General features: G+C 35.2%; 10 protein-coding genes, 1 non-coding gene and 1 pseudogene across 18 annotated transcripts; 6 read left to right on the forward strand and 6 right to left on the reverse strand.

Annotated features, from left to right (window-relative positions):
- Window positions 1-851: 851 nt before the first annotated feature.
- TRNAV-UAC (transfer RNA valine (anticodon UAC)) lies at window positions 852-924 on the reverse strand. Its single transcript has one exon. It is a non-coding gene; the product is annotated as a tRNA-Val (tRNA).
- Window positions 925-2,052: 1,128 nt separating this feature from the next.
- Window positions 2,053-5,297, reverse strand: LOC118055904 (laccase-12). Its single transcript, XM_035067935.2, has 6 exons — window positions 5,074-5,297; window positions 4,807-4,958; window positions 4,396-4,643; window positions 4,079-4,207; window positions 2,484-3,446; window positions 2,053-2,381 (listed from the first exon to the last, which is right to left on the reverse strand). The coding sequence occupies exons 1-6, from the start codon at window positions 5,200-5,202 to the stop codon at window positions 2,251-2,253; spliced, it is 1,752 nt and encodes a 583-aa protein (XP_034923826.1). The 5' UTR covers window positions 5,203-5,297; the 3' UTR covers window positions 2,053-2,250.
- Window positions 5,298-10,459: 5,162 nt separating this feature from the next.
- LOC118055882 (probably inactive leucine-rich repeat receptor-like protein kinase IMK2) lies at window positions 10,460-11,418 on the reverse strand (annotated as a pseudogene).
- A 33-nt stretch (window positions 11,419-11,451) lies between these two features.
- LOC118055901 (uncharacterized) lies at window positions 11,452-30,306 on the reverse strand. 5 transcript variants are annotated; one of them, XM_073410687.1, is made up of 12 exons: window positions 28,792-29,919; window positions 28,271-28,443; window positions 27,992-28,173; window positions 27,158-27,919; window positions 26,999-27,076; window positions 25,980-26,298; window positions 25,686-25,885; window positions 25,467-25,543; window positions 24,883-24,984; window positions 24,546-24,732; window positions 24,318-24,436; window positions 11,452-11,579 (listed from the first exon to the last, which is right to left on the reverse strand). In XM_073410687.1, exons 1-11 carry the CDS (start codon window positions 28,803-28,805, stop codon window positions 24,347-24,349), a joined length of 2,184 nt encoding a protein of 727 aa, XP_073266788.1. In that variant the 5' UTR covers window positions 28,806-29,919; the 3' UTR covers window positions 11,452-11,579; window positions 24,318-24,346. The 5 variants fall into 5 exon arrangements, with proteins under 5 accessions (XP_073266788.1, XP_073266789.1, XP_034923823.2 ...); XM_073410688.1 differs by lacking the exons at window positions 11,452-11,579; window positions 28,792-29,919 and adding exons at window positions 29,939-29,954; window positions 30,072-30,306 and having other exon boundaries at window positions 23,957-24,436; XM_035067932.2 differs by lacking the exons at window positions 11,452-11,579; window positions 28,792-29,919 and adding an exon at window positions 30,072-30,306 and having other exon boundaries at window positions 23,957-24,436.
- Window positions 13,260-14,272, forward strand: LOC118055903 (PRA1 family protein B3). Its single transcript, XM_035067934.2, has one exon. It carries the CDS (start codon window positions 13,417-13,419, stop codon window positions 14,050-14,052), a length of 636 nt encoding a protein of 211 aa, XP_034923825.1. The 5' UTR covers window positions 13,260-13,416; the 3' UTR covers window positions 14,053-14,272.
- Window positions 18,350-23,294, forward strand: LOC118055902 (uncharacterized). The gene is made up of 9 exons (XM_035067933.2): window positions 18,350-18,566; window positions 18,861-18,989; window positions 19,082-19,149; window positions 20,058-20,111; window positions 20,324-20,578; window positions 20,677-20,739; window positions 21,579-21,647; window positions 21,732-21,777; window positions 22,888-23,294. Exons 1-9 carry the CDS (start codon window positions 18,533-18,535, stop codon window positions 22,950-22,952), a joined length of 783 nt encoding a protein of 260 aa, XP_034923824.1. The 5' UTR covers window positions 18,350-18,532; the 3' UTR covers window positions 22,953-23,294.
- Window positions 30,307-35,994: 5,688 nt separating the features above from the next.
- Window positions 35,995-41,317, forward strand: LOC118055899 (protein RETICULATA-RELATED 6, chloroplastic). 3 transcript variants are annotated; one of them, XM_035067928.2, is made up of 8 exons: window positions 35,995-36,736; window positions 36,836-36,965; window positions 37,413-37,940; window positions 38,158-38,265; window positions 38,424-38,972; window positions 39,847-39,960; window positions 40,357-40,504; window positions 40,889-41,317. In XM_035067928.2, the coding sequence occupies exons 1-7, from the start codon at window positions 36,144-36,146 to the stop codon at window positions 40,501-40,503; spliced, it is 2,169 nt and encodes a 722-aa protein (XP_034923819.1). In that variant the 5' UTR covers window positions 35,995-36,143; the 3' UTR covers window position 40,504; window positions 40,889-41,317. The 3 variants fall into 3 exon arrangements, with proteins under 3 accessions (XP_034923819.1, XP_034923818.1, XP_034923820.1); XM_035067927.2 differs by lacking the exon at window positions 40,889-41,317 and having other exon boundaries at window positions 35,996-36,736; window positions 40,357-40,765; XM_035067929.2 differs by lacking the exon at window positions 40,889-41,317 and having other exon boundaries at window positions 36,572-36,736; window positions 36,841-36,965; window positions 40,357-40,765.
- An 824-nt stretch (window positions 41,318-42,141) lies between these two features.
- LOC118055900 (arogenate dehydrogenase 1, chloroplastic) lies at window positions 42,142-44,271 on the reverse strand. The gene is made up of 7 exons (XM_035067931.2): window positions 43,823-44,271; window positions 43,570-43,738; window positions 43,310-43,465; window positions 42,948-43,030; window positions 42,808-42,877; window positions 42,607-42,681; window positions 42,142-42,478 (listed from the first exon to the last, which is right to left on the reverse strand). Exons 1-7 carry the CDS (start codon window positions 43,996-43,998, stop codon window positions 42,386-42,388), a joined length of 822 nt encoding a protein of 273 aa, XP_034923822.1. The 5' UTR covers window positions 43,999-44,271; the 3' UTR covers window positions 42,142-42,385.
- Window positions 44,272-46,687: 2,416 nt separating this feature from the next.
- Window positions 46,688-47,485, forward strand: LOC118055898 (protein EARLY RESPONSIVE TO DEHYDRATION 15). Its single transcript, XM_035067926.2, has 2 exons — window positions 46,688-47,022; window positions 47,120-47,485. The coding sequence occupies exons 1-2, from the start codon at window positions 46,758-46,760 to the stop codon at window positions 47,284-47,286; spliced, it is 432 nt and encodes a 143-aa protein (XP_034923817.1). The 5' UTR covers window positions 46,688-46,757; the 3' UTR covers window positions 47,287-47,485.
- Window positions 47,486-53,025: 5,540 nt separating this feature from the next.
- LOC118055896 (staphylococcal-like nuclease CAN2) lies at window positions 53,026-55,574 on the forward strand. The gene is made up of 9 exons (XM_035067923.2): window positions 53,026-53,319; window positions 53,532-53,587; window positions 53,692-53,806; window positions 53,916-54,026; window positions 54,132-54,319; window positions 54,418-54,474; window positions 54,753-54,912; window positions 54,986-55,054; window positions 55,257-55,574. Exons 1-9 carry the CDS (start codon window positions 53,167-53,169, stop codon window positions 55,353-55,355), a joined length of 1,008 nt encoding a protein of 335 aa, XP_034923814.1. The 5' UTR covers window positions 53,026-53,166; the 3' UTR covers window positions 55,356-55,574.
- Window positions 55,575-55,722: 148 nt separating this feature from the next.
- LOC118055897 (uncharacterized) lies at window positions 55,723-59,551 on the reverse strand. 2 transcript variants are annotated; one of them, XM_035067925.2, is made up of 4 exons: window positions 58,955-59,551; window positions 57,925-57,994; window positions 57,734-57,832; window positions 55,723-56,046 (listed from the first exon to the last, which is right to left on the reverse strand). In XM_035067925.2, exons 1-3 carry the CDS (start codon window positions 59,138-59,140, stop codon window positions 57,780-57,782), a joined length of 309 nt encoding a protein of 102 aa, XP_034923816.1. In that variant the 5' UTR covers window positions 59,141-59,551; the 3' UTR covers window positions 55,723-56,046; window positions 57,734-57,779. The 2 variants fall into 2 exon arrangements, with proteins under 2 accessions (XP_034923816.1, XP_034923815.1); XM_035067924.2 differs by having other exon boundaries at window positions 57,739-57,832; window positions 58,955-59,547.
- A 1,887-nt stretch (window positions 59,552-61,438) lies between these two features.
- LOC118055880 (protein LURP-one-related 14) lies at window positions 61,439-62,455 on the forward strand. The gene is made up of 3 exons (XM_035067905.2): window positions 61,439-61,684; window positions 61,866-62,090; window positions 62,324-62,455. The coding sequence occupies exons 1-3, from the start codon at window positions 61,439-61,441 to the stop codon at window positions 62,453-62,455; spliced, it is 603 nt and encodes a 200-aa protein (XP_034923796.2).
- Window positions 62,456-68,043: the final 5,588 nt, after the last annotated feature.

Here is a 68,043-nt window from a genome sequence, read left to right on the forward strand (position 1 = left end):
CGCTTTAATTTTTTATACTTTCAAATCGATTTTTTTAATATTTTGAGTAGTGTATATAAATTAAAATTTCACTGTTAACTTTAAAAATTCATGTACAAGAAGTTAATAATTTATCTTAAAAAAAATTTATATATTTATTTAATACCCTGAACAGGAAAAAGTCCCGAGTCATTGGCTTTTCAATTTCCTTGGTAGTTGTGAATGGTGTTGTTAAACCAAACACCGCCGTATGAACCCGTTCTGTAGGCCGAGCAAGCCGTAAAGAACCTAGCCATGGCAGAGCACAAGAGGCCGGGGAGGCCTGAGGAATGCGTCAAAAACACTCCCCCTTAGGCCTTAACTACCAGTGGTTATATATGCTTCAGAAATGATCACATAATTGGTGGCCTGCTTGCGAGATTATGGGAAACAGATCATCACTAAACATGCTAACACAACACAGATCCATATTATTTTTTAAGATAAAGTTTTGACGGCGTTCCTATTGGGAGAGCTAAGGTGGTTGGCATGCTGCTGGATGAAGCATAAACCCTATGCATATTCACGAACAAGCCGCAAAGCTAACGGAAAGAGCGATGAAGCAAAATCAGTGAATCAATCATGCGAAGGTTCACATATGGCTTCTGCTCAGCAATATTGTTGTCGTCTTCAGTAACTGACATTTCATTATCAGTAACCAAAGATTGACATTACTTTTTTATTACGCGACGATAAACTTCAAAAAAGTAAAAGGAGGAACCCGAAATCTTCTAGTGCCCACGATAGACTTTCACAGCCAATCCCTGTGAGCTGCGGTTTTGTAAGTTTCTTCTTCCTTAACTTCTGTTTGAATATAAAGACAAAAGCTTATATGTTGCTGCCCAGGATCGAACTGGGGACCTTTAGTGTGTAAGACTAACGTGATAACCACTACACCACAGCAACTGATTTGTTGTCTCCTGCATCGTTGATTATATCATTACAATAAAATACACAGTGGGATAATCCTTTTTTGTTTTTTTCCCTCCTTTTAAATTTCCTTTCAATGCAACGACGCACCCGTGATTGAGTCCCGTCCCCTTACTCCAACTTGAATTTCATATTCCCAATTGGGATCTCTAGTTCTTGAGAGAGCAATGAACGCCAGGGTAAATTTATTGCTAAGAAATTGAAACAGCAGGAATTAATTTATTAGTCTCTTTAAACTGTAGAGACTAAGTAATGATTAACTGTGCATTGCAAAATTAATTTATTTTCTCTTAACCTCATAATAGGATAAGTTGTTTCCCTGAGATAGCTGAGCGTACCATTTGAGCATATATAATTCAGCGGGTAAGGCCAGCGGTTACAGAATGAGTTGAAGGAGGCAGGTATGATGAATAGGTGCGGGCCAATGCCAATAAATGGAATTCATATTCATTGATTGGATAAAGCATTAAAATAGTTTGGAGTATAGTTATCAGATTCGACCTGACTTGACATGTTAATTCAAGATCTTGGTTGGGTCTGTTTCATTCAAAATCGGATTAAAATCTTTTTTGTAAAATGTGTTTTTTTTCTCTTAACCAAAAACCTCTTTTTATATATATATATATATATATATATATATATATATATTTTTTTTTTGATTATTTACTAATTTCAAAATTAATTATATAAATAATAGAATAATATTTTATTTTTTTAGTGTGAGATTTAAAACGCTTTAGTATATATATTTTATATTCATAAAAAAAAGTTATGTTTTTTTAATACAAGATAAAAAATATTTTTAATTTAAATACTTTAACTTAAAAGAATATGACAATATTTTTTTATTGTAGGATAAAAAACATTTTGAAATGATATTTTAAACTTTATTATTTACTACATATATAATTTATATTTACGTGGATTGTTTTCTTAATTTTTTCACATGAAATAGAAAAACTTTAAATATATTTTTTTAATTTTTTTGGGTCAATCCGGGACCTGGCTTAATGACCGGGTCAACTCCCGAACCGGGTTTGATAATTATGGTTAGGAGAGATCTTTCTTGCAATCATAATTCAGATTTTTGCCTCAAATTGAATATTCCTCAAATGAAGTAAATTTTGAATTACATCCCTCGTGTTTTATGGGATTAAGAAACAGAGAGAACATTAAATTACATCTTTCATCAAAAGGAAATGCAGGGGAAAACGAAACTAAGACACTACAGCTACCAGAACCCATATAATATTGTCGGGCTTATGAATTCCAACAAACAGGTACACTTTTTTATTTCTGATCTCAGCATAGAGGCAGATCTTCTGGAGGGGACTCAATGGATTGCAATTCTCCAGCTCCATTCTCTACCAAGAAAGCCGTGGCAAGACCCCAGGTGATGTGGACATCCAGGTGGCAATGCATTAGCCATACACCTATTTGTGCAAAAGAAAATGGAATCATTTAATTTAAAATCAGAGTTGAATTGAAGCTAGAGTTTGACATCTTAGAATGATAATGCAGAGTTGTTTTTTTACCTGGGTTGTCTGCGACGAATCGAATGACCGCCCATCCATTTACAGGGACTGCAACTGTGTTTCTGAGAGGTGGATCAACAAGGTTAAATTTTGATGGATCTGTTCGGGGATTATAATTACCAAATCCTTGTGCGATAATGTAGAAGTCATATCCATGAAGATGGATCGGGTGGTTTTCTGGTGTGACAATGCTCGTGTCTTGCAATACAATCTGAACTCTTGAACCATATTTCAAATTGTACAGCTTAGTCCCGGTAACAGGCTGGAAGAGGGACCGGCTCACATTACCAGTGTAATCAAATTTTCGTGGTGGATTTGCTGGAAAATCAGTGGTGAAAACTCCTTGTATGCGTTGGTGATGAGCTTGCAACAGAGAGAAGTTGGATGGGAGCACAAAAGATACGTTGTTCATGCTTGCAGTGAAGCGGGTTCCGTTAGGCCCTTGACACTGGCTAGACTTGTTAAAATTAGATGGGCAAGGATTGAGACCTAAACCAATCGTGAAGAATAAACTCTCATCAATGTCAGTTGGGACTAAGGTTTTATCGGCACTTTTGAAGCTAGTTGTGAAATTAGTGACGGTGGCTGTGTCATTGTAGGCCGGCAGCGGTGGCATGATTGGTTTGTTTGATGAACAATTCTTGGCAGCACAGGCGGAAGAATTGTATTCAAGAATAGCGGTAGTGGTAGTATTGTCGAATGGTGCATTTTGCGCGCTTTGATAGGCACGTGCTGCCATGTAATACCGCGAAGGTGTCTGGTCACCGGAAATCAAAACATCAGTGGTTTGGCCAGGTCCTAGCATCAGGACTGATGTGGTGAAGGGTTTGACATAGGATGCATCCGCGCCAACGACAGTGAGCTTGTGGTTGGCAACAGTGAAGAAAAGGGGCTGATTGAGTGCAGAATTGACGACTCGGAGAAGATTGGTCTCGCCGGAGTCTATTGGCACAATTACGGTATCTGCAAAAGAAATTCATGTCGAGTAGATTATTTTCTGTGGTGTTGATGGCTTGCATAGCCAAGAACTACTAGCACTGGGAATTCAAGTTTCTGTTGAAGTGTTCTGGACCTGGGCTTGTTAGTGAATATCCAGCCCATAAGTCCAACACTACTAAACACTATCCATCCAAATAGAACAGTTTATACAAACTACTGTCTCAGACGTCTAGTGTACGACTTTGTGGGTGGATGCGTCATGCTTGGGTCCATGTAAACATGCATGCGGGTGAAAAAAGAGCATCATTAACACCACTAAGTTCTGTCCTAGGATAAAACAAAACCTTCGATTAGACATTTAAACCTCTGCATGCTATGGACTTGTTGTTTCCTCCCAGCTAGCTAGAATTTTCCTTGGATGTTAATCATGTTATTCTAACTGATATAGCATGATATATGGCCCATGAATAAATAAAATCCAATTTCCTTTTTTTTTTTCCTTTTTTTTTTTTTTTATTATGGAATACATGAGTGTAGAATTTTTTTTTTGGGGAGGGGGGGCTCGGGGCCGTGAGGGGTTGAATGCGATCAATCAATGCGCTTGTTTGGTAGCAAGCTTGAGTTAAGGATTCGTTTACAAGAATATTTAAGCATACCTTGGCTCGAGCAGTTGTAAAGATCACCGGGTTGACCATTGACGGTATAGGCATCGGAAACATTTGGTGCTCCTCCCGTTCGGGTTGCTTCCCTCACGACATCAATTGGATTCGCGTTCCACCATTCACCTGATCATTACACGATAATTAATCACCGTTAATCATGGTCATTATCATTCTGCATTTAGTTTGTTAAGCTACCTCAAGCAACAAATATATGCACGTTTATAATGTATATAATCGATAGCTCTTAAACACGATCAGCTAGTTAGCCAAGAGTCGAAAATGAATTTTTCAGCAACGGGTTGTTTGTTTACCGAGAAGAATTGCTGTTTCGCGCTTGGGCTGCTTGGAGAACGGGTACGGAGATCCTTCTTTCGGATGGACAATTAAAGCACCATAAACAGTGGCTCTAAGCCATGAGCTATGAGCATGCCACCACAGGGTCCCCTCTTGCCCTTGAATGGTAAATTTGTAGGTGTAACTCCCACCTGGTCTAATTGGGCATTGCGTCACAAATTCTGGTCCATCTGCCCATCCCGTTCTCATTTGCCTAACGCCATGCCTGTTGGGGGAAAGAAATGATACTAATGTTATTAAATGCAAGCCTCATGGTACAATAGACAAGGTTAATTACTATGTATATACTTGTCAAGAAATAAAATTATTGAAAGTAAAAGATTTCACGTCATGTGGAAAAGCTGAAATACGAGAGAGCGTTTATTTACCAATGAATGGTGACATTGTATTGGGCTTTGTTGACAACATTGACCACTAGAGTGTCTCCATTATTCACTTCTAGTGTTGGTCCCGGAAACATCCCATTAACCGTGATGGAATTCTGGGTCTTGCACAGCCTCTTCACTGGAGTTGCTTGAATCTGAACCATCGATCATAATACAAATATCGCAGTTAATATATATTTATAGTATCTAATTAAGTAGAAGAAGAGATTAGGATAAGTTTAATGAAGGAAAGAGAGAAGAAATACACACAACAAAATCATGGTTGTGCGTTTCCGCGTTTGCCAATAAGGACAATGCAGAAGCTAAGAGTAACAAAAGGCCCAAGAAGAACAAAGAGAGACGATGACTGCTGGCAAAGATGTTGTCGAAACCCTCCATCGTTCTCGCAATCAAAACAACCTTCGCCTTGATTGATGGTATAGTTAAGTTGGTAATGTAGTGTGGAGAGTGGGAGAGAGGAAGCTCTATTTATAAGAAAATTAGACGCACAGGAATGTGCGATGCTGGCAGATTAGGTTTCGGTCAAGAGCCAAGTGCTCATATGGAGGGGCAAACTTAGTTCAACCTCATAGGAGTTAGTTAGCTTGGTGCACCCACTAGCCTACGAAAAAGCGTATAATTTCTTTTAATGTTTGGTGCTCAAGTCTTTCTTTGGTGCTAAAATTCAACCAAGCATCAATACTATAATTAATTATTTGGAAATAAAATGGACCCTATTCTTCTAATTAATCCTTTAACTAAACGATTTAGCTCACAGAAGGTCGAGATTTGGTGTTTTGCGTGCTTTCTTAATGCACAGATCACAAAACGGAGTCCCCATCCTTATACTTTAAGATATGAGGAGAGCAATGGTCCAACGCAAGGGCTTTATTTTATTTTATACCCCCGGCCCTTGGGAGGCCAGAAAACGCCTTTCGTCCCCCCCTCGTCGAGTGTATGTTCAGTTCGATACAACAACAGTGGCGACAAAGCACGTAATGGTCAAAAAGCTTCTTTTCAATGCAAAAAACTTCAAACTCCAAATGGGAATTATACTTTCTCATCGTTTTTATTTTCTTTTCCCTTTTAACAAGGGTGATTACTAGGACGACGTGGTAGATATTAATGTGTTTCGTAATTGAGGGGAACTACCTACTTAATTGATAAATTTATACCCAGGCTCAAGACTAATAACTCTATTGCATGTAACGTCACCATCTGCGAGCAAAATGCAGTCCTTTTCATCAAATATATATTTTTCTTAAGCAACCGTGATATTAGACTGATGTGTCGAAGTGTTTGAGAAGCGCAGCGCCTGCTGGTTGACCTTTTACGTAGAATGGTCCAGGCAGGAGTGAATAGTCTATTTATGAAGATTAAAACATTACGTAATTCCTCTAAAGAAAAGGTGTTTGCAGCCATTGCTCTTTTTATTTTGTGTTTGGTTGATTCCCGAGATATTTTTGAGGCCTTTACCTCTGTAAACAAATGTTTGTTAATTACCAAAACACACGAGTCACGTATAAATCCAATTGTTTAATTCCTACAAATGACTTGGCCATACAATTTGAAGCCATACTTTCGTTATCTTTAGGGTTAAGAATTGATTTCATTAGATCATTAACCGTATTTCATTTTTTAATTCTTTTGTTCAAGACTCTGGGTAAAAAGTCATATAGATTTTAAAGCTGTTTTTTTTTTTTTTAAAAAAAAAAAAATCGTTGATCGATGCACAATTTGATAAAAAGATGTATACATTTGATTATTAGATAAAAAATATGATTAAATCATTATAGTGGTTTTGTAGTTCGCTTCTTTTACATGTCACGACAAGATGAATGGATTAGTTGAGTTCAACGGTCAATTTTATTGAAAACGCGACCTAATTATTGCTTTCAATTTCTTGAAACAAATGATAGCTAGCGCACGCAGAGTATTAGATTAGTAAGTGCTTTGTCACAACAAGCTCCAAAGCATTTCTTCTGATTAATAATGGAGTCCAGAAGCATGCACGATCATCGATTAAAAGTTAGATGGCTGAAAAAGGTGTTATCATGCAAGGGTTACATACAAGTCACCAGTTTAGGTTAAATGCCCGGGCCATAGCTGAAGATTCAACACGGTTTCCTTCCCCGAATGACTGTAAAAGTCGTCTTTAGCAGGTGTAATTAACGTGATTTAATTTGTAGTAGAAAAATGCTGGGTATAACCAAAAATTTCTTTCTTAGAAACAGTAGGTTTGAAATGCATAAAAAGAGACTGGGATTAATGATATATAGGGCATAATTAGGTAGCTTGTGATGAGTAATATCACAAGAGACAGAAAAGCTTAGGAACCATGGATTTCCGTGTCTACTTATTCCATTCGTCTACACTTGTCAATGCATGTTGGATCCACTATTAATTCTCTTGTTTGATGTTTATCTATGATCGCGTGTTGTTTCCGATTTCCCTGTCGTTAATAAAGTCTCCAGCAAGAATTAGGTTGATAGTCGATGCTTGGAATTGGTGGTTCTTGTAGTTGGTGGTCAAATTTAACATTTAATTGCCAAAATAAAAATAAAAATAAAAATCTTGCTGTCCATAACATCTTTTGACAGCATTATTAGTGAGTTTATACAGTTTCCACGTTCTTAACGTGATCATATATAATTAGTTGTCCCTCCTGTATTAGAAATTATAATTTAGTTTCATAATTGGCATCAATCGTGGAGTCTTTCATTAACAATTTGTGACAGTTTTAGTAAATTTTAATGTGATATTAATTGACTGGCTTCATGTTTTTAGCAAAAACAAGGGTATCTTAGAAAGGAAAATGACTAAAATCGTCGCATCTCAGCAACGTAATGTATATTCTGGTGGAGCAGAGCACTTACAGTCCGAAGATTAGTTTGTGATTCTTGGAAAAGAGAATTTGGTTGGAAACCCTGGCAACATGAGAATTAAACAATAATTTACTCTTTTTCTTGAATCATAAATTATCCATGCAAAAAATAGAAGAATTTTTTTCATATATAGTTGGGAAAAAATCTTGTAGTGAAATTGCTTTCTACATTGATTTGATCGGTTGTAATTCGTAAGCATTGCTCTTCTTTCTCGTCAGGATAGAGAGATTAACTTGATCTTATTCAATGGCCGCCTGGAAACTTTTTTACCCTCATCATCTCAACAAGCTCGATCGCTGATAGAGAGGCGAAAGGACATAGGAAATAAAACAAGGATTGGGAAATGAATCATACTCTCTCGCCACTCCTACATGCACTAGGATTATTACTCAATGTTCTCAATGCCTTAGTACCAAAGGGAATTATTAGGTACCCAACGCCTTTCAAAAAGTGAGAAATCCTTTTAAAAAGACAGCCAGGGAAAAGTTCGAAAATGATGGATATCCCGGAAATTGTGTTTGTCGGAAATCGGTGGGTCGAGATTCTGGCCAGCAGTCTCGAAGACCACTAATGATTCTTTTTTTTTTCTCATTTTCGGGGCACAAATGAGTTTTCAACAGATTTGTCATGTTATTTCAAATAAGCGATCCTAATGCTTTTCCTGTTTATTTTGCCTCTAAACCTGTTCAAACTGAGTTTTAAGCTAAAACTACTTGAAAAAAACAAAAAAAACTTCAAGCCTTCGAATTAAACTTTTATTTTTTTATTTATCAGGATCATCACTAAACTTAAGAAAACTTCATCCCCCCCCCCCACAAATTTATCATAAATCAGGATTGAACGGATCTAACCAACAAAGCAGAAGGGGATCCAACTAGCCTAACAATCAAATCAAGCACAGTGGAGACCTTGCCACACGGCCTCTATATAGCAGGTGCCAATGTGAACTTAGATGAAATCACCTTAGAGCACAAGGAAAAGTATGCATGGTTTGTTGAGGTTGGGTCAAGTGGCAGTTGGCAATGCGTAACAATGTAGAAATATAAAAATGCAAAAACGAGCTGACATTAAGTCAAAGTCTGCAGAGAAATTTACAAGGGAAGAACGGATATTAATCTCTTTGAATGGAAGCATGGAGGAAGAATGATACAGAGAGATTGATGGAGATTGGATAGGTGAACCAGAATGAAAGATAGAATAATAAGTTGGTAAGTTTGTTATTGACTTTGAGAAAACAAAGTGTACATTAGTAGTGTGAATATCAAAACATTAAAGAATTGATTGAAGAGCAGAAAGTTTCCTTGTCAAAGTTTTCTGGTGCTTTGTCTCAATAAAACTTTCGCTCTTTGCTTTCTTTTTTAGTCATTCCCATGTGTTTGGTCAGGTCCTGTTCATGGCTTTCATTTTCTTTGGCAATTTTGAATAGATGGGTGCAAATTTATAATATTTTGCTGCATTATTTCAAGAGTTTTCACATGGCATCATCTTAGCTTGTGAAACATGCATGTATACCTTTTCCTCGGAGCTTGTTCCCTCAAGAGCCAGAATAGGACCATCAGCATGCCTGCAGCAGCTAACGACCACTCAAGCGGCGGTGAAGCTAGAAATATTGGTTAACAACGCGAACTGTTTTCATAAGAAGTAAGAAAATAATAGAGGGCAATCGCTTAATTAATCCATAAAAAAAAAAAAAAAGGCATTGCCCCACTAATTAATGAGTGAATAGTTCATCATTATGATTTGCTAACTGACACTTGAATACAAGCTACCGAGTCCAGTCCATTGGTTACGTTACTGCCATCCTCCCCTGTAGGGAGGCATAGGGATTGAGCTGTCGTACAAAACAATCTATATTGGACTAATGGATAGATTATGGATATAATTATAGCTATCCTATAGTCCAAGAATTTCTCGGTATCCATCACGATCCCTGATCATAATTCATTTAATTTCTAAGGATATCGTAGGCTTGTACCTTACGAAGGATTCGCAAATCAAAGCCCAGGGCTGCATAAGCATTCCAAATGACTGGTGCATAACACATCCACCGGCCCTTTGGATCTCCGTTCAGTGCACATCTGGAGCACTTTAAATCAAAGCATCGTGATGTATCTGGGCTTTGATTAACTGTACCTCTGTCAAGTTATGGCCTCAAGTCTCAACACAAACAAGTTACGGTTCCAACATTAGTTTCTGGATGCAATAAACTGTTTTGATTTCTTTCAGTTCATCTGTTACTATCAAGAATTTTTAAAATTCCTCTCTTTTTGTTCAATCCAAACAGCTGACTGGCTGACTGTAGTAGTCTGCCAGAAAGCGTGTTCGTCAATGCCAAAACGTTACGTGAAACTAATGCAAATAGTAAAGGATAGATTAGTTAAATAATCTCTGTAGCTTTCGGAAGCTAGATTGCATTTTTACCTTGCTGGTTGTTTTATTAGATGATGAGCTCGGAAATCAAGTTGCCCAAATCATCCTTGGTGAAAAAGGGCCATGATAGTGAACTATCATCTGGAAAAAAAAAAAAACTTAACCAAGTCATGATTAAAAGAAAAATCTTAAGCTTGCAAGTCAGAAATTCTTAATACGAACATGGTAAAAAAACTGTCCTGTTTTTCAGATCAATTGGGAGAACCTGCTTATAAAAATCAAGATGAGCTGAGCCAGAACAAAAATATCCTCAAATAAATCGGAACAAACGTGTATTTACGGACACTATAAATAACTCTTAACACTAAGACTCGAGAATGAAAGAATTGTAGCAGTCTACTCTATTTCCTAAACTCTCTGGCCACCAAATAAGTAACCCCATTTCTGGAGTCCCTTCCTCCATCATCTCTGGAAGGTCCGGGACTTAAAGATGTCTCTGGTCTAATCTCTTCCAATTGCTGAGGACTTGTTGAACTTCTGGTCGTGTTGAAGGTGAGGGATCACCACAATGCAAAGCCAATTTCAATGTGTTAAGCAACTTGTCACCGATTATTGAGGCATCTTTCATCAATTCCAAGTCAAAAACTTCATTAGTCCACTCTTCTTTGACAATAGAGGCAATCCGTTGAGGCAAATCCACACCATTCATTGGCTCACCAGGAGACTTCCCGGTAAGAAGTTCCAAAATACACTCCAAAGCTGTATACATCTGTTTTTGTGTTTGCTATCTTAAGCTTTGAAAGCTCTGGTGCTCGATATCCTAATGCTTCTGCAGTTGCAATTACATTAGTGTTGGCAGCAGCTGTCATTAGCCGGGATAGTCCATGATCTGCAATTTTTGCATTTTTGTGCTCATCAAGAAGGATATTGCTTGATATAAGGTTCCCATGTATGATATTCTCATTGTCGTGAAGGTAGAACAAGCCGCGCGTCATTCCCTATCCTATTTGCATTTGTTTTTTTAGATTAATATGGGTGTTCGGATCAGTTTGTGCATACCTTGATTAATGTTACGGTCCTTAAATTAACAATTATATAAACCTCCGATGATACTGAGATTTGTGATATTTGCATTCTTGTTTGCCAATCAATTGGTGTATCAGGTCCTCTAGCTGCATGTGCGGCAAGTTAAAATACAGCATGGTGCTAGCTGAAGAGAATAGCTTGCAAGAATATAAAGCAAACTAAAAGAATTTATGCTTTTGATGGAAGAATGTTGCAAGAATCCCTTTAGGCATGGGGTCGAAAACAAGATTTGTCTCTCCTTAGGTCCCAAATAACAATCCCTAAATGCCAAAAGATTTGGGTGCCCCATTTTACCGAGCACATCAACCTTATTTTCGAATTCTTTTTGGCCCTTTGAGATCTTTTCTCTTAATCTTTTCACTGCAACTTGATTCACATCCTTTAATGTGGTCTTATAGACAGTCCCATAAGTGCTCTTTCCCATAATTTCTGCAGCTGCACACAAAGATCATCAGCTGTAAAAAACCATTGGCCTATCAAAATGGACTAGTTCCCCTCCAGCCTCTCCACCAGATTCAACTTACACCTATCGCATGATCAATAAAACATTTTCTACTAGTAGAGGTACGAACTATACCAAAATCCTATAATTCAAATGTAAACTACATCATGTGTTCATCTATCTATAAAGACAACACTAGTATAATATATACTATGATATTTTACTCGGAGTAATATATCCTCTTGTCTTTTGGTTTTTGGTTTGTTTCTCTTTTCAATGAAAAGCTCACCGTTTTTTTGGATTGATAAACCAGAAAGGAAGGTGGATCTTCGTAAGTTCTAGATTAGCTAGGCAACTTCATAACACTGTAGTAAGAATTAAGGGAGAATAACGATTTAATACTTCTAATGCATAAACGAAGACCTATCAAACATCTTATTTCTCGTACCTTCCTGTTTCAGAATTTGAAGCCTGGACCTTCGTTTTAAAGACTTCATCATCTTCAATGGACCATCAGAATTTATATATTGAATGTTGTAATAAACAGCCCATTACTACAGGCCTTGATTGTCCTAGAAAAACACTACTAGCCCAATTCTAGAGGAAAATTACAAGTGGGTTTTCTTCGTTGTTTGTTGGATGGCAGAGAGATTATTTGGCCCGGCAAACAAACACACCTTTTTACCTTTTTTTTCTCCCCTTGAAACAGCTCAGTGTACTGGAGGTTCTCTCTAGTATCCATTATGTCTGCATATTTAGAGTCAGTCATGCATATAAATCACACATAATTCATAGATAGTGATAATGACGAAGCTGTCAGTTTCCATTCCATGTAATTCGATAAAAGAGATGGGATTTCATATGGTTTGAACCACTTAAATGGAGGTAGCTTGAGATGATATATTAGGCTGGACTAGTCTATATGAAATCATAAATCATGATTGATCAAAACGACGAAGATCATAGAGCATAGGTATCTAGAAAATCACATGGTACTGTTTTTTTATTAACTCACAAGTGGCGTTCCAGCCAAGGAATCTATGAGTAGTCACTAATAATCCATAAATACACTACATGTAATCAAAGAGCTAGGTATTTATGACGACAGCTCTTAAAACATGACAAGTCAAACTGTGTCTTCTTTTCTTTGCTAGTTAGATGAAAACTTTTATTTCATCTTTGAAGGTCCCAAAATAGTTGATGAAAATAACTTGAAATCTATAAAGGAGTTAGGAAATGTGATGGTTATTATTTTTTTAAAATATTTTTTATTTAAAATAATATTTTTTTTATTTTTTAAAAATTATTTTTAATATCAATATATTAAAATAATTTTTAAACACATAAAAAAAATTTAAACATAAAAAAAAAAAAAATTATACCAAAATACTGTTTGCAATTATAAACACCTCCTAAGAAAATCTTGGAGCCTTCCATAGGTGAGGCCCAGAAGGAGACCAGCACAGCAGCACGTTATTGAATAATCAATGAAGAACCCTATTAAATGGTTAATAAACAAAGTGCATCATCAATCATTAAAAAAAAAAAAAAAAAAAAATGGTTATTATTAATAAACAGATGAAATCTCATGGCACCGACAATTCAAATCACCCCGTTTAATTTTCGTTATCATACCGATCGATACATCGAATAATATCCCTTCGAATCTCCAATAATTCTCTGTCTCTCTCTCTCTATCTCTCTCTCTCTCTCCCTCCCGATTCTCGAATGCCATTAGCCTTGTTCCTCTAGACTCTCTCTCGCTCTAGAGGTAAAGATCTCGTAACGAACACCACGCATTTTCCACACTAAGTTTCACGCGCCACCAAAATGTCCTCTCCTACAATCCCAATCTCAAATCCCCAAACCCTATCCCAACCCCCGATAGCAACTCCCGCTCTCCGCACTTTCCTCTCTCGCCTCTCCATCTCCATCCGCCAAGGCTTCTCTCAACGCCGCCCATGGTACGAACTTATAGACCGGTCCTCCATGGCCCGGCCCGACTCTATCTCCGAAGCCGCAACCCGCATCCGAAAAAATCTCTCTTATTTCAAAGTCAATTACATAACCTTACTCGCACTTATACTCGCTTTTTCCCTCCTTTCTCACCCCCTCTCCCTCCTCGTCCTTCTGTCACTCCTTGCCTCTTGGATTTTCCTCTACCTCTTTCGACCGTCAGATCAGCCTTTGGCTATTCTCGGCCGTACGTTCTCGGAACGTGAGACGCTGGGGATTCTTGTTGTTTTGACGATTGTTGTTATTTTCTTGACAAGCGTAGGATCGCTCTTGATCTCCGCTTTGATGGTTGGGTTTGCTCTTGTTTGTGCTCACGGCGCGTTTAGGGTTCCTGATGATTTGTTTCTTGATGACCAGGAACCTGCTAGTGCTGGTTTCTTGTCTTTCCTTGGCGGCGGCGCCTCTTCCGCCGCTGTTGCGGCTGCTCCTGCTGTTGTCGCTCGTGTTTGATGGTGATTGAACACGGTTTGGTTTCTGTTTTAGATTAGTGGTGAAAAGATTCAGTGGTATAACAATTGCAAAAGATGTTATTAGGGTTTTGTAGATCGGAATGAATTTGAAATTTGATGCAGCATTAGATCTTTCAAGTAATTGATCTTGTAATGATGAATTTGATAGTTTCAAGCTTTTTGTTTCTAATTTTAAATTTATCTTCCTTCCTTCCTTTTTTTTTTTCTGTGGTGTGGGTGTGCTATTATTGATTAATCATTTCTTGAGACCTAATTAGTGTTTTACTTTAGTTTGGGAAAATGATAGTTGGTTGACAAATGACATGAGACTTTGTTTAAGGTCTGAGATTTGCATGGTTGAAAGTGGACTGACTCTGTATGAGATGGAGAAGCAATGAAAGATGAAAGTTTGTGAGCTAGTTGTTTGAAGAGTCATGGCAAAGTTTAGGGCTGCCAAGTTATGATAGCAGATGTGATTGGATGGGATGAATTTGTCAAGTATTAGAAAGGAAGTAAACCTGGGCTCTTGATAAATTAGACTAATTTTTGTTGCAAGTTATTTGAAGCTTTGGATTGCCATACTGTGTTCTTTTTCAGGAAAGGAGCACTTGCATGATGACATTGAGAGCTTAAAGGAGCTTCAACAATAACTCAATGTATTGTGCTTGTAGTTTGGCTTGCTCTTAGTTCTTTGCCGGGGCAAATGTGTTTTGCTTCTAGCTTGTTTTGCCATGCATTTGAGTTTCGAGCTTGCGTCCAAGGGGTTTAAATCCTCTTAAATACAGATCAAGCAGAAAATTTTTCTTGAATGTTGTGTTAGGGTATTTCTAATTGTTGTGGTTGCTGAGTTTGTTAGCATTTAGGAAGGTAAACGCCTTGTGATTTATGTACGAGAAAAAACCCAAGATCTTGGAGAATATATGGTGGGCATTTGTTTTTCTATGATGCTTTGCAACCTTTCTTTAGTCTTCCAGGATTTGTCGCTTCTCGGAGTACTGCAAATGTTTGCACGCATGCTAGAAGCCCTTCTAAACCATTTTCTACTTTTTGTTTTTTATAGATGCTAACATATATTGGCCGGTAATAGGATAAATTGGGCAATTAATACGGTAAATGTAAAAAAATTAACGGTATAACATCTTTAAAAACATATTTTTATTTAGTTATATTTTAAAATAATAATATTTAGTAAATATTGTATTTTATAAGTGCAAAGTTGAAAGTCCAGTCATTTAACTTAATTGGTCCACTAGTTTATAATGGTTAGTGAATCTAGTTGATATATTTTGAAAAAAAAAAATATAAAAATTGTCAAAACTAAGGGTCCCAATAAAATTTTTAATATTTAAAAAATGTAGTGAAGTAGTCAAATATATTTGGAAACTTTTTTAAAAATTTAAATATAATTTAAGGATGGATAAAAAATGATGGTTTTTTTTTTTTATTTTAAACTAACATGACCAAACTTCATTTTAAGTGTAGAGCTATCTTACTTGTCCAAAACTTCCAAAACTGCTTCTATTAAGCCATCAACATAACATGTTTGGTGTAAAACTTTATTTAGTTATGACATATTTGTACATAATCACTTATAATAATTCGTTATCACGAGTACAACTATGACATTGAAAAATAAAAAAATAATTATTTTTTAGTTTATAAATTTGATGAAAATATATATTATTACTCATAAAATATATTTGGAAATAAAAGTTTATAAAACTATTGTTTTGTATGTAGAACAATCAACCAGTTAATACAAATAGATTTAATCGGCCATTCAATTAAGCTAGTTGATTGAATTTTTATTTTGTTGTGTTTCAGAATCATAATATTTATTAAATATTATTATTCTAGAGTGCAATAATTATTTTATCATGTTTAAAAATAATAAGATTTAATAAATATCATGTTTTTAAAGTATGACAAGATGAAACATTGCACTAAATTTTTTTAAATAGATGTTTTTCTGTTAATGTTTTATATGTGCTATTTTTTTTTTTAATAATACATGTAAAAGAGATTTTTATGCTTGTGTGCCGCTCCATGCGTTTGTATTGACTATGTGGTGATTTCTCAGCGCCCCTGCAATAGTATCGCCGTACAATTGAGATGAGGAGACAAAAACATAATTCTAATGGATGGTTTTGAAAGCATGTTATTTCCTAGGTTCTTTAGCTGAATTTGTACAAGAAGACCAGACCTATGCTAAGAGTTCTGCGGCATTTGACATAGTTGGGAGCAACAGCTGAATCCTCAAAATCCCTTGCTTTTTGATCCAATTGCAAGGCTTGTCCACGACCCTTCATCGAAGTACCGAGGAGGAAAATAATCCGTTTGATTATAGAAGAGAACTATTTGCTTTTTCTCGTTAACTGAGATTTTTTTTCAAGAAAAAAACTTGAAACCGGTTGCTTTGATGGAGTATGTTCTCAGTTTAGAATCCTTCAAGATCAAATTCAATGAGAAGTTTTTAATAAAATCTCTTGAAGGAATAAAAAGAAAATGACGATGATAATATAAAAAGTAAAATTATTTATTTATTTTTTTGAGTATATAAATTGAATTTATTTATTAATTAAATTCAAAATCAATTATATAATTGAACGAAGAATTGATTATAAATAGTATGTTACATAAGGGCCAAGTTTCATAACTTCAACACGAACGGCTTGCGTATAATTGAACTTAGTTGTAAAACTAAGATTACCGATAACTTGGTTATTTGCAGAGAGCTAGTAAAGATAAATCCAAACCATAAGAATTATCTCCTATATGCTCTCTCTGGAAAGGAAAATAAAGTTGATTCTTTCTGGGGCCTTTCCATCCTTTTTACCTTGTTGTGAGAGATGTGCGTTTATTTTGCACCTGCGTAAAAAATGTGTTTTATATTATAGGAATTTATTAAAAAATTGAGTTTGAAATGTAATTCTTGTGTAGTAATTTTTACATGTTTTTTTAATTGGGTTTCATAAAACGTAATTTGTTTTTGTATTTTAAAAGCGTTTTTTAAAAAAATGATAATTTTTTATTTTTTTCTTTGCTTTAAATTAGTTTTTTTTAATGTTTTTGGAATATTTTGATGCGTTGATATCAAAAATTATTTTTTTTAAAAATAAAAATATATTATTTTAATGTATTTCTAAGTAAAATACACTTTGAAAAACAATCGCAACTACACAATTACCAAACATTTTATAAATATTTTTTACTATACATAAACTTCAACTCTAATTTTTATCAAATATATATTTAAATTTAACTAACTATATTTTTTTAAACTTATTTTTTTTAATTACGATTATAAAAACTACCTCGAAAACAATAAGAGGATCTAACGAAGAAACTAACACCTGGGCACACGAGTCTTCGTGGCACCAGTCTCTGGTCTCAGCTAGCCAGATGGCGGGGAAGGACTAATCCTCTATAAGAACTTGCATGAACTAGGACGCAACCAGCTGGCGATTGCGTGGGGGGCATGCTGTGCGGTGGGCAACATGATGGTTCATAGACGAACCATAGGTATGTTTTAGAGAGACGTGTCATGTAAATGACATGTAAACATGATTATATTCTATGGCGATATAAGTGCAGCTAAATATCCAACACATAAAAGGTAGTTTTATTGATGAGATGACATCGTCACATCTCTATAGTTTTTGGTAGAATTGTAAGATTATATATTTCAGGGACTGGTTTGATATATGAAGATTTGTAACTAATTTCAATCAAAGCCTTAAAATTCAAAAATCAGATTTTTTTTTACTAACGTGTGTGTTTAGGTAAGCTTACTCGTACTTTTACTAATTCTATAAACCTTAAAATTAATATAACTATATAAATTTTTAGTAAATCTAAAAATATTTAAATTCATAATTATTAAAAAATAAATCCAAAATTTAACTAATTAAGTTATTCTCGTATTTCAAAATACTATTTCTTTTGATTGCAAAAACTATTTCTTTTGATTGCAAATATAAGAAATAGTATCTACTTGTGCGACGCTCTTTATGGAAAGAAAGCCAGAGTAATTATCTAATACAAGTAAATTTATTTGCCTCACATTTGTAATCATGCATAAGTTTTTGATGGAAAGGACAATGCTAATACTGGCATACATAAAGCATCAATTTTACTACCAATTTCCAGAGAAACATTACTAAAATCTAATGGTGTAAGGGTGAAATTGAACAATATTAAACTGTAGAAACTGAATAGGAACGCAATATTCAACTCAGGGGTTAATTTGTATAATTTTGTTTATTATTATTTTTTTTTTTTTGGGGGGGGGGTTGTGAAGGGGTGGAGAAACTGAGGAGAGGGGGCGGAAATTACAAAGGCAGTGTACTATTATATCTCTATCGAACCGTTCAGCTAAGCTGACTGAACTAACAATTTTGTAAAGGATCTTATTAAACAGGAAGCCATTGCTGTCTTCTCCTCTCTACACGTTACAAACAAAATTCGTCATTTCTTCTCCAATGGAGTCCTCTGTTCTTCTTCGATCCTTTCAGTGTAACTCCATCTCTCCTTGCATTTGAGTGTTTTGTTGGTTAATTTGCCGATAAATGTTCTTTTTTTTCATCCTATCTCGGTAGTTAGGTTCAAATCAGGTTGCAAGCAGCGAGATCTATTATAATTTTTTGCTTATGTTTATGAAATAAAAACTGTATTAAAGAGAGAGAGAGTGTTGATATTTAAGGCATGTTTGGCTCAAAATTGAAAAATAGCAGTCCAGTTTGTTCATCTTACTAATTATTTTGCAGTTTTTCACCTATAAGTATATAATACTCGAGATTCCCACTGCAGGTAACTTGCTCGCTCAAGGTCAAAGCTTGACTGTTGGCAGGAAACTGATATCCTATCCATCAAAGAGAAATCTAAGACTAGTATCCTGTGTAAAAACATCTGAAGCTCCTGCAATAGCCAAGAGTGATGGTGAGTTATGTTCTAGTAATATGTGCATAAATTATTATTTTTTTGGCTTGGTTTTCTAAATTTTGCTGCCACTGACGAGGCATGTTTATTAGATGGCAATAAACAAGGGTCATTGGAGAATAATTCTCTGCGAAATGCAACTTTTCCGAATGGATTTGAAGTGAGTGTTTCGCTTTGAAGTTTTAATTGCTTTCTAGTTTTTTTGCTATTAACTTGTGAATTTATAGTATTAGATGGATTCTTATATTCAAACTATGTCATTTTTCTGTTTTAAATTACTTTATGCTGTTCTGATGATCTGATCATGATTTTTAACGCCTCCTAATTGTATACTAGATAAATGCGGATTGATTTTATGATTTAGGGTAACAGAGATACATTTTAAGTTTTTATTTGGTTGCCCTTGTTTTGAGAAAGCTTGAATAACAGTTAACAATCCTCCCTCATTCTGCGAGAATTTGAGATTTAGGAAATGTAATAACCAAACTAGACATCAAATGTGCTCTCTCTCTCTCTCTCTCTCTCGATGGTGTTAGAAATGTATGCAGTTAATGAATCAATCAACTTGAAAGTCAATTACTTGCCTCTATAAAGCTGTTGAAATTTGACACCGGATATTCGGATCAGGACTTTCAACTTGAAAAAGCGACTTGATGCATGATTATGGATTGCATATAAGCTTGTTAAGGTCTGAATGGACTTTGTCCTGATATTAACTAATGCTTTCCCAGAATCACCAGGCTAACAGCTAATATCATCCCTGCTGACTATTTGCCCTGGCAGGCACATAAGGGTTTCAGATTTGATTTTCACATTAACTTTCCTTTGAGATTCAAGTTGGGGGGGGGGGGGTGTTGTTGCACACTATATCTACTTCTTATCAACAGAAATGCTTAGGACATGGCCTTTTCTGTTCTTTGTGCTTCCCTTGTGATGGTTTGATTATTTATCATGCTGATGACTTTGGTTTTCTCAAGAGGGCTTGATTCAACATCTCATTTTGATCTATATCATTTTGCATACTTCTGACATGAATCTTCCTTGGTTATTGTTTTCAATTCATCAAAGGCATTGGTACTAGAGGTCTGTGATGAGACAGAGATTGCTGAGCTGAAACTGAAGGTGAACTCCTGATTCATATTGTGCTTGTTTGTTTTTCACAGAATGCTATTCTTGTTGCCCAGCCGCATCCTTAGAAATGTCTCTGATTGTTAAAGATAAGGTTTCAGCACCTCAGCATAAATGAATATAGTAGTGACACTAGGTTCCATGTCTGCAATCTCCTTGAATCTTATGAATACATTATATTACTGGTTCTCTGCTGTTTGCGATAGGTCGGGGACTTTGAAATGCATCTGAAGCGGAACGTTGGGGCTGCGAAAGCTCCCTTGATATCATCAACACCACTACCACCTATTCCAACTCCACCAATGGAGGTATCAGCAGCTGTTTCTCCATCGCCATCGCCATCTAAATCCTCTGTCGAGAAATCCACTCCCTTTACAAATGTCTCCTTTGGGAAGTCATCTAAGTTGGCAGCATTAGAGGCTTCTGGAGCTAGTGGATATGTTCTAGTTGCTTCTCCAACTGTAAGTAATGTTACCAGAGAGCAAAAGGCCAATGTCCTCTTTACTCGTGAACAAAGCCTTTAAGGTGACATATGCGATCATCATTATTTTTTCTCTAGGTTGGCTCATTCCGAAGGAACAGAACAGTGAAAGGAAAGAAGCAGCCTCCTATCTGTAAAGAGGTAGGTGTGGCACACCATTTTTGTCTGTCAGATGTTTTGTATTTGTTGAATTATTGAATTGTTGCCAACAAACTCTGTTTTGGAAATTTAGTCAACTAAACTATCTATATTCAATTCCCCTAATTTCATTTATTTCAGCAATGTGTTATTTGCCGTTTAGTATTAGTTTTTATCTGCTAGCATGACATTGTGAGAGTTCATGGTTGAGGGCCAATCCTAGCTTATGTTTTGTATTTATGGTACTTTCAATTTCATCTGTTGTTGCAGCCTTTATCAGATTTATGTGAACCACATGAAAAGAAAAAAGAAAAACGATTTGGCATATAGTAAATAGAAGTTATTTGATTGTAGATAGTTTCAGGTTGATGAGACATTTTTTAAGCTTGGTAGATCTGTGGTACACGTGGAAGTAATTATTGGTTACTGATGTGCTGCTCATAAGCAACTCATGCTCACTCATCTATTAACGGAGAATAGCCATGTTGATGAGATTAGTACACACTGATAAGTTGCATGTGCTAGAATTTATGTATGATCTGAATTTGGAGATCTCAAATTCAAAATTTCATTTGATCGAGATAGTTTTTCCATCATCAAAACTGTGGCCTGGCATGTACTAACTTTTTTTTTGTTCCCTGCTCATATTTACCATCCATTGTAGGAATGCTATTGTGGAAAGATATCTTTGAACCTCATTATCATGGCATTAATCACATTCATTCTTGATAACTATGTTGCGTTAATTTAAATGATCCAAATATTGAAATTAATGTTGCATAATGGCTTCGTCTTATATTGCCCTATCTTTAATTCTGAACATTTTAAATTCAAATTTATAGGGTGATGTGATTAAAGAAGGGCAAGTGATAGGATATTTGGATCAATTTGGTACTGAACTTCCTGTTAAGGTGGGTCTTCTATTTCTAGTTTCTTCAGACCTGAGTTCGCTTTGATGATTGATTTGTCTCATGCTGTTGTTGATGATTGAACAGTCTGATGTGGCGGGAGAAGTACTAAAGCTCCTCTTCAATGATGGAGGTAACACATCGACCATTGTAATTTCACTTGTAGATTTTTAGCATCTTAATTTTTCAATTAACTTGAAAGTCAATCTCTCTCTGACACTAATGAACATATAGACACTACTAATGGAGTCTAGCTGGGTTCAGAATAAATCAGACTATGAGTGCCACCCAGGAAGCACAAGTTGAAGTAATTGTCATTATAGTTTCATCGTATCTAATCCAATGAGTAATTAGGTCTCTGAAAAATTGCAGATAGCTTCAGACTATAAAGATGCTTGCCTGAAGTGAAATGTTTAGGATATGAGTTTTTGATAAAAATGAGTTAGATATGGGATGCATTCAAGATATATATGTAATTTGAAGAAAAGAAGTGGTGAACAAGGGGGCAACATGCAGACAGATATGCCAAGGGAAAGGGAGGAATATAATAACATAGCACCTTTCTATCTACAAAACACTTCTAACATAAATATCGATCTACCTTTATATATATGTGATTAAATGCAAGTTATATGTTTATCATAAAGAGTTTGTTTTAGGAGTTTATGCGTTTTCCTCCGAGGCTCAAACATGTGATATACCTTTTTAACTACATACTAGGGAAAATGTGAAAGGGAAGGGTTCACTTGATTATGAATATAAATAGGTGTCTTGCTGTCTCTACATAATGTTGGCATTTTGGTCCTGGAATGCTTTCATCAAGCAAAGTTTTCCTCGTTGAACTCCACTCTTACTATTCTCTTAATGGTGGTGCTGATATGTGAGGTCTTCGCTCGTTAACCTGACTTCTGAAGCAACAGAGTTCATTTTGGTGGGGTTTGACCAGTTGCTTCTATTGGCCTCTGACCTTATTATTCGGTGGCTAATTATGCTTTGGCAATGACAGTAGAGAACAAGGTCCTTGTTCAATAAAAATCTTTTTTTGAGAAATTGCATTAGAATTTACAGCTGTGGGATATAAAAATCATCAGGTCAGTGCAATGAAAATTTTGAAAATGGTAAGAGGCATTGATGCTGGTGAAACATGAACTGCTATATTATCCGGCTGTGAATAAATTCATCTTGTCTATCTTGTTGGGTTTTTGAGAAACTGATCATCTTAGTTCGGTATAATATAATACAGATGCAGTCGGGTATGGAGACCCTCTTATAGCTGTCTTGCCATCATTCCATGGTATCAACACCTGACCGTACTGTCTCTGGTAACCTTGATGCAATTCTTGGGAAGCTCGCAAGGGTTGCATATTATTTTCGCTGTTTCTTGTGGTCTCCATCATGTGCTGGCTATCAGAAGACACGGGTTTTGATGGTAATTTTACTTGGCTTTTTCGTCAGTTACATTGATATAGGAATAATTTGTTGAGCATTCTAGGCCGTTAAGAGGATTGTTTGTGTATTAGATGGTCTGTCTTTTGTTTTCCAGTTGAGCAATGCATGCCTGTTGTTTGTGGTGTATCGATATGAAAAAACTCGGGAGCATTTCCTACAGAACTTTCAGTAATATATTGTTGTTATTCGGTACGTTCCTCATTCGAGAGTCCCCAGTCAATTTAATGTCAATTTCTCTCCAAGCAATTCATCATCTCGGCTCTCCACAACGTAAAACCTGGTCGAAATTGAATTGATAGAGAGCATCAAAATTAGCGAGGCTTGGAAACAGGACGAGGTGACGAGCATGACTATCAAGTGCCAACTGAGTCAGCGAGAGCTCTTAGGCTGCTTGAAGATTTTGACTCGGAAAGCATGAAAATATGATTTTTCATGAAAAGGTAGTTTAGATGTTGTTCTGGTTTGTTTCTCGTTATTTTAATAAACTAAAAAAAAAAAAAAATATTAATAAGTTATTTTCTTTCCATGACATAATCAAAAAAAATATTTTCCAACTTATTTTTCATTACTCTATCAAACATCAAAAAATAATTTATTTTTTCATAATTTATTTTTCAAAAAAAAACTATCCAGCAAACAAACAGGACTGTTTTGTTTCAGTATTTCTTGATTTCCTTATAAAACAAGGGAGATAGCAACCAAAATCCAGAAAAATTGGCTATATCACGAGATCCAATTATGCCTCTATCTAAAATTCCATTTGGCGTTTCCAAGGCTAATCCATACAAGCACCCTTAAATTATAGATCAACTAGTATGATTTTTGTTCTATGAAAAAAAAGGATCAACTTAAGAGATAGTAGATGACCATCACGAAGAAAACATGAACTAAATTATTCGCAAAAGCATAACAAAGTGATTTTCTAACCTATTCCAGTAATGTGCTGCTAGGAAATGGGGCAAGACACTGTAAAGAACGGGCCATTCTGAAAACGCATAAAGCACAGGGCCAAAATTTATCTAGGGAGGAGCTGTAATATTTCATTGAAAACTCACTATCCTAAACAGACTGCCATTATAACAGACAGCTAAGAGGACATGGTAGCTTCAAAAACGAGACTCTGCTCTGTATGTTTTTTACTAAAGCGAAGGCGAGAGCAAGGCATCCTATTAAAACTAACTCGTCTATGAGAACCTATATCCATATGAACAGAAACAACAGTACCAGGTGGTCTTGTTGCCATGGGGCCTTAATCATACAACAACAGCAGAGAGGAAGCATCTTTTCCCGATGGCTTTCGAGTAACCCTCCTGCCATCCATGGCCTTCCCTGAAACACTCAACCTGTCATCACATGAAAGAGATTTGAGACAATTTTGACAGCAAGGAAGCCCTGAGTGGCTAAATACAAAATGGTGTACTATTGTGTTTTTGGGAGGGAGCAGTTGTATACCGTGTCTAGTATTTGATTATCATTATCCAGCCCCCCAATGACATAAATTGAATCTCCCATCGCAACATCACCAAAATATCCCCTGGAAGTGTTCATGGATTCTGCCTCCCTCCACAAACCAGCACGAGGATCAAATACCTCAACTGTTGATACCATCCTGTCCCCATCATAGCCCCCCAAGGCATACCTGCCAACACAATTTTCCAAGGTTCAGTCCTCGTATTGTAAGCCCTGTATAAAAGCACAGGCACAGGGCATATTTTACTAATATATTTTGCGGCAGTTACTAAAATGATCTTCTGTTTTACTTTGATTGCTTTAATATAAATAGACTCACAATTTCTCATTCATAGCAACCAAAGAAAGTGACCCTCTCTTTGTGGTCATACTGTCGAGTCTTGCCCATGTATGTTCTCGTAGATCATATCTTTCAACTGACCTGTGAATTTACAACAACATATTTCTGTAAGACCATCAAGAGAAAATCCCAAAAGTCAAGTCAAGAACATCTACTGGTTGGTGTGAGTAACACTACATGCAGTAGGTGCTGAAAGGATTATTATCTTTACATGGTAGCAAGAATTTCAAAATATTTTGAAGATATAGTACCATTTACAGAATTAATAGATTAATATAATAACAATACATTAAGCTTATTTCAGACATGCTGCGACTGCCGGTGCCCAAAGGTAAAAGAATTGTGTAAGATGTCCTTGAACAATTGAAAGACCCTCATTACAAGACATCGCCTTCTAGCCTAGTGTGCTCTGTACAGATTAGCAAAACAAACAAGGAACATACTGACCCAAATAGGTTCAAAGAAGGTAATGCCAAATGTTTGTGAATTAACTCTGACATCGATAAGAAACAACCACCCATCCAGCCAGCAATTGAAAAGAAGAAATGAAAGGAACGTCTTACTTTAAGTATTCCTTTCCATTGTATCCCCCAGCAACGTAGAGCATGCCATTAATTTCTGCTGCAGCAGCTGCAAATCGCTGGCAGAACAAAAGCAAGTTGTATAAATAACCATCAGAAGACAGTGCTTTGAAGAGAAAACTTTGAAACTCAACATTACTAAAAGTTGAAAGATTCAATATTTCTACCAACTCAAGCTGTGAACAGGTTTTAAAAGGGTACCTTGTTGCGCATTGATTGAGTAGGGATCCACCTTCCAACATTCAGATCAAATATTTCCACCTCAGAAAAGCATTCAACCCCATCACCACCTCCAATTGCAAGCATCTTGTCCTCCAAAGAAACACTTGCCACACTTCCCTTTCTTCGCTTTAAGGAAGGTCGAGAACTCCACTGCTTGATCAAAGGGTTGTATGATTCCACTTCACATGAAGAAAATTGAAATGTTATTGCTTTGTGAAATCAAAACCCAGCAATTTGAAAAGGATGAAAAATTGAAAGAAAAAACAAATATACCTGTGTCGTACCATACATCGTCATTTGCACCACCAAATATATAGATTTCACCATTTAACCTTCCTGCTGAGGCATATCTGCGTATAGCACTCATTGAAGTGAGAGATTCCATCCGGTCCTGATAAGGAGAATACGAGTCCAAACCCAACAGCCACGAAGAACCATCAAACCCTCCTATTAGTATCAACTCATCACTGCAAGAATTGAATTCTTCTAGCTCAGACCCATCTTCTGCAAGATGGCCCATTGCTGGAAAGGACACATACTCCAACATCTTGCACCGATCTTTTAGTTGTTTAATTTCATTTCTTGATTGAACCTGAATTGCCAATTTACTTTCAAGTTTTAATTCAATAGCCAACAGAGAAAAAAATCCTATAAAAAGCAAAATGATATGATAACCCCATTTGACCTTCACTCCATTATATGTAAAAGTAACCAGCTTCATCATATAAGTATATGAAACTTGTTGAATTCAGAGATTTAACGAATTCTTTAAATAGGGAGAATATTCCATTAAAAACATTTCAACACATGTAAATTGAATAGAAAATTAACGATGAAAATTGACCAACACAAAAACTCCAAAATAAAGCAATGTTGAAGAAAGTTTGGGGAGAAAAATGGAAATTTCACAGAACATAAATTTGCATCGACTTCTGGAAGAGGCTTTGAGAGAGTAGTGAATGATTCATAATCAACCTATTGTGAAAGGAATACATACAAACAAGCACAGTACATAGTAGAAACCATGGACCACGGCATGGCACTAAGAGATCACACATGAATGGTAGCTTAATGGATGTGTTCACGCTGATCACAGATATTGTTTGATCTATAAAGAAGACAGCAAATTCCCTGAGTTCTCATGAAGTTAGCTTTATCAGTTCCAATTGCACAAAAGAGGTGCTTATTTAAAGATGAGTCAATTTTAACAGTTTGCACTAGTAGACTAGCATAGCATTTCAAAAGTTGTCATGTACCAAAGACAATAGTGATTAGTGAATAATAGATCATACCAGCTCATGCTCCAAATAACTGATTTTTTGAACTTGACTTGACTGAGATGATTTCAAATCTTCCCATTCCATAAATAACTTCAAGACATGTCACAAACAATTAGAGGAACAGAAAAGTCCATATTAAAAACACCAAGCACGACAAATACCACAGCTTACCTTGGCTAGCACGGAACGAAGATATAAAGACTCCATTTCTGAGTTCTTTCTTTCCTGTGAATCTACCTCAGAGTTTTCTCCATCACTACCCACTGCCATCACCTCTCTTGCGTCAGATCTGTTTTCACTTTCACACCAAGTACTCAATGGTTTTTCTGGAAAAGCAGTAGCCATGCAGGTTGTTATGCTTAACTTATTGGCATCCAGATTTTCAACGTTCCCCATGCTTGCATCAGATGATTCATTATTATCTTCTGCTGTCATCTCACTTGCGCCAGGATCAGTGCTCTTTGTAAACAAAGCAGACAGTGATTTTTCCTTAATGGTAGAATCAATACATGTTTCAACACCAATATGACCTGCAATGGATGTATCGAGATTTGTAAGATTTACATTGGATGACTCAGCATTCTCCTTTTCGGTCATTGCTCTTGAATCGGGACAAGTTTCGAATTTAAAAAAGGCACTCCGTGGTTTCAGAGGAAGGCTAGAGGTCGTGGTGCTCTCTTTACAATCATTATATTTATCCATATAGTCATTTTCTTGCCTTGCATTAGGATCATAAGGCAGATAATTCCAGTTGTGCATATCCTTGGTACTTGCAATGACCAGTGAAGATGAGAATTTTGAGATAAACTTGTTTGTTTGATCCTGGTCTAGTTCAAACCAAAAAAGGTTTCGTCTATAGTAGTTTTCTGCGATGATTGGACTGAACTGATCTTCCACTAATGGCTGGCACTGCATCTGGATTCGTATCCTAACCTAAAAGAAACAAGCATGGATTAGGTTAGACTTGATAACTTATGAACCGAAAACAGAATTAACATGTGATACCTGTGCAGAGTATGGGGTAATGCCTGAGCCATCTTCAGTCCAGGCATTTGGATCAATATTCCATCCTCCATGACTGGCAGCCTCAAATATGCCATGAAGCTTCCTGTCACTGTAGTTGAATAAAAACAATGGTAAACCAGGATCTATTTTCTTTACATAGGGGTAATGTGAACCTGGTATTCCTGTTCAAGAAAGCATATTAAAAATTTCCCAAGTTAGTGGAGTCAGAGTATGCACACATTATAATCTAAACATGAAAAACAAGTGAAGGGTACTAACCAAACAACTGTTTTGAGAAACATTCTCTGATTGTATTATTCTTGCATCCAAATATTACTCCAGCTAGATCACTCTTCCTCAGATTCCTAGCTGTTATACTGCTATTAACTGACGTTTGAGATACTGATTTCTCCTTTAAGTGGAATGTCCGTGTCTTCCTTCCTGCACCCATTCTTTTGATTCAAAAAATAAAAATAATAGCCTTCCATTAGTTTCATTTTCAATCAATATTCCAAGACGAATAAAGAACAGATTCAGCAACTAAACAATTCCCCTTAGACCCTCCTTTCCCCACCCCAAAAGCCAAAAGGGAAAAAGAACACGATAAACGGCAACTGAAAAACTTGAGCATATATAAATAACTGGAATTAAAAAACTTAACATAACAAAGAAAATTTGAACCACATCGATACAATTCAAAGCAACAAAAGAAAAACACACTAAACATCTAAAATCTCCTACTAGACGAAGGACATAAGATGAGCACAACTCGTTGCATATCTTGGTTTAGCTGATCAGACCTTAAACACTCCATATGATTAAAGAAATTTATGTTCTCATTCAAGTTTGGCTTCCTTCCTTAAGATGCTCTAGCTGACAACAATCACGTATCACAATGATAATGCTGACTAGTGTCACTACACTTAGTCCTGTTTCATCAACAAAATCAAAACTCTCATCAGACATGAAGAATATTCCATAAGGTGTTCAGACTCCAAATGCTAACAGGGATCCTCTTCATCAAATAAATTAAAATTTATTTGATGACCATTGCCTAGCAATAGTCATAAATTTAAACAAAAAAAAAAAAGATCAAGGAAAAGCCTCATGTAAAAGCCTGAAAGACATAAAAAAGAGAGTGAATGAAGTGACCTTGAGACTGGAATCAACAGTCTATATCGGTGGCACAAAGCTAGGCAAGTGAACATAAACAGGAGCAGGGTTAAATTAAATAAACTATAATCCCCTTGAATCTTGAATTTTTCCCAAACCCGGCAAGCAAGCTATACAAGAAAGAGATATAATCACTAAATGTTTTTATCATTTTGAAACAGTAATCACAACATGTCGTAAGAAGGAAAACTTGGAGCTACATCGAGCCAGAATTCAAGCAACCTAAGAGAAAAAAAACGTATTTAACACCGAAGCAACAACAGAAAATACTCGATCAACGTACATGACATGAGACAATAAATAGAATTCCGAGAAAAACGTATCTTAACAGAGAAAACATGTACCATATTTATACTTAGAATTCAAATCAACATTAAAAAAGAAAAAACACTAATGCCTACAATTTCTCGCTGGAAAGATCATCACGATGAACACGAAACACGATTAATTAAGCTACTTAACACTACTCCACATGCACCACAGTTTAAGGATCCTCTTGAATAAAAAAATATTAAATAAATAAATATAGCAAACTGATTTCAGCTTTCTTTCACGATTTTTAACAAAATAAAGAGGGAAAAAAACACCATCATCTTAAAAATGAACCAAAAACAAAACAAGAAAATCAGCATTTATGGAGGTCAACCGTCAGTTAATTAATGTCGCTCATATTTCTCCGAAGTTTTCTTTTAGCTGTAAATTTGAGGTAGGAAAAAAGGAATTCATGATGATTATTTTCCAGAATAGAAAGAAATGAGAAGGAGAAACACAAACCTCTCTCGCTCGCTCGCTGAATAATGGCAAAATAGTTGATCATCCAAAAAAATAAAAATAAAAAAACAAATCGCTTAGAAATATAAAGTGAAGACTTAAGGTACAAAACAAAAGGATAGTTTAACGTAAGAACCTTGAGAATGAAATCAAACGTCTCGGAAGAGATGCATGAGCGAAGAAGAGAAGTGAAGAAGAGTGTTTGTTTGTTTCTCGGAAAAAACCGTCAAAAGAGGAAAGAAAAGGTTAGGGTTTCTGTAAACAAAAATGGAAATGAAGGGTGACGGAAGGAGAGCAGGGGGTGGCAGAGAGTTCAGGGAAGTAAAATGCACAACAGTACGGGAGAGGAAAACGTTTGCGAAGAAGTGCGAAATATGACCACCATCCTCGTGCTCATCTTTGCTGTTTTGAGAGTGTACGATCTGACAGGGAAGTGAAATTATTTATTTGCCCACGATTCGACCTTTTCCTTTTTACTGTTGGTGCAGGATGACAAGGTTTATTTGTAATTTAGGAACGGTAGCGGTGGCTCGGGCGGGAATGAAAATATAGACTCTACGGTCTATACATGCATGAAATGTAAACGACCATCCATGAGAATTTTCTTCGTAGATATTTACCATATATGTGATATGACTTATGCGACAGTTTCTTTTATTTTCCATTTTTTAAGTATAAAAGTCGAATATAATCTTGGCGTGTTAATTCAAGTAATAAATGAGCTAGTTTTGCGTTTGGATCTAACCAGTATACTCATCGTGAGTGAGTGTATATGGTTTGTCTGCATTAGCGTGATTAGCATTGTAATTATAGTTGTTTTTTAAATATTTTTTCATGTTAAAAATATATATTAATAATATTTTTTTATTTTAAAAAAAATATTTTTTAAATTAACCTATTCAAAATAATTTGAAAACACTAAAAATATAATAATTTGAAGTTAATAAAAAAATAAAAAAACTTCAAATTTTTTTAAAAACGCTTTTGAAACGTGGAAACAAATAAGTCATCACCAACTAAATGTAAAACGAGAAATTAAAAAAAATGAATTAAGCTGGGTTAACCTGAAAAACTAATAACTCGGGTTATAAGATTAAACTAACATAGTAAAAAGCAAATAAAAAAAAATCACAAAACTCAATTCCAGTTAATTAAACTTGCAACACGAGTCACGATAATAAGATTAAAAAATAATCAAGCTTGATTCCCACTAACTAAATGTTGAAGACTAAAATTAAAATAAAAAGAATTAAAAAAAAACCTTAATCACTCCAGGCAAACTTTTCAGACTCCAAACTTGGATTGCAGGATCAGGATAAACTTGCAAAAAGAAAATTCAAAATAATTATGAAGATAAATCCAAACTAACAAAACATTAAAGGGCAAGATTGAAAAAAAAAATTATCATAAAAATATAAACTCAAGCCAAATCGTTGAACTCATGGTTCAAGTTATGAAATCAAGATAACTTCGTATAAAAAAACAAATATCATAAAACTTAATTTCTAACCAACCCAATAATAAAAAGATAAAATTAAAATAAAATATAAAATATAAAAAAATAACAAAAAAAGACTAAAATTAATTCGGGCTAACATTCTAAAGTTGTAACCACAAGGCTAGAATCACCACATATATGACAAACCAGAAATAATCACCAAACTATTTCTCAATCACACGTGAGGATGGAATTAATAATAAAAAAATAGTTTAAAATAATTTAAAACAAAATAACTACAAATAAAATAATAAAGACAATTTAACATAAAAACAAATGGCGGAACTTTTGCTATTTTGGCGAGGACAGGCATAAATAAGGAGACTGGGGAGAGAGAAAAGAGAGGGGATACAAGAAGAAATAAAACCAACAGCTACCTACAACATGCGCCATGCCACCGGGACGACCTCGCTAAAACGCTTTCAAGGACATGAGGTGGTGGCATGAATTTGGAGGAGGCCGCAAACGCTGCTAGAGCGCGAAGGCTTCCTCCACACGCTAGTGTTTGCCATTGCTCATTTACCTCGCGCATTTTACATTATTTCATAATCAAATCTGGTACCCTGAGGCTTATTTTGTCTGAATCAATAAAATTTAATAAAATTGAGTGTTAAATGTGCTTCAGAAAATTTCTCCCAGGCCAAGTGTCCCAGTTTCCATGCAACATAAAAAAACATTGTTAAGTCTAATAAAAAAAAAACGAGTGACAAAAAAAAAATGGTGTTAATTTTTTCATTGTCCCATGCAATTGAGCCCCCAGTTTTTTTTTTTTTTTTTTGTCAAAAAGTCATCTTTTTGTTAAATAACTTACATTATTAGATAATGTCTCGATATATGATTTATATTATTTAATAATAAACTCTTTCAAGTGAAAATTATTTAGACTTTGAAACTTACATATGCTCACATTACCTTGTACTTAATTTTTATTAAATAAATGAGGATAGTGAGATTTGAATTCATAACTGTTTGGTCATCAAGACTCTGATACCATGTCAAATAATTATAGTAATTTAAACTATTAAGCGAGATCTCAATATATGATTTATATTATTTTCTAATATTTTAAAGAAAAAAAAATTCAAATATTTTTCTATTGTTCAAATCTAATCCTTATAACTTCAATATTTTTCATTTAATGAAATTTCATTTAATTTATCAAATCAAATATCAATGGAGTAAGCTTTTTTTTTTGACACCCCAGAATATCATAAGCTATACTAATAAAACAAAACACAATTCCAAATAAACACAATTTTAAAGAAACATTTTGAAGAAAAAAAACGCAATGAATTATTATAATTACGGTGAAATGAGTATGGATGAAAAATATTTTTTCCAAACCCTTATTTTTTTTTTTTGTTAATCTTAATCTAAATATATAAAAATGGATGCAAAACGTTACCGAACCCGTGTGGATTTATGATGTTGCGATAATGTTGTAAAATATGTTACGGTATCTCATGTTCAACACATACACTACGTTCGTCCTTGTTTATGATGTTCGTCTACGATTTCTATCTTTAAAATATAGAAAATAGTCACAGATATAATGACGAATATATATAGGCATGATAAAAAACATCCTCACCTTCGGGGAGAGTGGATGTCCCTTGTGTTTTTTTAAGAGCATATCCCATCTCAGATCATGAATGAGAGATAAGTCTAGGTTCATTATAACTATCACGTACATTAGATAGTAAAACAATAATCACAAAATAATATATTGGGTTATTTTTTTTTTACGATCAGATATCTTCAAATAAAATTTTACATGATAAAATTAAATGCATATATTATATAAGTGGAAGTAATTGTTGGTATGTTAGGAAATACGATAGATAAATATTTTTTAAAAGTTTTTTATTTTAAAAAATCATAAAATTAATATTTTTTAATTATTCGAACATATTAATATTAAAAATTAAGCTGTCAAATTAAAAAAAATATATTTTAATATGTTTTTGAACAAAACCACGTGACAATATCTGGAATTTTTCGTTTGTAATATCTTGAACCAAAGAAAATTAGAGTAACAAAAGAAATCAATTACAGATAAGAGAATAAATGGTAAAAGGCATGATGGTTACATAATCATGGACGAAGTTTCGTTCATAAAGGCTAAACAAGATGACGAACTTTGATCAAACCTATAGCATTTAGTGGAAACTTCAAATTTACCACTTAAAATTTATTAATATCAATCATACCAACTAATTATTTAATTTTCTCAATTGAACCTTTCCGTCAACTATGGTCAACAAAACCGTTAAAAAAACACGCGAGATTAATATGAGCAGCATCTGTTTAGAAATTTGGAGGGAAATTTCTCTTTTCCCCCCTCCTACGCGTTTCTCAAGCATACGAGATAGATAAAAAGTCCCAATTAAACGACCCCACCCGCTGCCCCAATTTTTGTTCTAGAACCGATCAATCGAAGAACACAGTAACCCTAATCTCACAATTTCTTCAATAACAATTCAGAGATGGAAAGCATGGAGATGGGTGATGATGTTCATGTGGTCTGCCACTGTGGCGAACAAGCTCGAACAAGAACTAGCTGATGTAATCCGGGCGGGAGGTTCATGGGCTGTCCAGAATTCGAGGTCGCATCGTTTTTTTCTTCTTCTGGAATTTTCGTCTACAGAGGTAGTCATTGTTTGATGAAAATGAAAGATCCGGAAGCAGCTGGACGTGGTTTCTTTCAATCCACCAGCATGCCTTCGTGGAAGAGAGGTCACGATCAGGCTGATGCCTGACTATCGATCATACCAGAAAACGACTGCTCTGCCCATGTACATGCAAGAGAGAAGAAGTTTAAGACCTGTCTCCTTCAGTCATGGGTTTTCTCTTCCGTGTTAAAGAATAGTAATCCTTTGTAATGAATACCGGGTTAAAGAAAAGGAAAAATCACATAGATAATCTTTGCCACTCCTAGCCTACCTTATCTTCCAATTTCCTCCACCATTCATGCTCCATCATCACCATGAATAGCAATCCTTCCACCTCTCCACCACCATGTAACTGCAACAATTATCCAACCAACCCTGTCAAAAATCTACTTAGGCATGTATGTGGACATGTGTTTTAGAATTCAGACTGTGAGCTGGGACGAGAAAATAAAAAGTCTAAAGCGATAAAAAGGAGGGAAAGTCTGAAATTAATGCTTCTTAATCGATATTTTAGGAGGAGAGGCTCACCACCACTACATTCGCTGCTTTCCCCGGTCTTGCTTCTTTACTTTTAAAATCAATGAATAATATTATCTCGGAGGGTAATATTCTTTTTGCCAAGGCTACCTGCTGCATGACATTCAGGTTTTAGATGTTAGCTGGGTTCTTGTAGCTCTAATTCTTGGTGTAATTTGGTTGGTTCTATTTACAAAATAATTGATGTTATTTTTTTGAACCATGAAACACTTTTTTTTTTAATAAAAAAAATATTATTTTAAATATAATCCCAGCCTCAAACTCAAAAACCACCTATAATCTTTCAGAGCCTCGAAGGAGGATTATAATCACGGAGCTACGGATGAAGACTCTGTGTTTACGGACTTTGCATTTGCTAGATTGCACCGTCCGATTCTAACACAAAAAACAAGAGAATGAAAAATCCCTCACGAAATCAAAAGAAGACGGAAGGGGGCAAATTGACCCCAAACATCATTTTATTTATTTATTTATTTAATTTTAAAAGTAGCTATAAGATCTACTCATCCAATATAGAAAGAATATAAACAAGTAATTAATAAGAGAGTCTCTCTTGCTTTGTCCCGACCTAAAGGCACTCCGGCTGTCTTGACCCCTAGGCATGCCTCTCTTTGCTAACTTGTTTTGTTTAGCTCAAATTAGTAGCTATGAAACAACGCCTAACGTGCTGAACTACGATCCTTCTTTCATGGACCGAAGTACATAAACTGAGAACAAAACAGCATAAACAGAACAGTATCAATCACTATAAAATCAAATAATGTCTAAGGTTAAATTATATATACTTTAAACTAATTTTAAAGTATTTTAAAATTAACAATTATGTAAACTTCTAATGATCATAAAAAAATTAAATTTATAAATAATGAGAAATAAATTAAAAACCTGATTAGCTAAACTATCCTTTAAGATTTTAATTTCATTATTTTTATCCGAGCTAGAAGGGAACGGGTCGAAATTCAACCCAGTTGAACCAATCAATTGGATGATGCCAATACCCGCTATCTTTAACAGCTACCAGAGACAAGTTTAAAGGAGTGATTATACAGTTGAAAATTTGTCATACTTTTTGCGAAAATACTGACTCCTCTCCTTCCTCTATCTGCAAATGTTGATTCTAATGTCAGAAAATCCATCTTCTTTTATAGAGTGAAATGGATTTTTTGTCAACACCCCAAAGCCTAACCACAGAAGCCACTTCTGGTCCCCATGAAGACACCGCAAACCTTTTTATAGCCACATGTCCTAAATTTCTAATTTTCCGCACCTCAGAAAAAAAACATGCTCAGCAATCTTATCAGTTTTTTTTTTAAAAAAAAACAATTACACGCCACTTCCGAGTCACAAAATCTTGTTTTTCCCTCCCACTTGCTGAATACAAATCCACACTCCTACTACTCCACTGTACTATTTTATTTCAATGGGCCAAAGTCTCTCACTCACACGCCCTAACCGTGTGTCACCACACCACAGTTAGCTACTACCGTTCAAAAAAAAAAAAATGAGGCCCCACACGCAACGACTCTTTGCCTCTACACCACCACGGCACACTTGTCCCTCCACTCCACCCTCACCACCTCTCCGCCGCCTCTTTCCCTCCAAAACAATTTCCCTCGCACAACGCTGCCACCTCAGCGTCCCCGATTCTCCATGCTCCAGTCAAACTCAAACCACCACCAGACGCCGCCAGGTGTTACTCACTCCTCTCCTCGCTCTCGGCGTTTCAATCCTCCAATCCGCCGCCTCCAAAGCCGAGGTAGCCAACAAAGAACCGGACTCTCCGCCTCCGCCTCCTCCGCCTCCACCGGAGGCGGAGGAGGTGATAAGTTCGAGGATTTATGACGCGACGGTGATCGGGGAGCCGATGGCTGTCGGGAAGGATAAACGAAAAGTGTGGGAGAAGATAATGAATGGTAGGATTGTGTATTTAGGAGAAGCAGAGCAAGTGCCTATAAAAGATGATAAAGAGTTGGAGCTTGAGATTGTTAAGAAATTGAAAAAACAGTGCGACGAGAGGGAGAAATCAATTTCTCTTGCCATGGAAGCTTTCCCTTGTGACTTGCAGCGCCTGCTAAATGAATACTTGGATAAAAGGTCGTGTATCTTCCTTTTCTCACCATTTATTGTATAAACATTATTCTGAGAAATCAATAATAGATTATTCACGTTGATGTTTGTGAAATTTGGTGGCAGGATAGATGGAGAGACATTGAAGGGTTACATGACGCACTGGCCGCCGCAAGGATGGCAGGAGTGTGAGCCTTTATTGAGTTATTGTCGTGATAATGGAATTAGAATTGTTGCTTGTGGTGTTCCGCTTAAGGTAAAATGACATTGCTTCTTTTGTATATCCATCAAAGTGTTGAATAATGCTATCTGCAAGTTTTAACACATCGGTTAATGTTAGTAATCTATACTTATTGAGTGTGACAGCTTGTTTTTTCTCGATTTATGGATCATTTGTATTAAAGGAAAGATAATTTGTTTCTTTCGTTGGTTCTTTTGTTAGCTATTGTATAACATTGGAAGAAAGTTGCGTTTTTTTATGATTTTACGGTAAAATCGCTGTATTTTATGTGTATCAAATACGTCGGACAATAGTTGCATTGCCTATTTTTTCAGTGTATTATGAGGTTTTTGTTTCAGGATTTGTGGGGGTTGTTTTATGTTTAACTAGTAAACTTTTTGGTTATCCTTCTTCTTTCATATTGAAGTGTCAGAGTGTGAAATGATATTGTCATGGATTTATTGATCCCTGTGGCATGAGTAGGTTCTGAGGACTGTGCAAGCCGAGGGCATTCGTGGGCTTTCTAAGGCTGATCGTAAACTGTATGCTCCTCCAGCTGGTTCAGGCTTCATCTCAGGATTCTCATCTATCTCACGTAGATCAACTGATATGAATGCTCCAAAGCAATCTATTCCTTTTGGACCTAGCTCGTACTTATCTGCACAAGCAAGAGTAGTTGAGGATCATGCCATGTCTCAAATTATTATGCAAGCAGTTATAGATGGAGGAGCCAATGGTTTGCTAGTAGTGGTGACAGGTGCAAGCCATGTAATGTATGGATCCAGAGGGACTGGTTTGCCAGCAAGAATTTCAAAGAAGACACAGAAGAAAAACCAAGTTGTTATATTACTTGATCCTGAAAGACAGTTCATACGAAGAGAGGGGGAAGTCCCCGTCGGTGATTTCTTGTGGTATTCTGCTGCCAGACCTTGCAATCGGAATTGCTTTGATCGTGCTGAAATTGCTCGAGTGATGAATGCAGCTGGTAGGAGGCGAGATGCCCTGCCTCAGGTAAGCTGAAGGGTGCAATATAAGAGCTATATTTTTCCTGTTTTGTTCTTGAAATAACAACTATAGGACAGAAGAAAAGTGCAAAAATGTGGTTACTTTGCTGAGTTTGCAAGTTACCATTATTTTCCAATCATAAATTTTCTCACACAATTGCTGTCTCCTCAAGGACATTCCTTTCCTTTTATTTCATGAAATAATATGCTGCTATGCTCATCAGGACCTCCAAAAAGGACTTGATCTTGGTTTGGTATCGCCAGAAGTACTGCAGAATTTCTTTGATCTGGAGCAATATCCTATTATTAAGGAACTCACTCATCGTTTCCAGGTATACTCACTCTCTGGCAGCAAAAACTTTGTTCTCATTAGAATTTTGTCATTCTTACCGCAAAGCTTCTTGACATTATCATTTGCTTGATATGGGATGCTGCTAGGAAAGGTAATGTTGTTGGTACTCACTTGACCATAGCTCGTTTAAGTGTGCAGGGTTTCAGGGAAAGGCTGTTGGCAGATCCCAAATTCTTGCATAGATTAGCTATAGAAGAGGCAATCTCAATCACCACTACTCTCTTGGCGCAGTATGAGAGGCGAAAAGAAAATTTCTTTGAAGAGCTTGACTATGTAATTACAGATACTGTCAGGGGAATAGTTGTTGATTTTTTTACTGTGTGGCTTCCTGCCCCAACTTTGTCATTCCTTTCTTATGCTGATGACACAGCGGTCCCTGACAGTGTGGATGCTTTAAAAGGTCTCCTTCAGTCCATCCCAGATAATGCATTTCAAAAGAATCTTGTAGGGAAGGACTGGAATATCAGTCACAGAGTAGCATCTGTCATTGTTGGTGGTGTGAAACTTTCTAGTGTTGGATTTATTTCCAGTATTGGGGCTGTTGCTGCCTCAAATCTTTTGTATGCAATTCGCAAACTCATCACTCCAGCGTTGGTTACTGATCAACGAACTAAAAGATCACCAATACTCAAAACAGCAGCTATCTATGGATGCTTTCTTGGAACATCAGCCAATCTGCGGTACCAGGTAGAGTTACTTGTTGCTGTGAAAAATGGACCTGTTAATTACATTTTTTGCATTGCAAATTATCTGACAAATTTATTTGGGCATAGATTATTTATTGTTAGTTCCACTATAAGGTCCAGATAAATAGTATGATGGCGAAAACTCCTTGAATATCTGGCTTCCTTCCTATTGGGAAAAGCATGTAAATATGGCTGTATACGAGGAATATGGTCCTGGACAGAATGGATTATGTAACAAAGAAGTGATTTTTCTTTTCTTCTCTTTTCCAATGGTTTCATCATTATCTTTTTAATATCACTGCAAGTTAAGAGCTAACAGTAGAGTATGCTGAATTTCAACTGTTGTTTTGAACCACGACTAATAGTTCATGTGAGTTGATATCCAATTTTCTCTCAATTTCCATCATCACCTTTAAAAGAAATTGCTGTTCATGACCTTCCAGAGTCTGAATCTACCTTGGCTTCTAGGTTACCATGCATACCTAGCTTTTTTAGCGCCTATATTTGCCCAATTGCTTAAACTAAGGCTGTAAATTCTTAAATGTCTGCTATAGCATATAAATTTGATTTAGTGTTGCGCCTTCATTCTGAAATTTACATAGTCCTTGAAAAACATGGTCTGTTATTTCATTGGTCAATATGATAAAATGAGCTAAACAACTGGGGCAGCACTCCTGCAAACATCGAGCTCCCAGCTTCCATGTCCTTGCTCTGCTGCTTTTATAAGGGAAGCTATGTAGGCTTAGTATTGCAGGCTTATAGCTGTCTCTATAAGAAGATTGAAAAAGCATGCACATGGCATTTCCGTAGCAGATATTCTGTAGGATTTGGTAAATTATTTTGCTTGAGCCTTTTCTTTTTCTTGGTTATTGCAGATAATTGCTGGAATTGTCGAGCATCGAATCTCTGATGAATTTTCTTCTCAAACTCTTCTTGTAAATATGCTGTCATTTATTGTTCGGACAATTAACTCCTATTGGGGAACTCAGGTTAGAATCTTCTTCATTCACTACAAGTTCCATTTGGGGTAAAAGCTATATTTACTTCTTTGAAATATCTTTTTAAGTCATGCATCTCTTTGAAATCATGTAGTCAAAGATACTAAGCATTTGCATGTACTTATCTGAAGAGAAAGGCTTCTGCAAAAATGGTAAACCATTTATAAACAAAGGGGGTTTATTTCATTGGTATTAAAGTGTGGAGGTGTTTCATTTGGGGTGATTTAGTTCACGAATATCTACTTGATGGGCCCCACCAAAATCAAAATCATCAACAAAATATCAACAATGGCATTCAGACCGTCAAAATCAACAATGGCATTGCATTCCAGTGTTTTCTCTTTTTTAGCATGAACTTGACTTTGTCTTTTGCCTTAATTCCTGCAGCAATGGGTCGACCTTGCACGCTTTTCAGGACTGCAAAGTCAGAAGAGTGAACCACCCTCTTATCAGACACTGGATTCTCCTAGTAATGCTGCAATTGGATGTAATACCTTGGAAGATACCAATATTGATGAAATCAACAATCAATGAGGTGATGATTCTACTTTCATATTTTTGTACTCCTTTGTAAAGCTTTCTTCCTGAGCTGCTGAGAGAACTGAAAGGAATAGATTTCAATCATATACCTCTTTGATGGCCCTTATGTAATTTGTTCAGTATAATTCTTTGAAATTTTGGCAAACATGGCGTAGGCACACTAGATTTAGCTGCATATTCTATATCGATTGCGCACTAAATTTGAATTTATGCAATGAATTCAGAAATATAGCCTGAAATTATTTCTCCAGAGAAATGAATGGCATAATCCTTAGGCAGTTTGTTTTATTTTACTGTCTGTTTCACTAAATATTAACTTGAAAGTTCAGGGATTTTCTTCCAAGGGAAACTAAAATGTTGTTTTTATGGGATTTTATAGATTCGATTATCAGTCCAAGGTTATGGGTTCTAGTTTGGGATTTATTTGATGAACTGTGGGTGAGCGTGGGAGGTAAGTCCATCTGGTCTAAGGTCACGGTTCCTAATTTGGGAATATAATTGATGAGCTATGGGTGAATTTGGAAGGTGCATAAAATCATAAATCTTTGTAGTTTATAGAGAAACAAGGGTATTTTGGTAACTTGGTAAAATTAGAATCTTCTATGAAATTCTGAAGCTTTCGTGTTTACTATATGTAAGGTTCTAAGTAGGATAAGTTTTGGTTGGGATTTTGAATTTGAGCATGAAAGAGCAGTGAGTGTCAGCTTACCCATGTGCCGGGGTTATTTTCTTAGATTTCATAATGAAATAGTGAGTGTTTTGATTTGCATTTGAGGATGGGTATGGAATGCAAGTTTTTGTTCTCTCATCTCGTTTACTCTGTCTTGTTTCTTCTATGGTAATCTCCAAGTTACTTTCTGTCCTTGCTTAAGCCTTGAGTGTAAACTACTAGAGATTCTTATTCCTGCATGTTTTCCTACTATTCTCAAGTAATTAAATCATTAGAAAAAAAATCCACAGGGATCACAAAACTTGATTTTAGAATTCGAACTCACAGAACCCTTTTTTTCTCGTGTGTGCCAAAGATGGAAATGTGCAACCCACAATCAGTGGTAGGGGAGTTAATAATAGTATTACCACGGACAAACTGAATTAGCCACCGCTACAAAGATGACGGGCTGCTTTGGTTCTGCCAGCAATTTTTTGTTTTTTGTTTTTTTTGACATAGGATCCCAGAATCAATGGTTATGGGAGTTAGCATCAGTAATTAGCGGGGTAGGGGAAGTGTATTGCCACCGGGGACTGAATTGGCTACCATTACAAAGATGAGGGGCTACTTTGACTTTTTTTTGTAAAGGGGCATTTTTTTAAAACTCAAAAACGCTAGACGGAGGATTTGAACTAGTAAACTCTTATAAAAGCAAGAAGCTCACTACCACTAGATTGGAGGCCGCCATTTGTTTGGCATCAAATCTCACCTAGTATATAAGTGCAAACAAACCCTTCAAACTTTATTATTTGACTTCAAACTTTGCAATCCTCAAACCCAGCAATAACACACTGCTATTTTTAGGGATCATATAAATCCAAACTTCGTATGCCACCTAGTACCAAAGCATTGGTGATACATCTACCTATCCAATAGGATTGGTATTTGACATACCGTGTCATAGAAGTTAGAGAACATGTAGCTTCTTATTTTAACATATTGGATATTTATATTTATTTATTTTGATTGGAAGGAGATCTTAAAGCCCTAGAACAAGAAAACTACAGAGTACATTCTTGGAAAAGAAATCCCATGTCTTCTAAGAGAGAATTAAAACACTTGAAGGAATAGAAGTCAAAAGGAATGAATGCCCAAATCTAAGCGGAAAGCATAATTAGTCATAGCACAAAAGTATATGTTTAATGCGATATTGGCAATACTTCTACATCAAAACTTAGACTCATTCAGATTCTGCTCTTCGGTCATCTTGTCTTGTAGCATTTGCTTAACCTTTTCTAAGGCAAGTTCTAGGTTCTTCAGCTGCATCAGAATTTTTTTTATGTGGAACATTAGATTCTGCTTCACACATTCTTCAAAAAAGAAGAAACAAAAATAACTAAAATCTTAAAATTTAGGTGACCATGATAATAAGAGTATAGCAAATTTACCTCTTGTTTGGCAAATCTATTATGGACGAATAAGCCACTAAACAGGTCAGAGCTGTCTTTCATGGTGCTCTCTTTCTGGGAAGAAGAAAAAAGAAAAGACTTCTTTGGTTTCTTTCTTCACTTTGTATTATTTACGGTCTGTTTAATGACAAGGATACAGGGGAAAACAGAGTTGATGAAAATTTGAGCAATTGAGCATACCAGATTAATCAGTGTCTCAAATCCTTTTGTGCTCATAGATGTGGGCTTGACCTCCATTTCCGATAAAATCCTATTACATCGGAAGAAATTCAAGCTTAATTGTGGTTTTTGTCTAGAATGTTTTAAGGCAGTAGTTTTACCTCCCAATTGTGTGAGTAAGAAATTGACTCCGTGCAGCTATCATATCATGTTCTTCACAAGACATTTCCAGCATTCTACAACCCTGGTCAGCAAAGAAACACACATTTTATAGTTATTGCATTATGGAATGGGGAATTTATCGAGGATGCAAATCTTATTGAAAATGCTGGGTGGAAAGCTCGGTGGAGTTTTGTCTCCCCCACCCCCATTTTTATCAATAGGTAGATTCCTTCAGAAGAAAAGTGAAGGCGTATAGCAAGCATTTTGCTGTCTTCGTATGTTCAGTAGCTATTCTTTTATCTGTTCAGAAGTGGTCCAATGACTAATAAGGTTACCTTCTTAGGTGGTGTTATTAGGTTACCTCAGTTTCGAAAATTCGTAGAAAACTTGAGCACCTAGCTTCGTCCTTTATTCGAACTCTTTCATACATGAAAGCAAGATCTTTCCATCCGTTTTTCCCACTCTCCGGCCCAAACATCGGATGAGTGCACAACACGTCCAATTCCTCTGGCAGTACCTGAGCAATTGACATGCGTGCTTGAATACGCGCCGAGATAATAACATCAAAAGGAACATATCGTATTTTAACTTCAATATGGTATGATGGAAATGACAGTATACTTTCAATAGAATATCTCTCGGGTGCTCCTTGACTGAGAGAACATCCACAAAGAGAGGTGACCGTTTCAGGCAATGTAGTGGCATTGCATTGAGAACCTTCGATAGGGATAGGATTGAAGTACAAATCAAAATGACATCATTATTTGCTTCAAGAAATGTGCCCGTGTCCCTAGCAAAGCATAAGCAGAAATATAAAGACTGCATGTTCAGCAAAAATTCTTGCAGACATTTGCGTGTTTGGATGTGTGCTAACCTGAAGAATGAGATGCCCAAATCTTGGCAGATGGAAGAATGATCGGAACGAGAAGTTGCCCGTAAAGTATGCCCTTGTTTGATCATGATCTTTGCCAGGAACTGTGCAAAGGGGCCAAAGCCCACTATACCTATTTCCAGATTTCTGGAAGGCGAAGAAGATGATGAAACAGCCATGGTGTTAATTGAGACATAAATGAGAGGTTTGGTTTAGCGCGGCTTTCTAACAAGAGCCCTAATTGACTGGGGAAGGAATCTGGACGTTTCCTGTATTTATAGATGTGGGCCCTGTGGCTACTGTCATGCATGATGCATCCTCCATTTTGACCGTGAGGAAGCATTAGATTCGGATCGTGCTGGTTCCTGAGTTTCTTCTCAACCCCGTGAGGGTTTTTGCCTCCCCCTTCTCAGCGGCTCAAATTGACGAGTCATCACAGGCCCAGGATAGTTATCTCTTTTTCTTTCTTTGCCTAAAATGGTTGCTCCAAATTCTTGACAAATCACGTTCACCAATTGACACTTGACAGCAACATTCATGTTCTCTTTAACCCCATGACGAATACCCAAATTTCTTAAGGAATTATATATAAAGATAGAGTGACATTGGATTTTTTTTTTTATTATTATTATTAATGTGAATATGCAGACTAGTTTGTACAATATTAAATATCGTTCATGAATTCACACTTTTGGCTAATAATTGACACCTGCATATGAATTTACCAGTAAATCACCGCAATCTGACATATGAGAGTACAGCGTGAGTTGGATAACAAAATAGGTTTAGAGCAAGTTTTGTGGGGTAGACGTTAAACGAAAATTATAACCAATGGGACCTCTTTTCGGACTGGATTCTTTCATTTTTAGAGCGCGTCTTGAATTGATTCTGTCTCAGACTGTAGAGATTCAATGCCAATTGTCTCCTTTATTTTAAAAGAAAAAAAGTTTCGTACTTTAAAGTTAAGAATCTAATTTTAATTCATATCATTTATTTAAATCTAAAATAAATTCTTGAGTACTAAAAGATCCAAAAGGGATTGAAAGGACACATTTCTAAACTAAAAAAAAAAAAGGAAAAAGAAAAGAAAAGATAGACAACTAACAAAATAAATAAATAAATAAACGAAGAAACTTGATAATAGAGAGAAAAAAAAATGGAGGGCTGTTGTTGGCAAATGATGCCTATAGCAGCCCCAACACTTTATTCTTCTTTAGAGAGGGATACATCTCCTTCATGTCTAATTTTTATTTTTGGAAAGTTTTTTCAATGTTATGAGATCACATTTTTTCTTCTTCAATGTTTTTCTGATGTGCTTTTTGATTGAGTTAGATTTATATTTTTTGCATTTTTTTCTGTTTTAAGCCCAAATGTAATTTTAATTTTAATTTGTGTGTGCTTGGATTCATTTTTAGAAAGGATTAGTTATGAAATTTTTAAAATAGAAAATATTATTAATTATAAACCCATTGCCTTAAAAGCCAAAAAAGCCTTAAAAGCCAAAAATAATTTCGGCTCCGGTTTGAATTTTTAAGCTTTTGTTTGTTTTTTTGGCCCCTGTATGCACTATGCACTATGCACCCAGAGAGAAAAAAACGTTTCTTTCCATTATTTAACAAGTGAAGGACACAGGATCAGAGCAATGACGTGTTATCTACTACGCAGATAAGAGGCAAAAAGAAAAGGGGGGACCACCTAAATGTAAATCATTTAGTACAGAAACACCACTCACACCGTTACACGTCAGTTTACTTACTTTTGATATTACCCCACTTGCTCTCTTTTTTAAATCAAACATTACTAATTATTAATTATTAGTTCGTGGATTGCATAATCCAATGTACTCTCTTAGGCCAAAACAAGGTGCAGTGCATTCCATAGAAAAAACAAAGAAGAAGAAGAAACAAAAAGAAAAGGATGAGGAACACGTGCCTTTTAACAATGCTTTTCTTTCTTTGGGGTCCCAGTAGCTTTGGAGTTTAGGAACCTGCCAAGATCACTTTACTTGTTTCCCGGTAAAACTTGTTTTTAAAATTAATTTTTTATTTGAAAATTTATTAAATTTATGTATTTTTTTTAAAATTCATTAACTATTAAAGAATAATTTAGAATAAAAAGAGTAATTTTTCAAAAACATGGTGCGGGGTATTTATATTTCTGACTTCTGTCTTTATTGTTTGGTGACCTGCCCGTAACGTTTAAATTCTGTTGTTCCGGTCATATAAAAAAGGTGTAATTGCTAGTGACTTGAGATAATGTTGTTAATAAAAAGATTAGTTTTCTAAGGATTTCAACAAATACTAATATTTCTTGCCGTCCAGGCAGATTTGATTATATGATCTTGTCTTGACAATGATCTGAGTAATTCAAAATATATCATCTAATCAGATTATTGTTATTTTTTATTGTCATTGGATTAATATTATTTAAGACAATATGATTATATAATAAGCTTTTATTGACAAAAATTACTTTAAATGTACATTTTATATTTATGTTTCGAGTATAATAACAATTTTCTTTCATAACTAGGAAAAAATGCACATTTTACATGCCTAACCAACCAAAGCGAATTTTAAATGTTAATTAAAAGAAAGATTTTGCATGCATTTAAATGGAAATAATGTTCCGTTTAAATGTTAATTTTAAAAGATCTGATTTTTTTAATTAGAAAACACTTGTTTAAAAGAAAACAAAATAGCACTCGAATATATTAAAAAGAAATGTCATTTCTGCAAATAGAACCCGAAAGAAAGGCTATTTAAAACCTGACCTTACTATATAATCATCATAGTTTTATAGAAAATATCTCTTCTTATCCAATATCTCTTCTTATCCTCAACAGCTCTTCTCTCTGCATCTAGTAATACCCACCCTTCACTCATCTCCTCTCTCTCTCTCTCTCTCTCTCTCTCTCTCAGCTTTATTTCAATTGGCAATGGAGATAATGTCTCACAGATCAGCATCAACATTAAATCCCAACGCTCCGCTATTTGTACCGCTGTCATATCGAACGGTGGAGGATTTTTCCGACCAATGGTGGGCCCTTGTCCAGTCCTCCCCTTGGTTCCGAGACTACTGGCTCGAAGAACGTTTCTATGATCCCGAATCTGACCCTTCATTCTCTGATATTTACGATTCTTTCCTCCCTGACGATCTCTACTCTCTCTTCTTCGACGATCCAATTTACGATACTATCAAAGGTAAGTAAGTGCCGTGCTAGAAATTAAAATTTCTGTGGTAACTCGCCCGAGTCGCCAAGTCTACTCTCTAACTCGGTTTTCTCTCTTTTTGTTGCAGGGGAGGAGGAGGAGGTGAAGGGATGCAACAAGGAATTGGTTTCGCTTGGAGTGATGAAGTGGAAAAAGGGTCGAGTTGATCGTGCCCAGGCACCGAGGTATTTGGAGAAGGCACCCAAGATAGTAAATGTGAAGCTGAGTCCAAGGACGATTCAGCAACCAAAGTAGAGTTGTGTGAGTCGGCAAGTTTGAGGATAACCCAGTTGGTTGTTTTGTATAGAATCACTCTTAGACTTTGAATTCTGTTCTAGCTGTTTCTTTTATCTGGGTTTTTCATGTTATTGTGTAAAAAAAAGAAAGCGCTTTGTAGAATCTTAACTTTATTCGGGAATAATAAAGCAAATGAAATCATAAGCATTTGATTAAATCCAGTTTTTTCATACTTGTTTTGAGCTTGGATGGCCTTGGACAGAGAGTAAATTTGATGTGATTCTAACAGGGCATTGGCATAATTTGGAAGGTGATTTAATTCATAAACAACTATTAGAGCTAATTAACAAGAGGAATTGCATTGCATCGAGCATCAGTAACGCCTTTGTTATTGCAAAACAAAATGATAATAATAATAATTGAAGGAAGACGCAAGAACTGGAATTAAATGATTTGCCTTTCAACTAGATACCGACAAACTAATACATTTTTGCTTTAGTGGGTTACTGGGGCCGAGTATAAAGTAATTAAATTATGGCATCTACAAAAGCATAGAAAATGAAGCAACATCAGTTTCCCATGTTGGTTTCGATCTCTTTTTTTTTTTTTTTTTTAATTTGGGTGTCTGAGCCAGTTTGCGCGCACCACAACTAATCTCAAGGACCACTGAACATCCTGCAAGCTCAGTAAGCAGGTAAGACACCGTGAGGATGACAGGATACACATAGAGGGTCGAACCCGGAACGTTCGCAAGGATTGAACTTACAGTCGACCATGGCAGCTAGGCCCTCAAGTGTTGTTGGTTTTGATCCTTTGTGTGATGCATTGAAGGTAAGCTGAGATTTTCATGGAAATAACTGATTATCTTTGCAATTTGTTGCTCCGATAGAGCTGATTACATTGTGGTCTCATAGTTTAGCAAGTTAATTTTATCTACCTTGGCCATCCATGTGCTTGCTTTCTTCCCAGTAACACACGCACCGCGACGTTAATGCTTCAGTACCTGTTGATAAAAAAGAAAAGACATCCGTTAAAGCAAATTCTACTTCTTTAGGAAACGAGGAAGGATACGTCACTGGTAAAGTTGTATGGTTTCTTTGTATGTGAGTGGTGTTTCCGTGGGAATAAACTTGTTTACACTGAGAACATGGACAAGAGATTAAGATATTTTTTTTAAAAAAACACAGACTATTTTTTAATCAATCAAGAGGGATGTAATTAAAAAAAATTAAAAAAATAAATGTTGAAGAATTCTTATTTGATAACAAAGAAAAAAAATTAAATGAGAACGTGATAGTCTTGTAAAAAATAAAATAAAAAAAATTCAAAGCTCTTTCTAGCAAATAAAATATTTAAAAATAAAATAAAAAAATATTATTAAAAAAGGTTTGAAAAACCTAAACTTAGCCCACGCATGCAAAATCAAAGTAAAAAAAGCCTTTGTATTTAAATGCTCACTATAATAACCAAATATAATATTAAATAATAAAATTTTAAAAAAAAATCTGAATTTTAAAAAAAAATCCTCAAAACCTTGGAGAATCAAAGTAAAAAAAAAAAAGGGAAAGAATTGTTAATTGCTAATGTGAAATATCAAAGCATTTCAGTACATGTTAATTAATTAACAATTAATGGCCGGCTTCAAGCTATAGAAACAAGATTTCAGCATACGGGCTCATCTTCTCATCGAGGAGCCCACAAAAGAAGGGCTTTAAGTGCAAATGGATTGTCTGGACTCGTGACCGCTATGGCCCAAAATGGACTCACAGAGTTCCCTCTTCCATTCTGCAGAAAACAAAACGTTCATCTGCACTGTAAATAATGAAAGCTCATTATCCGAACAGAATAGCAATAAATGCCCACTGTCGCAATCTTTTTAAACTAATCCCTTTGAAGCTAAGGCAAACACCCGAGAAAATAACTGAACACGGCACATTACCATTTCTCGTAAATAAATTTAATATGGAATCGGATCAAGCATCGTCGTCATAGAGCGTAAGTATACAGCAACGATGGATGAAATCAAATGGGTCGGTGCAAGCACCTGCTGCAAGTCACTGCAGATCATGTGTTTAGGCCGCAGACTGTGGCGCCTATATTTTCCAGCATACATTTTATCTAGGAGCTGCGATGTAGAATATTATATGGATATGAATTGAAGAAATTATGATGAATCGATATGTATCATATTATAAATTTTATATGAAAAATAATGATGATAAGTTTATTAATAATTAACCTACATGTAAAAAAGAATAAGTCAATAAAAGCATTGTTAATTTGTCATGACAATCATTTTAAGTTATGATTTTAACTACTTTCTAATATATATCATCATAAAATTGTTATTAAGAACTTTATTAGACCTTAAAAGATTTAGAAAACATAATATTGAACCCATTCAAACTAAAAATAAATAAATAATAGTTTGGTTGTATATATTAAAAAATCTGAAAAAAATAAGTATAATATAAATTTTTTTATTTTAAAATGTTCTTAAAATAATTTATTTGATATGTGTTAGTATATATATTTTAAATTGAATTTTTTTTTATATAAAACATGTTTATATAATATATCTCATCAAATATTTATCAGGAATTTATTTTTTTATTTAAAAAAGCCTGCCTCTCTGCCACTGGAGTTGACGCACGAGTGAATCATCAATATCCTGTATATTGTACATAATAACAAGTGTCTGATGTCAAAACTTTAGTGTCAGAGAACCTACACCAAATCACCTATCAGCATTTCTAAGATTACACGAGGCGGTGATCGGATGACATCGGTTTTCGTGAGATAGTTCAAGAGGGCTGCCTGTGCAGCCGTTCTCCGAGCAAATCCTCTACGATTTTAAATTCGTGAAAAAAGAAAAGGAAAGATATCTCTAATTTAAGATAGTCCTTTATCCTGAAATTAAGTTTCAATTCAATTACCCGTTATACACGATTGGTACATGTATTTTCATTAAAAAAAAAAAAACGACCTTCATGGTCAACCCAAACGACATAGCCATCACCCCACGTCGTAGGTGGCTATTGACCATAACATGTCACTTGGGCCAAGGCCTAAACGATCAAATTTTATCCTTTTCACAAGAAATTTTAGACTCAACCCTGTTTAAAATCCAAATTCCTACTTTTAAACGGGTTATCAAGTCATTCAGGTTATTTTTTATATAAAAAATTAATAAATTTTTGACTGGATCTTGTTGCGTCAACAAAATAGCTGATTCAACCCGCTTTGTCAGCTTAACCATACCAGGTTTTTTATTTTCATATTTTTTCTTCAACTTAACCTTTTAGAAAGTGAATTCCAGAAAAAGTAAATTTCAGGAAAGTGAATTCCGAGAAAATATTTTTTGATGTTTGGTAGTGTAATGGAAAATAAATTGGAAAACACTTTTCAGTGAAGTGTTTGGTTATGTCATGGAAAATAAGCTGGAAAATAACTTATTAATATTTTATTTTTTTCAAGTTTATTAAAATAATGAGGAACAAATCTTACAAATTAAAAAGTTGAATGAGAATGAAATTGAAAAAAAAAATATAATTTCATAAATTATCTCAAATAAAATAAATAATAATCAAAATAATAGAGATCAAATATAATTTTTTTTTTTTAAAAATAAAAGATGAAGAAATTAAAATAATAATAATCAATATTTCATAAATTATTTCAAATAAAATAAGTAACAATCAAAAGAATGAGGACCAAATTTGATAGATAAAAAATTTCAATAAAAATATGATAAGAAAAAAGCAAATAACAATTATAAAAAATAAGGAAACAAAGTTAATATAAAAATAAATTTTTAAGAGATGAAATTGAAAAATAAATATTCAAAACAAAATATATATAGTAATAAAAAGTTTGAGGATCAAATTTGATATAATTAGCAAAATAATGATATTTCTAAATTTTTTATAATTTTCCGGAAAGTGTTTTCCCCCTAAATTTTTCAGGAAGACACTTTCTAAAAACCAAGCTGAATTTTTCTTTTACTGGGAAGTGTTTTTCATTGATCTAACTTTTCTATTGGCAAACAAATACAAGAAAGTTTGGAAAGTGATTTCCCACCATTTCCGAAAAACAAACATAGCTAGAGGAAAATATTTTCCTGAAAACCAAGCAAATTTTTTTTTGACTGAAATTGACTAGAAAATATTTTTCGTTGACCAACTTTTTTAATGAAAAACAAATAAAGGAAAGTCTGGAAAATGATTTCCCAAAACTATTTTTTAAAAAACAAATATGACCAATTTCAGGTTAACCTGTAGATCTAGATTTCAAAACTATACTTTTCATAAAAAGTATTTCTCTCTCTCTCAGAGCTCTCCCCCCCCCCCCCCCCCCATACACATCGAACCTTTTCCTTTTTTTTTTTTTTTGACCTGCAAGGAGTTAGAACAAGATGCCACACAAACACAAACTTTTCTAAGTATTTACTGTAAGATTCTCTACAAGTATATGTAGGATGACACCACTTTTTTTGTTGTTGTTACTGATCACACTGCAACAAATACTACGTAAATCAAATCAAACATCCTTTTCTTAGTTGATGAATTTATTACTAATATTTCACTGATCACAGTACGTGAAAAGCTATTTTTTTCATGCACAAAGCTGATATCAAGCTTACACGTCCATGTCCAGATCACAGTACGTGATGTATAAGCTAATTTTTCATGTTAAGTTTTATCACAACCTTATATATATATATATATATATATACGCACGCGATTTTCTTCCCATCAACAAGAAGATTTGGAAAAAAATAAACTCGGATTCTTAGAAAAGAGAGGAGATATTAAACTGGTGAAAAGAAAAGGACAGACATCTCCACTGGAAAGCAAAAAATGAAAAAACAGGATTGTTTTTTGGTTTAGAAATCTAAAATCGACCCTAGAAAAATCATGTTTTTTTTATCGCTAATTAAAATTTTTCATAAATTAGTTAAAAAAAACCCACATAATTTCTACTAACAATTTAATACTGCAAAAATAAATTAAAATTTTTAATGATATTTTTTCTTCTTCTAAGATATCACATATACGATGCCTTTAAAGAATTAATTTGATTTGTATATGGCCGGTCTGGTCCATATGTTTTCTGTTTCACTTGAAGTTTAAATCTTAGAGCAGGTCATGAGAAAATTAATAATAGCTGAGGATGCATGATTGCTTAAAACCACTGTTTCAGGACTTATGCCTAAAAAGTAGCTCAAGAAAAGTTTTATCGAAGAAAAAGGCTCCTTCTCAATTTTTATTTTTATTTTTTATCAAACGCGAACAATGCATTTCTTTTAAAATTGAAATCTTTGAAATTTTATCATTCAGTGTTGTCTTCTTTTTATCGACAGTCAAACCTTTTCCACTAAACCACAAAAAATGAAGAACGAGAAACTTTCCCAGTCCATTTTTCTTTTTTTTTTCCTCACCAAAAAGGTCAAGAGACCAGTTAAGACCCATTTTACCCCTGTGAACTGGAGATTATTACGTTCTTGCTTATAATAATTAACTGTCATTTGCAAGGAACGTTGGATGTTGGAAAGCAGGCGCGTGATTTTCTTTTCTTTTTTTGGTAAACTGAGCAGTGAGAGAGAGAGAGAGATTGAAGTGACGTCTGTTACAAGCGCGTGATTTCAGCGTTGCTTATAAAAGCGTCTTCTAACCTCTCCACTAAACAGAAACTACCAAATCAAACACTGCCACGTATTCTTCTTCCTTCGTATTCATTAATTTCTTCGCTCAAGATTCCTGCCCAAAATTCTACACCCGCACCTAACCCCCCCTGTTCTCTCTCCTTCTCAACGAAAAAGTTCAAAGGAAACAATGTTCTTTCTTTCTTGATAAATCAAACCTTCTCTTTTAATAGAAAACAAATCTCGAATTGAAAATGGGAAATGCCCTGAGATTCCTGTGTGGGCATTGTTGCAATCCAACAGAAGCAGGGGACTCTGATTCGTTGGGACCTCACGGTGTATCAGCAGCCACAGTTGGTGTTTCAGCTCTTGCCCGTGACTTGTTACACTTTGAAATCACCTCTCAGGTATTCTTTCTTGCTTATGTTTTAATCTTTCTTGAAATTCTGGCTGTCTCTGTTAATGGTTGACTTTTCTCATGGTGCAATTAAATTCCTGATCGATCTGAGTGATCATGGAACTTCCGTTTTTTTTTTTTTTTTTTAATTACCATGCTATGATTTACCTTATTTTTATGATCTTTAGAGTTTAGAGTGTCTTCTGTTTGTTTTTTCTTAAGGTCCCAGAAGGACTTGGTAAGCATGTGGTTTCATCCAAGAAGGCTCAAGCTAACTGGTAATAATTACGCCACAATCCCTAATTCTCTGCAGGTTGTATGATTGCAAAGTTACAAGCATGTAGTAATATGTAGCTAGTATAAATTTTGGACTTTTATGAAGGTATAGAAAGTTGTTGGAGGCCTGGAAAGAAGCGAAACCCCCACCAAAAACTCCTGAAGAAGCTGCTAGGCTGATTATTCAGACCTTGAAGAGACACCAGAAGTCAGATGTTGAGGTACGAATTGAAAACCACCTTCCATGGCATTAGATTTGTTGAGGTGCATAATGTTTACTACATCAGCGTAGGTTTAATACAAGATTATTGTTCCTATTTTACCTCACAGGGTTTATTGGCTTTCTATGGTCTCCCACTTGCTCACGCGCTTGTTCAAGTTTCTACTGGGATCCCAACATCATTGCCTGAAGGGGTCAAGTTTGAGATGCCAACACTACCAGTTAATTATAGCAATAGCCCTTGCTCAAACTTTGAATTCATTTACAATCAATTTATTTCTGAGAATAGGTTTCATGTGATAGACAATTTGATTTAATTAACCCAGGTGGATGCAAAAGCCGTAGCTGATGGAGACACCATTACAGTTTATGTTAGCACGACCGACCCCAGGGAGTCAGCTTATGTTCCAAGGGAGGTTCAAACGGCTACTGTTCAGAGATCTAAAGCTCGGGCAGAGAGGAACTATGGGAAGGCAGATGCGCTTCATAAAAAAATTGTTGAAGCAGGATATCGGTTGGTTTTCTGATTTCTCTTGTATGAATTTTGTTTAATGAATACTCGGGCGACAAATCCCTTTCCAACAAATGCTTTGCAAACTCTTTTGCGCGCAGGGTGTTAAATATTCAAAATCAGGAGATTCTTGCTCGAAAGTATCGCATTCGATTAAGGTAACATCTGCTCCCCATAAGATTCACGGGGGTGTTTAGAAGGGTAGCGGTGGCTGTTTTTTAAAATACTTTTTATCTAGTATATGAAAATAATATATTTTTTTTATATTTTTAAAAATGATTCAAAAACAAAAAAATAAATTAATTTCAATTTTTTTTAAAATTTTATAAAACATGGTTTCACTGCCAAAAACAAACATACCCCCCCCCCCCCCCAGTCTCTGAATAGTCTGCGGACTGCATAAGAGGTTAATGTATCTGGAGTGGAAACGATATAGGGGCATAGATGCACCTGAGAGTGCAATGCCATATGGGAAAGAGGCGAAAGAGGAGCTTGCTAATCTTGTTCAGGGCAAGTGTTTGAGAATCTTTGTTTATGGAGAAGATCGTTATGGCCGCTGTGTAGGTGATATATATTGCAATGGAATATTTGTACAGGTATGTCCCCATTTTCTCGAACTTGTCTTTCTGATTTATTAGTGGTTTATGAGATTTCTAAAATGTGTAATAGGAAATAATGCTCAAGAAGGGGCTCGCATGGCATTATACTGCATATGATCAACGCTGGGAACTAGAAACAGTAAGTGGCCATTATTCTTAGCTAACTCCCGCACTGGAAATTACTTACACCTTTATTTTAGTGAATATAATAAGATTGAAACCTCACCCAGCAGAGAGAATTTTTTAATATAATATCCATATTTTTAATAACCACCAAACTTCTTAAAACATTTCTGACACTTTCGTAACCTAATTATTGTAATTTGTATTCATCTTACTAGTGGGAAAAGGAGGCTCGAGCAAAGCGAGTGGGGTTATGGGCTTCACCAAATCCTGAGAAGCCATGGGAATGGAGAAAGGACAGACGCGAAGGCAGATAGTATTGTCCTAATTAACCCATCCAGATTCCAGACAGGCGTGAGTTCTCTTTTGGGTGGGAAGGAGCCTGCCTAGAACCATATTACGCAGGCATGACCCGAACCAGGCTTCAGCAACTAGCAACTAGCAACCTGTTAATTGTACCCCGTATCAACATGGAATTTGTCTAGAAATCTTGTACATATTTATGCTAAATGCTAATTCAAGTTTTGGTTATTCAATATTGGTTGAAAAAGTTGTTGAGAGCCAGTAAAATATCTGTCAATGATCAAGAACTTAAAGAGGATAGAAGGAGGGAAATAACAAGCGTGCTAGGCTAGAATCTCACCTCTAAACTGAAACCATGAATATCAGATAATCAATTGCAAATGGGGAAGAGAATGGAACACGTTTTATATGCAATATTCCTGTTTCTTTGCTCGAGGCAAATGTACCAAGGACCAATTAAAATACATAATCGAAGATGTTTCCAAGCGAAACCATACGAGCAACCTCTTCATTCCACATGGTGCTAAACTGTTTGTGGTAAAGAAAGAGAAATAGGAGAAATTCTTTCCGGAAATGGTCCGGAAACATACCTAGAGACTATAGTTGGATAATACAAAGGAAAACTAAATCTAAAAAGTTTTAACAGGAGGGAAGGATATCATCGGCGTCAGGACTTTCAAAGAGACAGCGCAGCTGAAAAATACACTGCAAAAGACAATAAACACAATTCAGTATGAAAGCTCTTCACAACTTGCTAAAATCCATTTATGAAATGCAAAATACAATTAATAGCTTTATATCTTCCCAGTGTCCAATTTTCTTCTACTGGCTGACCATCAACCTGACCAACCAGCCATTCACGCCTAACAAGACCTCAGCTGTTTATACTCCTAAATCTTTCTACTTCAAAGCATTATACAGCTTAATCCCTCCAAACACATTTCATGGCTTGCTGACAAAATCCTCATAAAAACCAGAGCTCAATGCGCTGCTGTCCAAACCAGCAGTGTCAGCTGTTGCTTACCGTGCTCTCAACAGGTGGTCACTCTAAGTTTTATGAAGGTATGCTCTGCAATTATATCTCTCTTGCTAATATTAAATGGAGATTAAAGCTTCTCTCACCTTCTTCTAGGAAATACCATTGACTTTATAGAATCACTACAAACCATTGATGATAAAGTGAAATTCATAATCACTACAAGCTAGTCATGCATAGACAGGCCAATTCAGCATACTGTAAAAAAATGATCGATCCATTCTAAATCCAAAAAAGCAAGCCCATGAATTTGCGGTGTCAAGATGCTTTATCCAAGGACAATGCCTATTCATGGCAAGGGCTATAACTATCGAGTTTGAGACTAACAACATGCAAAATCATTAAGGAGGATGATTAATGTGGGTGCAATGTCAAAAAGAGTTATGTCTGGTAGTCATAGTCATGTCCATCAGGTCAATGGCACAAGCAAGCCCTTGACTTCTAAAGAATAGATTGATTGAGGCCTGAATACACATTCGTACATCTTGGATACATCAAATGTCAACAAAATTTACTTATTCTAGTGAATGAGCAAAAATTTAACAGAGTCATGCAACATTAAGAAAGAAAAGGAAATTCCTCAGTTCTGCTGGACCATATATCCCTATCATCATCTCATTTTGTCTTTATTTGCCAATATAAAATAATCTCAGATATCCAATGTGGGCATAAAGAAGTAAAATGGATCAAATTGAATACTTGAAAGCTATTTCAGTCCAGCTTAAGATCAAGAGCTCAAGAAAATAAAGCAAGCATTATAGAAAAAGATCATGACAGCAGGAGAAACTCTAGGATTCAATTGGCACCATAAGGTATGCATAGAAAAGAAAGCTTTTTAATAATTTGGACAGGGGGGTAGAGTGGAAGCTATTCTGTCTTACTTCCTGGCTCTGTTTTATAAGCCAATATGCAAGTCCAGTGGATATCCTGATTTGTTATGGCAACTTCATAGCAGTTGACAATTACACCCTGAAACCACTTAAGATCATTGAGCGCAACATTGCCAACAGCAAATTATGTTACATAATCTTAAGCACTATGGCGTTACTTTGGGAGCTTTCTCCTCATTTGTGGTTTTCAAAGCCGCAAGAGGATAAAACACAGTGATTCCCACACTTTGTTAGGAATGAACAAATCAACAGCGTAGCAAGAGCTTCTATTGAAGCTGAACATGACCCAACATATTAAGCATGTCATAAATTTTAAAAGTTATTCTTGTGCATCCAGTAATGGTTAATTTTCTTAGACAAACTGGTACGAAAGATGAGTTTTCAACTGGTACATGGAAGGGAAGTGGAAATAGAATCAATCAAAAACAAGAAATTAGCAAATTAGCAGCAACAATGGTAGATTCACCTCACATTCTCATTTGTGATTTTGTCAAGACTAAGAATGTCTGGTCTTATTTCCTGTCATCCTCCACTTCATCTGAATCTGAGTCACTTGCATTATAACCTAAAGGAGTCCAGATAAAAGTCACGTAAAACAAACATAGCCATACTCTAAAATACCACTGAGAAGAAGGGAGGGAGGGAGGGTATATGTACCTGGACGTTTATCGCTTACTTTCCACACCGACATTCGACGTTTTGAAGCTCTACTCATCCAATCACTTCCCTTAAACATGAGTTTATGAAGATCATTTAGAATGGAAAATTCACAACCAAAGAGATTGGGGGGCAGTACAAAACTGAAGATTAAGCAGGTAAATTGACAAATGGAAGGCTAAGAATAGCTGGTAGGACTGTAGGATTAGCAATGAAACAAAAAGCCTTTATCAAACACATACTATGAGACTGTCACTGTAAACATTTCACTGAACACGCCCTCTCATGTTGAATAGAAAATGATAAAACTTTGGTATTTGTCACAATTAGAAACAAATGATTCTACAAAGACACTTTCCAACCCTTTCAATCTAAATAGCGAAAATCAAGCTTAGCTCACAGTTCTAAATGTCAATTTAAAAGTAAAAATTTCCTATATCCACCAGGCTTCCAGTGACCTCTCAAACGTCAAAATTGTATATACCAATTTGCAATATGGATGCCAACTGCCGATGGAAGAATCTTATCTTTGGGCCATATAAACTTAAACCCATTTCCATTTTGCTTTATGCAACTAATGCACAGTAGTAATTCTTTACTAATCTTTAAACAACAGCAACGAAGGCTACGGATGTATTTAAAAGTTCTAATTTTCTGTTCCTTTTCCCAATTTCCTCAAAAGCAAACAAATGTAGCAGCCTTGGAATGCGATATAATATTCTCAACCCAAATTATATACACAACTAAACAAACAAGCGGAAGAAATTGGAAAGGAATACCTGCAACCTAATATAAATTGAGTTTTCCATTTTTTAAAGCCAAAGGCAACATAACACTCAAAAATCCAATATTTTCTTACAACTTACACAAAACCTTGAAATCGCACATCAACGGCTGCATCCTGATCTTAGAACTAAATACAACGCTAAGAACAATAAAATTAAAGAAACCAACAATACAAAGAAAACCCAGAAAGAAAAGAACATAAAGAACCATAAAATAAACAATCAAAGAAAGAAAAAAGATAAACCTTTTCAACATCTTTAGGGACACCATAGCCATTAAAATACATCTGACCCACAAGAACTTGCATGGTAATATCACCAGTCTTTGCTTCCTTTAATGTATCTTGAAACCATCTTTTAGCACAATCAGATACAACCAGACCTAAGGGCACCCGTTTTTGGCCATCCAAAATAAGAGAACTATTTTCCATCCCTTTTGACCTTCAAACGCTCCGAGTCAACCCGGACCTCACCCGACCGCGATGGAGTGATGGGCAGGATGCTTCTTTTGTGTTTTGGCTTGTGTGAAGAGACTCTTTTGGTGAGTTCTAGGAGTTTGCCTGTGGAAGGAAGTGACTTTCCCGTACAAGAGAAAAGGATCGACAATTTTTCGCGGGGGGTTTTTGTCAGTTTTATTGGGCTTTTGTTTCTTTCTATTTTTGGGGTCTTTACTTTGCTTTTGTTTTTCTTTTCCTTTTTTCTTTTTTATATCCAATCCTTATCTGTTGTTTGAACAGCTTCCTCATCTGATGATATCCATGATAACGGTGATTTCCTGGGAGGATTCTTTTCAACCTATTCTTTATTTATTTATAATTAAAAAAAGGTCTTCAGATTTGTAGGGTGGGATGTGAAGTGGCGAAGGCATGGAGAGACTCTCTTTTCTCCTAGCCTCGTAGGACGACTTAATTCCCATCTGACCTAGTTAAACTAAACCCGTGATCTAATTGAATTACGGCTAATCCTATTTGTAATCCCTATCTTTGAAAAAATAAATATTTCTCATATATATTTTTCTTGAAATAGTATAGTTTAAAACTCTTGAGGTATCATTCTTTGAGAAAGGGAGATGTCGGATTGTTATTTACTTTGTCATTTTAGTTTGAAATCAAGAAAAGTTGTGAGAATTTCTCTACCAACTAATCCTTTCTCTACCATAGTTTCTGGAGTTAGAACACCACATAAACCACCTTGAATATCAACTAGATCATCAACTGGAAGCTTACCGCGGATTGGAATTTCTCTACCAAGACTGCCAGGGAACACATAAGAAGCAAGAAGCCTCGTGTTGACTGGCATATTCTTATTTCGGGCACTTGGAATCTACCAAGGTATAGCTTCACGGCATAGCTTGCTGTCTTAACAGATTGTCTACAGAGATGAAACAGATTAAGATGGACACAAGTATTAATAGTGATTGTCTTTTCTACATTGGTGATAACATGGAAGATGGTGATCATTTGTTTTTGAGTTGGGCATTCTCTCAAAACATTTGGAAATCAATTCTGCGATTGTGCTGTATTAATAGAACTGTTGTCAGCTGGGATTAAGAGTTTCAATGGGCCAAAATTGACTTTGAAAAGAAGACTTTCTTGTCTGCTCCTCTCAGGATAGCTTGGAGGGTCACAATATATGACTCGGAAAGAGAGAAACTGCAGAATTCACGATAATGCTCAGCTCTCCGAGGAAGTTGTTTGCAAATGTGGATTTTTGATATCGTAAGGAGTAGGTTTCGCAATTCTAAGCTGCTCTATAAGGCTCTTAACAATCCAAAGTATGTTTTGTTTTTTTACGAATTGATAGTTTGGCTCTGTATTCAAGGATTTGTTTCCTTTTGTTTTAGATTTTTGCCTTCTTTGTATTAACTCTTGTAGGGCACAGCCCGGCCCTTTTTGTTGTCTCTTGATCTACGAATCCTTTTCATTCATAAAAAAGGAGGAAGGAAGGAAGGGAAACGTAATTCCAAGTTGGTTCAACACGATTTCGATTCCAAACTGATATTTATCAATATATTTACAGCTTTTTAGTTTCCATAATCTTGCAGCCTGCAGAATGCTGATTGCTGATTCTATTACACAGGAGACCAAATAAGTCTTTGAATTCTTTGTTGCAAAATGCAAACGCAAAAAATAGAAAGATTATTTTCTAATTTGTTTTCGACATAGAAAGAAAGAAAATTGCTCTATAAATTTCACTGCAATACAATCGAGCCTTGGCTTCCTGTTTCAAGATTTCCTCTAGTTTGTTCGATCACCATGATAAAATACCTAGCAAGACTCAAGAGGAGAAAAAATGAAATTACTCCACCATACAAAGTAGAGGTTTTTTACATGATTAGGTCATCAGGCCACGTCAAACGAAGCCATTACAACTGCTGACCAAAGCCAAAAAAAAGAAGACCTATCAATAGGACAGAACGCTCTCCAACGTTCATTTGGAAACTCCTCCCAACAAAAATTCTCATTTGAAACGAGGAAGATCCGTTTTCAGACAAAAAGGGATAGAGTATGTACCTGTACCCCTCCAATTATAGAAAATGTTCAGTCAAAATATTCTACGTAAAAAGATACGATGAACATAAAGAAGACAACTAAAAAAATAGGAAACAAATCAAACCAGCAGTTTTTGGATAAATAACCAAGCACAAACCGCAATTATTTGGCGACAAAAAAAGAAGCATTTGATTGTCTTCCAGCTAGCTAGTTTCCCACAGGTTTTCAGGCAATTCAATGAAGGTTCCTGAGTGGGCTTATGGGGTTCCTCCTGTTAGTGTTATTGGGGAAAGCTATTGTACTCCTTACCCCCTTGAGTTGATTGTCAAGAAGAAGATTAATAAACTATCCAGTTCGCAATTTCAAGTGTTTGATCTCAGTGGAAACTTTCTCCTGAACGTAGATGGTGGTGTCTGGAACTTCAAGCTGAAAAGAGTTTTGCTTGATCCTGCTGGTTTTCCAATCCTCACATTGCGGGGAAAGGTAATTGACAATTAATCTCTCGTGAAAATCAATCCTAGCTAGCTAGCGTGAAAAAAGAAGATCATATATATTATTCCTTATAATTTTTTAAGAAGTAATAAATTGCCAGAATATATTGATATTGCATTTATTGAAGAACCTGAAGATGTCTATGTTTTACTGCTATTTTTTTTATGTCAAGGCACTTGCATTTCAACATAAATGGAAGGCTCACGCAGGTGCAAGCACACACGACACCAGCAATATCCTCTTCTCTGTGAAGCAATCTCATCCTCTCCAGATAAAAAAACAGATCAATGTCTTCTTGGCAAACAACTTCAAGAAAAAGGAACCTGACTTCCATATAACTGGAGCTTACACATCCTTGTCATTCAAAGTTTATGAAGGCCGTAGACTCATTGCAGAGGTACTAACGAATAGCTTTTATGCTTATATATTTTTAGTTTCCATAATAATTTGGCTTCGGAATATGAAAATGCGAACATCTGTTTGACAATGTTCAACAATATTGTTGAATATATATATATATATATATATATATATATATATATATATAGTTTCTTTTTCTATTAAATAACGATGGATATATAATTTTAACCGATAGCATGTATGATTTATTAATGTAACGATATTTTACAGGTCAAACATAACTTCACTCTTGAAAGTTTCTGCAAGGGAAAGGAGAAATACAAGGTTAAAGTTTATCCAGAGGTTGATTATGCATTCATCGTGGCATTGCTGGTAATTCTTGATGAGAATGACACCCCTTGAACAAGTGGTCCCTTTTCTTCACCAGTATTCTGCAACGAGGCTTCGAAATTGTTCCTGATGTTTGTTAATCTTTTTTTTTATTTCCTTGCATTATCTCTGTACTCGGAAGGACTCGAGTATATTAATGGATGTCACTTTTAATCTATTGTTGTCAAATCAAAGAAATTATTAGATATAGCAATCGTATCTTCTCCTGTGTAAAAGTGGATCCATCTGTCATGAAAATGCCCGTAGACCTCATTTTCTCCGAGAAAATCACATGGAGTACTGTGAATGATTCCTTGTCAAGTCGTTGCTTCCATAGCCGCTGCTTAATTGTGACCTTTCATAATTATCAAGTTTGAACGGGAAGATCGCTCTCGCCTGCTTGAACGGGAACAAAAAGATTCATAGGCAGGTCTCGAAAGACTCTTTCCAAAGACTGTTCCCCTTACCTTTTCTTGTCCTGAAGAAATCAACGTGACGAGGTTATTGGAAACCTTTAAAAAATTATGGTTTTCTCATGGTTGTTATAAATTAGAAGGCGTAAAATACTGGATTTAGATCGCTAGTACACTTGCAAAATAAGTATTTTTGAAAAGGTTGGGTGCCCTTTAATATCTAAGTTGGTTTGGGTAGGAGATAGGAAGGAGCCTTGTGAGCTCGTGCATATACGTTATTAGTTGCAGAGAATATTTAGACTTGAGTAAAAAGAAGAATACAGAGTTTTTTTTTTTTTTTTGAGAAAAAAATATTTTTTTATATTTAAAATTAAAAATAATTATTTTCAGTTCAGTTCAATTCAATAACGCATGCTTTTATTTAATAAATATATGTTTTATTACTTTAATTTGTTAAAATAAATTTCAAATTTAATTAGGAGGCAGTGCATTCAGCTATAACCCAAATTAGTTTTTGAGTGAATCAATCATATCAAAAATTTAATCGATCTATAGGATCTCGTTGAGCATCCTATACAAGGGTGTTGTCATTATATCTTATAGACATGTGTCATCCAATTTGAGATATTTGCTTTATATTTTTAAGCCATCAAGATTTTTAATGCGTGTTTGAAAGTGTGATTGCTGTTTCTTTTTTTCAAAGTACTTTTTATTTAGAAAAACATTTCAATAATATTTTTTTATTTTTTTTAAAATTATTTTTGAGATCAACACATTAAAATAATTTGAAAACATCAAAAACATATTAACTTAAAGAAAAAAAAATTAAATTTTTTTAAAAAGCACATTGTAGATGATCGATGATCCCTTTTTAAAGAGAGTATTAGGGCACCTGCTACATTTGACGGATCCAAATAAAAAACCGCATCCGAACGAGTTTTGCTGTGTATTATAGCTTTGGATTCGTGTAACTTCCGAGTCTAAATTCAAGCTTTGAGATATAAATTAAATTATGTCAGAGAGTATAAGCCCGAAACTATCGAATCGTATATGGCCAAAATGCTTGGGCAAAAATCTTGCTTGGCGATGAAAACCGGCACCTTTATTATCAGCGGCAACGTGTACAAATTAACAAAACCGAAGGGATAGGTAAATCATTCTTTAAAAAAGTTACCGAATATATAATTAATTTTAAGAAAAAAAACATGAGTAAAGGGTTTAAATTGTGGTTAGATATTTAGAGGGGATTTAGAAGTATAATAGCGGTTATTTTTAAAATATATTAAAATAATATATTTTTTTATTTTTTTAAAATAATTTTTAATATCTCCACATCAAAGTGATTTGAAAATATCAAAAATATTTTAATTTAAATAAATAAAAATAAAAAATATTTTAAAAATACTTTTCAACTACAATGTCAAACATTACCTTACCATCTTTGGCATGTGGGCTTTTGGTCAAACACAACCGACATAATTTGTTTAACACTAATTCAATTTGATATCTTCTTCCCATCAAAATTAGTAATATTATATTTTTAAAAATATTTTTTTAAAAAAATTAATTTATTGTTATTATTTTTAATCTATCCAAAATCTACTCACTTTCCCCTCCTGGTGATCCAAAGCGAATACTTCTGCCACCTGACAATTCGGATTGACACTCGTTCAGTGTAAAGATGATATTTAAATGATGTTCCGTGTAAAGTTGAAGTAATAACGAAAAATTATCTTCTATTGTCAAGATACATAGAAGAAGAGAGAAAACTACAAATTTGGTCGGTTAACCATGATTTAATCAAAAGCTTCTCTAACCAATTAAAAAGGGATAAAAAGAGGCACCGAAGATGACAGGACAAGATTGGTGTGAACTGGAAGAAAACAACAAAACATAGTAATTTCATGGGCTTACATTTTCTTCCACCTTTGAAGTGGCCATCCTTATCTTGTTTGTAAACACATTGTATTCATCATTCATTTACATCATACGTGTAACATTTCATATAAATGTGATAACTAGTTACGAGTGTGATTTAACCAAAAAGAAAAAACTCTCAGAGAATATTATATTGTTTAGGGGATGTTTGTTTGTTTTTTGCGGTATAATTAATATTTTTTTTTGTTAGTACTTTTAGAATCATTTTAATATATTGATATGAAAAATAAATTTTAAAAAATAATTGTAAACCGAATAACCCACGTGTCAAGTGATGCTGCAAACTATCAACACATGACTTAGCCCCCTCTCTCCTCCCACGAGGACAAATCCCGACGTTGTTCTTTTTGAAGAAAAGTGGATGGATTCTAGCAAAAGGGCACCGAGGCAGAAGGACACCACCAGCATCTAAAAGCAAAGACTAGTTTCTGCATGTTTTTTTTTATTATTATTATTTTAATTAGGCATTGTCGGTCGACTTTTGTTTGGCTCGGTTATTTATTCAACTGGATCTAAAGCTATAAAAAATTCATATTCCATCATGTTGGTCTTCTTATCGAGATGGAGAGATTGTTTGCACTAATTAATCGATCATGCAAGTATGAGAAATGGTGGGCATATTCGGAGTCGTATATCAGCAGGAAGTACTGTCCAAATCAGTATGGGGAATATTGATATCTGCATAAAGGATCCCGGTACACCGGAATCTACAACGAAATTGTTCTCTCGACACTACTCATGTTGGCCTACGTATATTCCCCTTAGTAGCCAGTTCCTGTGCGATGTAATTATATTCTCTTTTTTAATGGGTCTATTTTGAACTAAATAATTATCTTTAATTAAGAAGAAAAATGCAAATAATCCTTGATCAGCCATCGCATTTTTATATAAAATCTATTTTCCATGATCCTGAAGTTCGATGGACTAATGACACACACGTATATATACAGACCGGTTTGCGCTTATTAACTACTTCGGCAAAAACAATAGTAATAGTTTCTACATATTTCCGAGGTTTACTATTCAAAATTTATTTGAAGAGTAATGAAAACTTTAATCATCAGGGAAAAAATATATTAAAAAAATTTACATAAAAAACAATTTAAAAAAAAATAAGTATAATTTAACCACACTTCAAACATACTCTAAAAAAAAAAAAAAATCATTGTCGAGGCGATGGAGACACTAGTCCTTCAATGAAATTGAATTTTATGGAGCGTTAGAATTATTACACCAAATTATTCTGCTAGTCAAATCAATTGAAACAGATTGGCTGTCCTCATCTCTCAACAGCAAAACAAGTGAATTTTTTTAGATTCTTGGCCCATAGGATCAGATAGGTGCCATATTGGATTTTATGCCATTAGAAACACATGTATGGGTGTTTTCAGCGATTCATCGTTAACGATTTATAATTAAAAACAACTCGTGATTAATTGCTAAGATAAAGGATAAAAAAAGCAAGTTATTACCTGCTTAATCTCCGTTTCCTTTGATTCATAATATTCATGTCCGCGTTCATGCACGTTGATAAAACAACTCGTGATTAATTCCAGTTATTACCTGCTTAATCTCCGTTTCCTTCGATTCATAATATTCATGTCCACGTTCATGCACGTTGATAAACTATGTGACCAAATAATGCACACCAAAAGCGACAGGCCCTCCATTCCCAGAGTCGGTGCAGAAAACTTGTACTAGTTTTCATCTTAGAGGCTGATTTTTAAAGAATTTTTATTTAAAAATATATTAAAATAATATAATTTTATTCTTAAAATTTATTTTTAATATAGGATACAAATCAATAACACTAGACAAAACAAATTTTAATAAAATACAATTTAGAAATTCAATTTCAAACCTAAAATTAGTGGTATAAGAATCTCATGTCCATGACTAACCAAGGGGTAGCTTATTCCGGCGCAGCTAGGATGAAGGAAGTGGAGGGCTAGCTGGGAAAGTGGGAGGTGTCTTAAGGTCCCATGGACACCGGACCGCTGTCCCACCCCGAGAAAAAGTTACCATGTTAGTCCCCACGATGATCCCGTATGAGGACGCACTTCTTTTGGTTTGTTTTTTAATTATTATCAATTGAGAATGTACCCACTTCTTCTGTTGGTCGCTCCTTTTCATGTGATCAAAATTGATTCGATTATGTGATCCCCGAACGAAAAATAAAACTATTTTGATAATGTAGTTCGCACACCTTCCATCAAAATGATTGTTCGATAGGCTGTGCACGCTGATGCTACGATGAACCTACTCTCACCGTGCTGTTTGGAAGTATCAGCAATAAGGATCTAATCTGGGCCGTTCACCTGGCAAGACAAGGTCGTTAAGTTAATAATTATGACGTCACAAGAAATGTGCTGTTTACCAAGAAAAAAAAAATCACATGCTATATATGAATTGTTACTAATATTTTATATTTTAGTCTTGTTTTATGATGCAATCGCTTCGCAATTAAAGATACATATTATGAAAAAAAATACGGCAAATATACATATTAATCCCCTTTTAAATTTATATATTTCAAAATATATTGTTTAATAAAACATATACTGTGAAGTACAAAATATGAACCAAGCATCGAAGATAAAATAAAATCCTTAAAATATTTATTATTATTATTATTATTATGGTGTAGTATTTTTTTTCCTCCTTGTTATTGTTTTGAAATAAAAAATAAAATGATTTTTTATAGAAATTAAAACTAAAGAGTAATTAAAATACATATCGAGCCAAGCTATATATATATATTTTACCGTAAATGATGGTGTTGGAATAACAAAGTGTAGACCGCAGAGCATCCTTCTTCCATTCAGTCAATCTAATTAAACTTCCAACATCTTATAAGACTACGCAAATACATTTTGGTCCGAATTTGTTTTCTCTTCAAAATCCAAAAACAAAAGTTAACCCCAAAAAGAGAAAAACAAATATAAACAGACAAAAAAAAAAAGATAAGATAACATTTCAATTTTCATTCATCAATGTACAAAAAAATTGGACTGACCTCGAGAAATTCCCCAAGAATAAGATACAATGTTGTCACCAAAATGGTATGGAGCCCTGTCCCCGCTCCGCTCCACCCAATAACGCTGACCAAAACCTCGAAACACTCCACAGGGCTCCAGAGCGACACATGCTCCTGCCCTCGGTTGTCCATCCTCCTTAAATTTAACATTTAATCATTTATCGGTAATTTATTATTTTTCTCTAATTATACATTTTAAAAGCAGTGCTCAGTGCACAATTTATTTAATACTA

The sequence above is a fragment of the Populus alba genome, chromosome 8, assembly GCF_005239225.2.
Source record: "Populus alba chromosome 8, ASM523922v2, whole genome shotgun sequence".
NCBI classification, from domain to species: domain Eukaryota; kingdom Viridiplantae; phylum Streptophyta; class Magnoliopsida; order Malpighiales; family Salicaceae; genus Populus; species Populus alba.

Excerpts from the sequence above, each read along its gene's own strand:
- LOC118055904 (XM_035067935.2), bottom strand. The coding sequence starts at position 5,202 with ATGGAGGGTTTCGACAACATCTTTGCCAGCAGTCATCGTCTCTCTTTG. Across the intron at positions 4,959-5,073 it reads CGCACAACCATGATTTTGTT|ATTCAAGCAACTCCAGTGAA; the intron begins GTGTGTATTTCT and ends TCGATGGTTCAG. Across the intron at positions 3,447-4,078 it reads TTACAACTGCTCGAGCCAAG|ATACCGTAATTGTGCCAATA; the intron begins GTATGCTTAAAT and ends TTTCTTTTGCAG.
- LOC118055903 (XM_035067934.2), top strand. The coding sequence starts at position 13,417 with ATGTCCTCTCCTACAATCCCAATCTCAAATCCCCAAACCCTATCCCAA.
- LOC118055902 (XM_035067933.2), top strand. The coding sequence starts at position 18,533 with ATGGAGTCCTCTGTTCTTCTTCGATCCTTTCAGT. Across the intron at positions 18,567-18,860 it reads TCTTCTTCGATCCTTTCAGT|GTAACTTGCTCGCTCAAGGT; the intron begins GTAACTCCATCT and ends TTCCCACTGCAG. Across the intron at positions 20,740-21,578 it reads AGCCTCCTATCTGTAAAGAG|GGTGATGTGATTAAAGAAGG; the intron begins GTAGGTGTGGCA and ends TCAAATTTATAG.
- LOC118055901 (XM_073410687.1), bottom strand. Across the intron at positions 26,299-26,998 it reads GTTATTTGGAGCATGAGCTG|GTTCAATCAAGAAATGAAAT; the intron begins GTATGATCTATT and ends TTGGCAATTCAG. Across the intron at positions 24,733-24,882 it reads GTTGCTATGAATGAGAAATT|GTATGCCTTGGGGGGCTATG; the intron begins GTGAGTCTATTT and ends TTGTGTTGGCAG.
- LOC118055899 (XM_035067928.2), top strand. The coding sequence starts at position 36,144 with ATGAGGCCCCACACGCAACGACTCTTTGCCTCTACACCACCACGGCAC. Across the intron at positions 36,966-37,412 it reads CTTGTGGTGTTCCGCTTAAG|GTTCTGAGGACTGTGCAAGC; the intron begins GTAAAATGACAT and ends TGGCATGAGTAG. Across the intron at positions 38,973-39,846 it reads CAGCCAATCTGCGGTACCAG|ATAATTGCTGGAATTGTCGA; the intron begins GTAGAGTTACTT and ends TGGTTATTGCAG.
- LOC118055900 (XM_035067931.2), bottom strand. The coding sequence starts at position 43,998 with ATGGCTGTTTCATCATCTTCTTCGCCTTCCAGAAATCTGGAAATAGGT. Across the intron at positions 43,739-43,822 it reads TTGGGCATCTCATTCTTCAG|GGACACGGGCACATTTCTTG; the intron begins GTTAGCACACAT and ends ATGCTTTGCTAG. Across the intron at positions 42,878-42,947 it reads CTTACTCACACAATTGGGAG|GATTTTATCGGAAATGGAGG; the intron begins GTAAAACTACTG and ends CCGATGTAATAG.
- LOC118055898 (XM_035067926.2), top strand. The coding sequence starts at position 46,758 with ATGGAGATAATGTCTCACAGATCAGCATCAACATTAAATCCCAACGCT. Across the intron at positions 47,023-47,119 it reads AATTTACGATACTATCAAAG|GGGAGGAGGAGGAGGTGAAG; the intron begins GTAAGTAAGTGC and ends TTTTTGTTGCAG.
- LOC118055896 (XM_035067923.2), top strand. The coding sequence starts at position 53,167 with ATGGGAAATGCCCTGAGATTCCTGTGTGGGCATTGTTGCAATCCAACA. Across the intron at positions 54,913-54,985 it reads GCAATGGAATATTTGTACAG|GAAATAATGCTCAAGAAGGG; the intron begins GTATGTCCCCAT and ends AATGTGTAATAG. Across the intron at positions 55,055-55,256 it reads AACGCTGGGAACTAGAAACA|TGGGAAAAGGAGGCTCGAGC; the intron begins GTAAGTGGCCAT and ends TCATCTTACTAG.
- LOC118055897 (XM_035067925.2), bottom strand. The coding sequence starts at position 59,140 with ATGGAAAATAGTTCTCTTATTTTGGATGGCCAAAAACGGGTGCCCTTA. Across the intron at positions 57,995-58,954 it reads TCCCTAAAGATGTTGAAAAG|GGAAGTGATTGGATGAGTAG; the intron begins GTTTATCTTTTT and ends CTCATGTTTAAG. Across the intron at positions 57,833-57,924 it reads AGTAAGCGATAAACGTCCAG|GTTATAATGCAAGTGACTCA; the intron begins GTACATATACCC and ends GGACTCCTTTAG.
- LOC118055880 (XM_035067905.2), top strand. The coding sequence starts at position 61,439 with ATGAAGGTTCCTGAGTGGGCTTATGGGGTTCCTCCTGTTAGTGTTATT. Across the intron at positions 61,685-61,865 it reads TCCTCACATTGCGGGGAAAG|GCACTTGCATTTCAACATAA; the intron begins GTAATTGACAAT and ends TTTTATGTCAAG. Across the intron at positions 62,091-62,323 it reads GCCGTAGACTCATTGCAGAG|GTCAAACATAACTTCACTCT; the intron begins GTACTAACGAAT and ends GATATTTTACAG.